Genomic DNA, 70,172 nt, shown 5'->3' on the forward strand with positions numbered 1-70,172 from the left:
CTGCCCGGCTGGCTGGCTGCCCGGCTGGCTGGCTGCCCGGCTGGCTGGCTGCCCGGCTGGCTGGCTTCCCGGCTGGCTGGCTGTTCGGCTGGCTGGCTGCCCGGCCGGTTGGCTGCCCGGGTGGCTGGCTGCCTGGCTGAGTAACTGCCCGGCTGGCTGAGTGCCCGGCTGGCTGGCTGCCCGGCTGGCTGGCTGCCCGGCTGGCTGGCTGCTCGGCTGGGTAGCTGCCCGGCTGGCTGGCTGCCCGGCTGGCTGGCTGCCCGGATGAGTAGCTGCCCGGCTGGCTAGCTGCCCTGCTGGCTGGCTGCCCAGCTAGTTGGCTGCCCGGCTGGCTGGCTGCCCGGCTGGCTGGCTGCCCGGCTGGCTGCCTGTTCGGCTGGCTGGGTGCCCCGCTGGCTGGCTGCCCGGCTGGGTCGCTGCCCGGGTGGCTGGCTGCCCGGCTGGCTGGCTGGCCGGCTTGCCGGCTGCCCGGCTGACTGGCTGTTCGGCAGGCTGGCTGCCCGGCTGGCTGGCTGCCCGGCTGGCTGAATGACCGGCTGGCTGAATGACCGGCTGGCTGGCTGCCCGGCTGGGTAGCTGCCCGGCTGACTGGCTACACGGCTGGCTGGCTGCCCAGCTGGCTGGCTGCCCGACAGGCTGGCTGCCCGGCTGGGTGGCTGCCCGGCTGGGTAGCTGCACGGCTGGCCGGCTGCCCGGCTGGTTGGCTGCCCGGCTGGCTGGCTGCCCGGCTGAGTAACTGCCCGGCTGGCTGACTGCCCGGCTGGCTGGCTGCCCGGCTGGCTGGCTGCCCGGCTGGCTGGCTGCCCGGCTGGGTAGCTGCCCGGCTGGCTGGCTGCCCGGCTGGCTGGCTGCCCGGCTGGCTGGCTGCCCGGCTGGCTGGCTGCCCAGCTGGTTGGCTGCCCGGCTGGCTGGCTTCCCGGCTGGCTGGCTGTTCGGCTGGCTGGCTGCCCGGCTGGCTGGGTGCCCGGCTGGGTAGCTGCCCGGCTGGCTGGCTGCTCTGCTGGCTGGCTGCCCGGCTGGTTGGCTGCCCTGCTGGCTGGCTGCCCGGCTGGCTGGCTGCCCGGCTGGCTGGCTGCCCAGCTGGTTGGCTGCCCGGCTGGCTGGCTTCCCGGCTGGCTGGCTGTTCGGCTGGCTGGCTGCCCGGCTGGCTGGGTGCCCGGCTGGCTGGCTGCCCGGCTGGCTGGCTGCCTGGCTGGCTGGCTGCCCGGCTGGTTGGCTGCCCGGCTGGCTGGCTGGCTGGCTTGCTGGAGGGCTGGCTGGCTGCCCGGCTGGCTGGCTGCCTGGCTGGCTGGCTACCCGGCTGGGTAGCTGCCCGGCTGGCTGGCCGCCCGGCTGAGTAGCTGCCCTGCTGGTTGGCTGTCCGGCTAGCTGGCTGCCCGGCTGGCTGGCTGCCCGACTGGCTGGCTGCCCGGCTGGCTGGCTGCCCGGCTGGCTGGCTGCCCGGCTGGGTAGCTGCCCGGCTGGCTGGCTGCCCGGCTGGCTGGCTGCCTGGCTGGCTGGCTGCCTGGCTGGCTGGCTGCCCGGCTGGCTGGCTGCCCAGCTGGTTGGCTGCCCGGCTGGCTGGCTTCCCGGCTGGCTGGCTGCCCGGCTGGCTGGCTGCCGGGCTGGCTGGGTGCCCGGCTGGCTGGCTGCCCGGCTGGCTGGGTGCCTGGCTGGCTGGCTGCCCGGCTGGGTAGCTGCCCGGCTGGCTGGCTGCCCTGCTGGCTGGCTGCCCGGCTGGTTGGCTGCCCTGCTGGCTGGCTGCCCTGCTGGTTGGCTGCCCGGCTGGTTGGCTGCCCTGCTGGCTGGCTGCCCGGCTGGTTGGCTGCCCTGCTGGCTGGCTGCCCGGCTGGGTGGCTGCCGGGCTGAGTAGCTGCCCTGCTGGTTGGCTGCCCTGGTGGCTGGCTGCCCGGCTGGGTGGCTGCCCGGCTGGCGGGCTGCCCGGCTGTCTGGCTGTGCGGCTGGCTGGCTGCCCGGCTGGCTGGCTGCCCGGCTGCCTGGCTGCCCGGCTGGGTGGCTGCCCGGCTGAGTAGCTGTCCGGCTGGTTGGCTGCCCGGCAGGCTGGCTGCCCGGCTGGTTGGTTGCCCGGCTGGCTGGCTGCCCGGCTGGCTGGCTGCCTGGCTGGCTGGCTGCCCGGCTGGGTAGCTGCCCGGCTGGCTGGCTGCCCTGCTGGCTGGCTGCCCGGCTGGCTGGCTGCCAGGCTGGCTGGCTGCCCGGCTGGGTAGCTGCCCGGCTGGCTGTCTGCCCTGCTGGCTGGCTGCCCGGCTGGGTGGCTGCCCGGCTGGGTCGCTGACCGGCTGGCTGGCTGCCCCGCTGGGTCCCTGCCCGGCTGGCTGGCTGCCCGCCTGGTTGGCTGCCAGGTTGGGTGGCTGCCCGGCTGGGTGGCTGCCCGGCTGGGTGGCTGCCCGGCTGAGTAGCGTCCCGGCTGGTTGGCTGCCCGGCTGGCTGGCTGCTCAGCTGGCTGGCTACCCAGCTGGCTGGCTGCCCGGCTGGGTAGCTGCCCGGCTGGCTGGCTACCCTGCTGGCTAGCTGTCCAGCTGACTGGCTGCCCGGCAGGCTGGCTGCCCAGCTGGCTGGCTGCCCGGCTGGGTGGCTGCCCTGCTGGCTGGCTGCCCGGCTGGGTAGCTGCCCGGCTGGCTGGCTGCCCTGCTGGCTGGCTGCCCGGCTGGCTGGCTGCCCGGCTGGGTAGCTGCCCGGCTGGCTGGCTGCCCGGCTGGATGGCTGCCCGGCTGGCTGGCTGCCCGGCTGGCTGGCTGCCCAGCTAGTTGGCTGCCCGGCTGGCTGGCTGCCCGGCTGGCTGGCTGCCCGGCTGGCTGCCTGTTCGGCTGGCTGGTTGCCCCGCTGGCTGGCTGCCCGGCTGGGTAGCTGCCCGGTTGGCTGGCTGCCCTGCTGGCTAGCTGCCCGGCTGGTTGGCTGGCCGGCTGCCCGGCTGACTGGCTGTTCGGCTGGCTGGCTGCCCGGCTGGCTGGCTGCCCGGCTGGCTGCCCGGCTGGCTGAATGACCGGCTGGCTGACCGGCTGGCTGGCTGCCCGGCTGTCTGGCTTCCCGGCTGGCTGGCTGCCCAGCTTGTTGGCTGCCCGGCTGGCTGGCTGCCCGGCTGGCTGGCTGTCCGGCTGAGTAACTGCCCGGCTGGCTGGCTGCCCGGCTGGCTGGCTGCCCGGCTGGCTGGCTGCCCGGCTGGGTAGCTGCCCGGCTGGCTAGCTGCCCGGCTGGCTGGCTGCCCGGCTGGCTGGCTGCCCGGCTGGCTGGCTGCCCAGCTGGTTGGCTGCCCGGCTGGCTGGCTTCCCGGCTGGCTGGCTGGTCGGCTGGCTGGCTGCCCGGCTGGCTGGGTGCCCGGCTGGCTGGGTGCCCGGCTGGCTGGCTGCCTGGCTGGCTGGCTGCCCAGCTGGTTGGCTGCCCGGCTGGCTGGCTGGCTGTTCGGCTGGCTGGCTGCCCGGCTGGCTGGCTGCCCGGCTGGCTGCGTGCCTGGCTGGCTGGCTGCCAGACTGGGTAGCTGCCCGGCTGGCTGGCCGCCCGGCTGAGTAGCTGCCCTGCTGGTTGGCTGCCCGGCTGGCTGGCTGCCCGGCTGGCTGGCTGCCCGGCTGGCTGGCTGCCCGGCTGGCTGGCTGCCCGGCTGGCTGGCTGCCCGGCTGGGTAGCTGCCCGGCTGGCTGGCTGCCCGGCTGGCTGGCTGCCCGGCTGGGTAGCTGCCCGGCTGGCTGGCTGCCCGGCTGGCTGGCTGCCTGGCTGGCTGGCTGCCTGGCTGGCTGGCTGCCCGGCTGGCTGGCTGCCCAGCTGGTTGGCTGCCCGGCTGGCTGGCTTCCCGGCTGGCTGGCTGTTCGGCTGGCTGGCTGCCTGGCTGGCTGGGTGCCCGGCTGGCTGGCTGCCCGGCTGGCTGGGTGCCTGGCTGGCTGGCTGCCCGGCTGGGTAGCTGCCCGGCTGGCTGGCTGCCCTGCTGGCTGGCTGCCCGGCTGGTTGGCTGCCCTGCTGGCTGGCTGCCCTGCTGGTTGGCTGCCCGGCTGGTTGGCTGCCCTGCTGGCTGGCTGCCCGGCTGGTTGGCTGCCCTGCTGGCTGGCTGCCCGGCTGGGTGGCTGCCCGGCTGAGTAGCTGCCCTGCTGGTTGGCTGCCCTGGTGGCTGGCTGCCCGGCTGGTTGGCTGCCCGGCTGGCCGACTGCCCGGCTGACTGGCTGTTCGGCAGGCTGGCTGCCCGGCTGGCTGGCTGCCCGGCTGACTGGCTGCCCGGCTGGGTGGCTGCCCGGCTGAGTAGCTGTCCGGCTGGTTGGCTGCCCGGCAGGCTGGCTGCCCGGCTGGTTGGCTGCCCGGCTGGCTGGCTGCCCGGCTGGCTGGCTGCCCGGCTGGCTGGCTGCCCGGCTGGGTAGCTGCCCGGCTGGCTGGCTGCCCGGCTGGCTGGCTGCCCGGCTGGCTGGCTGCCCGGCTGGCTGGCTGCCCGGCTGGGTTGCTGCCCGGCTGGCTGAATGCCCTGCTGGCTGGCTGCCCGGCTGGTTGGCTGCCCGGCTGGCTGGCTGTCCGACTGGCTGGCTGCCCAGCTGGGTAACTGCCGGGCTGTCTGGATGCCCGCCTGGTTGTCTTCCATGTTGGGTGGCTGCCCGGCTGGGTGGCTGCTCGGCTGGCTGGCTGCCCGGCTGTGTAGCTGCCCGGGTGGTTGGCTGCCCGGCTGGCTGGCTGCTCAGCTGGCTGGCTACCCAGCTGGCTGGCTGCCCGGCTGGGTAGCTGCCCGGCTGGCTGGCTACCCTGCTGTCTTGCTGTCCTGCTGACTGGCTGCCCGGCAGGCTGGCTGCCCAGCTGGCTGTCAGCCCTCCTGGGTTGCTGACCTGCTGGCTGGCTGCCCGGCTGGGTAGCTGCCCGGCTGGCTGCCCTGCTGGCTGACTGCCCGGCTGGCTGGCTGCCCGGCTGGGTAGCTGCCCGGCTGGCTGGCTGCCCGGCTGGGTGGCTGCCCGGCTGGCTGGCTGCCCGGCTGGCTGGCTGCCCGGCTGGGTAGCTGCCCGGCTGGCTGGCTGCCCGGCTGACTGGCTGCCCGGCTGGCTGGCTGCCTGGCTGGCTGGCTGCCCCGCTGGCTGGCTGCCCGGCTTGGTAGCTGCCCGGCTGGCTGGCTGCCCGGCTGGCTGGCTGCCCGGCTGGCTGGCTGCCCGGCTGGCTGGCTGCCCGGCTGGCTGGCTGCCCGGCTGGGTAGCTGCCCGGCTGGCTGGCTGCCCGGCTGGCTGGCTGCCCGGCTGGCTGGCTGCCCAGCTGGTTGGCTGCCCAGCTGGCTGGCTTCCCGGCTGGCTGGCTGTTCGGCTGGCTGGCTGCCCGGCCGGTTGGCTGCCCGGGTGGCTGGCTGCCTGGCTGCGTAACTGCCCGGCTGGCTGAGTGCCCGGCTGGCTGGCTGCCCGGCTGGCTGGCTGCCCGGCTGGCTGGCTGCTCGGCTGGGTAGCTGCCCGGCTGGCTGGCTGCCCGGCTGGCTGGCTGCCCGGATGAGTAGCTGCCCGGCTGGCTGGCTGCCCTGCTGGCTGGCTGCCCAGCTAGTTGGCTGCCCGGCTGGCTGGCTGCCCGGCTGGCTGCACGGCTGGCTGCCTGCTCGGCTGGCTGGGTGCCGCGCTCGCTGGCGGCCCGGCTGGCTAGCTGCCCGGTTGGCTGGCTGCCCTGCTGGCTAGCTGCCCGGCTGGTTGGCTGGCCGGCTGCCCGGCTGACTGGCTGTTCGGCAGGCTGGCTGCCCGGCTGGCTGGCTGCCCGGCTGGCTGGCTGCCCGGCTGGCTGACTGCCCGGCTGGCTGAATGACCGGCTGGCTGGCTGCCCGGCTGACTGGCTACACGGCTGGCTGGCTGCCCAGCTGACTGGCTGCCCGGCTGGGTAGCTGCCCGGCTGGCTGGCCGCCCGGCTGAGTAGCTGCCCGGCTGGCTGGCTGCCCGGCTGGCTGGCTGCCCGGCTGGCTGGCTGCCCGGCTGGCTGGCTGCCCGGCTGGCTGGCTGCCCGGCTGGCTGGCTGCCCGGCTGGCTGGCTGCCCAGCTGGTTGGCTGCCCGGCTGGCTTCCGGCTGGCTGGCTGGCCGGCTGGCTGGCTGCCCGGCTGGCTGGGTGCCCGGCTGGCTGGCTGCCCGGCTGGCTGGCTGCCTGGCTGGCTGGCTGCCCAGCTGGTTGGCTGCCCGGCTGGCTGGCTGGCTGTTCGGCTGGCTGGCTGCCCGGCTGGCTGGCTGCCCGGCTGGCTGCGTGCCTGGCTGGCTGGCTGCCAGGCTGGGTGGCTGCCCGGCTGGCTGGCCGCCCGGCTGAGTAGCTGTCCTGCTGGTTGGCTGCCCGGCTGGCTGGCTGCCCGGCTGGCTGGCTGCCCGACTGGCTGGCTGCCCGGCTGGCTGGCTGCCCGGCTGGCTGGCTGCCCGGCTGGGTAGCTGCCAGGCTGGCTGCCCGGCTGGCTGGCTGCCTGGCTGGCTGGCTGCACGGCTGGCTGGCTGCCCGGCTGGCTGGCTGCCCAGCTGGTTGGCTGCCCGGCTGGCTTCCCGGCTGGCTCGCTGCCCGGCCGGCTCGCTGCCCGGCTGGCTGGGTGCCCGGCTGGCTGGCTGCCCGGCTGGCTGGGTGCCTGGCTGGCTGGGTGCCCTGCTGGCTGGCTGCCCGGCTGGGTGGCTGCCCTGCTGGCTGGCTGCCCGGCTGGCTGGCTGCCCGGCTGGTTGGCTGCCCGGCTGGCTGGCTGCCCGGCTGGCTGGCTGCCCGGCTGGCTGGCTGCCCGGCTGGCTGGCTGCCCGGCTGGGTAGCTGCCCGGCTGGTTGGCTGCCCTGCTGGCTGGCTGCCCGGCTGGGTGGCTGCCCGGCTGAGTAGCTGCCCTGCTGGTTGGCTGCCCTGGTGGCTGGCTGCCCGGCTGGTTGGCTGCCCGGCTGGCCGACTGCCCGGCTGACTGGCTGTTCGGCAGGCTGGCTGCCCGGCTGGCTGGCTGCCCGGCTGACTGGCTGCCCGGCTGGGTGGCTGCCCGGCTGAGTAGCTGTCCGGCTGGTTGGCTGCCCGGCAGGCTGGCTGCCCGGCTGGTTGGCTGCCCGGCTGGCTGGCTGCCCGGCTGGCTGGCTGCCTGGCTGGCTGGCTGCCCGGCTGGGTAACTGCCCGGCTGGCTGGCTGCCCTGCTGGCTGGCTGCCCGGCTGGCTGGCTGCCGGGCTGGCTCGCTGCCCGGCTGGGTGGCTGCCCGGCTGAATGCCCTGCTGGCTGGCTGCCCGGCTGGTTGGCTGCCCGGCTGGCTGGCTGTCCGACTGGCTGGCTGCCCAGCTGGGTAACTGCCCGGCTGGCTGGCTGCCCGCCTGGTTGGCTGCCAGGTTGGGTGGCTGCCCGGCTGGGTGGCTGCCCGGCTGGGTGGCTGCCCGGCTGAGTAGCGTCCCGGCTGGTTGGCTGCCCGGCTGGCTGGCTGCTCAGCTGGCTGGCTACCCAGCTGGCTGGCTGCCCGGCTGGGTAGCTGCCCGGCTGGCTGGCTACCCTGCTGGCTAGCTGTCCAGCTGACTGGCTGCCCGGCAGGCTGGCTGCCCAGCTGGCTGGCTGTTCGGCTGGTTGGCTGCCCGGCTGGCTGGCTTCCCGGCTGGCTGGCTGTTCGGCTGGCTGGCTGCCCGGCCGGTTGGCTGCCCGGGTGGCTGGCTGCCTGGCTGGCTGGCTGTTCGGCTGGCTGGCTGCCCGGCCGGTTGGCTGCCCGGGTGGCTGGCTGCCTGGCTGAGTAACTGCCCGGCTGGCTGAGTGCCCGGCTGGCTGGCTGCCCGGCTGGCTGGCTGGCTGCTCGGCTGGGTAGCTGCCCGGCTGGCTGGCTGCCCGGCTGGCTGGCTGCCCGGATGAGTAGCTGCCCGGCTGGCTGGCTGCCCTGCTGGCTGGCTGCCCAGCTAGTTGGCTGCCCGGCTGGCTGGCTGCCCGGCTGGCTGGCTGCCCGGCTGGCTGCCTGTTCGGCTGGCTGGTTGCCCCGCTGGCTGGCTGCCCGGCTGGGTAGCTGCCCGGTTGGCTGGCTGCCCTGCTGGCTAGCTGCCCGGCTGGTTGGCTGGCCGGCTGCCCGGCTGACTGGCTGTTCGGCTGGCTGGCTGCCCGGCTGGCTGGCTGCCCGGCTGGCTGGCTGCCCGGCTGGCTGAATGACCGGCTGGCTGAATGACCGGCTGGCTGGCTGCCCGGCTGACTGGCTACACGGCTGGCTGGCTGCCCAGCTGACTGGCTGCCCGGCTGGTTGGCTGCCCGGCTGGCTGGCTGTCCGGCTGAGTAACTGCCCGGCTGGCTGGCTGCCCGGCTGGCTGGCTGCCCGGCTGGCTGGCTGCCCGGCTGGGTAGCTGCCCGGCTAGCTGGCTGCCCGGCTGGCTGGCTGCCCGGCTGGCTGGCTGCCCAGCTGGTTGGCTGCCCGGCTGGCTGGCTTCCCGGCTGGCTGGCTGTTCGGCTGGCTGGCTGCCCGGCTGGCTGGGTGCCCGGCTGGCTGGCTGCCTGGCTGGCTGGCTGCCCAGCTGGTTGGCTGCCCGGCTGGCTGGCTGGCTGTTCGGCTGGCTGGCTGCCCGGCTGGCTGGCTGCCCGGCTGGCTGCGTGCCTGGCTGGCTGGCTGCCAGGCTGGGTAGCTGCCCGGCTGGCTGGCCGCCCGGCTGAGTAGCTGCCCTGCTGGTTGGCTGCCCGGCTGGCTGGCTGCCCGGCTGGCTGGCTGCCCGGCTGGCTGGCTGCCCGGCTGGCTGGCTGCCCGGCTGGCTGGCTGCCCGGCTGGGTAGCTGCCCGGCTGGCTGGCTGCCCGGCTGGCTGGCTGCCTGGCTGGCTGGCTGCCTGGCTGGCTGGCTGCCCGGCTGGCTGGCTGCCCAGCTGGTTGGCTGCCCGGCTGGCTGGCTTCCCGGCTGGCTGGCTGTTCGGCTGGCTGGCTGCCTGGCTGGCTGGGTGCCCGGCTGGCTGGCTGCCCGGCTGGCTGGGTGCCTGGCTGGCTGGCTGCCCTGCTGGCTGGCTGCCCGGCTGGTTGGCTGCCCTGCTGGCTGGCTGCCCGGCTGGTTGGCTGCCCGGCTGGCTGGCTGCCCGGCTGGCTGGCTGCCCGGCTGGCTGGCTGCCCGGCTGGGTAGCTGCCCGGCTGGCTGGCTGCCCGGCTGGCTGGCTGCCCGGCTGGCTGGCTGCCCAGCTGGTTGGCTGCCCGGCTGGCTGGCTTCCCGGCTGGCTGGCTGTTCGGCTGGCTGGCTGCCCGGCTGGCTGGGTGCCCGGCTGGCTGGGTGCCCGGCTGGCTGGCTGCCCGGCTGGCTGGCTGCCCAGCTGGTTGGCTGCCCGGCTGGCTGGCTGGCTGTTCGGCTGGCTGGCTGCCCGGCTGGCTGGCTGCCCCGCTGGTTGGCTGCCCGGCTGGCTGGCCGCCCGGCTGAGTAGCTGCCATGCTGGTTGGCTGCCCGGCTGGCTGGCTGCCCGGCTGGCTGGCTGCCCGGCTGGCTGGCTGCCCGGCTGGCTGGCTGCCCGGCTGGGTAGCTGCCCGGCTGGCTGGCTGCCCGGCTGGCTGGCTGCCTGGCTGGCTGGCTGCCAGGCTGGCTGGCTGCCCGGCTGGCTGGCTGCCCTGCTGGGTGGCTGCCCGGCTGGGTGGCTTCCCTGGCTGGCTGTTCGGCTGGCTGGCTGCCTGGCTGGCTGGGTGCCCGGCTGGCTGGCTGCCTGGCTGGCTGGGTGCCTGGCTGGCTGGCTGCCCTGCTGGCTGGCTGCCCGGCTGGGTGGCTGCCCTGCTGGCTGGCTGCCCGGCTGGTTGGCTGCCCTGCTGGCTGGCTGCCCGGCTGGGTGGCTGTCCGGCTGAGTAGCTGCCCTGCTGGTTGGCTGCCCTGGTGGCTGGCTGCCCGGCTGGTTGGCTGCCCGGCTGGCCGACTGCCCGGCTGACTGGCTGTTCGGCAGGCTGGCTGCCCGGCTGGCTGGCTGCCCGGCTGACTGGCTGCCCGGCTGGGTGGCTGCCCGGCTGAGTAGCTGTCCGGCTGGTTGGCTGCCCGGCAGGCTGGCTGCCCGGCTGGCTGGCTGCCCGGCTGGCTGGCTGCCCGGCTGGCTGGCTGCCCGGCTGGGTGGCTGCCCGGCTGGCTGGCTGCCCGGCTGGCTGGCTGCCCGGCTGGCTGGCTGCCCGGCTGGCTGGCTGCCCGGCTGGGTAGCTGCCCGGCTGGCTGAATGCCCTGCTGGCTGGCTGCCCGGCTGGTTGGCGGCCCGGCTGGCTGGCTGTCCGACTGGCTGGCTGCCCAGCTGGGTAGCTGCCCGGCTGGCTGGCTGCCCGCCTGGTTGGCTGCCAGGCTGGGTGGCTGCCCGGCTGGATGGCTGCCCGGCTGGGTGGCTGCCCGGCTGAGTAGCGTCCCGGCGGGGTGGCTGCCCGGCTGGCTGGCTCAGCTGGCAGGCTACCCGGCTGGTTGGCTGCCCGGCTGGCTGGCTGCCCGGCTGGCTGGCTACCCTGCTGGCTAGCTGTCCAGCTGACTGGCTGCCCGGCAGGCTGGCTGCCCAGCTGGCTGGCTGCCCGGCTAGTTTGCTGCCCTGCTGGCTGGCTGCCCGGCTGGGTAGCTGCCCGGCTGGCTGGCTGCCCTGCTGGCTGACTGCCCGGCTGGCTGGCTGCCCGGCTGGGTGGCTGCCCGGCTGGCTGGCTGCCCGGCTGTCTGGCTGCCCGGCTGGGTAGCTGCCCGGCTGGCTGGCTGCCCGGCTGGCTGGCTGCCCGGCTGGCTGCGTGCCTGGCTGGCTGGCTGCCCGGCTGGGTAGCTGCCCGGCTGGCTGGCCGCCCGGCTGTGTAGCTGCCCGGCGGGATGGCTGCCCGGCTGGCTGCCCTTCTGGCTGGCTGCCCGGCTGGCTGGCTGCCCGGCTGGCTGGCTGCCCGGCTGGCTGGCTGCCCGGCTGGGTAGCTGCCCGGCTGGCTGGCTGCCCGGCTGGCTGGCTGCCTGGCTGACTGGCTGCCGGGCTGGCTGGCTGCCCGGCTGACTCGCTTCCCAGCTGGTTTGCTGCCCGGCTGGCTGGCTTCCCGGCTGGCTGGCTGTTCGGCTGGCTGGCTGCCTGGCTGGCTGGCTGCCCGGCTGGCTGGCTGCCCGGCTGGGTGGCTGCCCGGCTGGCTGGCTGCCCGGCTGGGTCGCTGCCCGGCTGGCTGGCTGCCCGGCTGGCTGGCTGCCCGGCTGGTTGGCTGCCCTGCTGGCTGGCTGCCCGGCTGGTTGGCTGCCCGGCTGGTTGGCTGCCCTGCTGGCTGGCTGCCCGGCTGGGTGGCTGCCCTGCTGGCTGGCTGCCCGGCTGGGTGGCTGCCCGGCTGAGTAGCTGCCCTGCTGGTTGGCTGCCCTGGTGGCTGGCTGCCCGGCTGGTTGGCTGCCAGGCTGGCCGACTGCCCGGCTGACTGGCTGTTCGGCAGGCTGGCTGCCCGGCTGGCTGGCTGCCCGGCTGACTGGCTACCCGGCTGGGTGGCTGCCCGGCTGAGTAGCTGTCCGGCTGGTTGGCTGCCCGGCAGGCTGGCTGCCTGGCTGGCTGGCTGCCCGGCTGGGTAGCTGCCCGGCTGGCTGGATGCCCTGCTGGCTGGCTGCCCGGCTGGGTGGCTGCCCGGCTGGCTGGCTGTCCGACTGGCTGGCTGCCCGGCTGGCTGGCTGCCCGGCTGGCTGGCTGCCCTGCTGGTTGGCTGCCCGGCTGGCTGGCTGCCCGGCTGGCTGGCTGTTCGGCTGGCTGGCTGCCCGGCTGGCTGGGTGCCCGGCTGGCTGGCTGCCCGGCTGGCTGGCTGCCTGGCTGGCTGGCTGCCCAGCTGGTTGGCTGCCCGGCTGGATGGCTGGCTGTTCGGCTGGCTGGCTGCCCGGCTGGCTGGCTGCCCGGCTGGCTGCCAGCCTGGCTGGCTGGCTGCCCGGCTGGGTAGCTGCCCGGCTGGCTGGCCGCCCGGCTGAGTAGCTGTCCTGCTGGCTGGCTGCCCGGCTGGCTGGCTGCCCGGCTGGCTGGCTGCCCGACTGGCTGGTTGCCCGGCTGGCTGGCTGCCCGGCTGGCTGGCTGCCTGGGTAGCTGCCCGGCTGGCTGGCTGCCCGGCTGGCTGCCTGGCTGGCTGGCTGCCTGGCTGGCTGGCTGCCCGGCTGGCGGCCCCGCTTGTTGGCTGCCCGGCTGGCTGGCTGCCCGGCTGGCTGGCTGTTCGGCTGGCTGGCTGCCCGGCTGGCTGGGTGCCCGGCTGGCTGGCTGCCCGGCTGGCTGGGTGCCTGGCTGGCTGGCTGCCCGGCTGGGTAGCTGCCCGGCTGGCTGGCTGCCCTGCTGGCTGGCTATTATTGGCTGCCCTGCTGGCTGGCTGCCCGGCTGGTTGGCTGCCCGGCTCGGTGGCTGCCCTGCTGGCTGGCTGTCCGGCTGGGTGGCTGCCCTGCTGGCTGGCTGCCCGGCTGGGTGGCTGCCCGGCTGAGTAGCTGCCCTGCTGGCTGGCTGCCCGGCTGGCTGGCTGCCCGGCTGGTTGGCTGCCCGGCTGGCCGACTGCCCGGCTGACTGGCTGTTCGGCAGGCTGGCTGCCCGGCTGGCTGGCTGCCCGGCTGACTGGCTGCCCGGCTGGGTGGCTGCCCGGCTGAGTAGCTGTCCGGCTGGTGGGCTGCCCGGCAGGCTGGCTGCCCGGCTGGTTGGCTGCCCGGCTGGCTGGCTGCCCGGCTGGCTGGCTGGCTGCCCGGCTGGGTAGCATCCCGGCTGGCTGGCTGCCCTGCTGGCTGGCTGCCCGGCTTGCTGGCTGCCTGGCTGGCTGGCTGCCTGGCTGGGTAGCTGCCCGGCTGGCTGGCTGCCCGGCTGGTTGGCTGCCCGGCTGCCTGGCTGTCCGACTGGCTGGCTGCCCAGCTGGGTAGCTGCCCGGCTGGCTGGCTGCCCGCCTGGTTGGCTGCCAGGCTGGGTGGCTGCCCGGCTGGGTGGCTGCCCGGCTGGGTGGCTGCCCGGCTGAGTAGCGTCCCGGCTGGGTGGCTGCCCGGCTGGCTGGCTGCTCAGCTGGCTGGCTACCCAGCTGGCTGGTTGCCCGGCTGGGTAGCTGCCCGGCTGGCTGGCTACCCTGCTGGCTAACTGTCCAGCTGACTGGCTGCCCGGCAGGCTGGCTGCCCAGCTGGCTGGCTGCCCGGCTTGTTTGCTGCCCTGCTGGCTGGCTGCCCGGCTGGGTAGCTGCCCGGCTGGCTGGCTGCCCTGCTGGCTGACTGCCCGGCTGGCTGGCTGCCCGGCTGGGTAGCTGCCCGGCTGGCTGGCTGCCCGGCTGGCTGGCTGCCTGGCTGGCTGCCCGGCTGGCTGGCTGCCCGGCTGGGTCGCTGCCCGGCTGGCTGGCTTCCCGGCTGGCTGGCTGCCCGGCTGGCTGGCTGCCGGGCTGGCTGGCTGCCCCGCTGGGTAGCTGCCCGGCTGGCTGGCTGCCCTGTTGGCTGGCTGTTCAGCTGGTTGGCTGCCCGGCTGAGTAGCTGCCCGGCAGGCTGGCTGCCCGGCTGGTTGGCTTCCCGGCTGGCTCGCTGCCCGGCTGGCTGGCTGCCCGGCTGGCTGGCTCCCCGGCTGGTTGGCTTCCCGGCTGGCTCGCTGCCCGGCTGACTGGCTGTTCGGCTGGGAGGCTTCCCGTCTGAGTAGCTGCCCGGGTGGTTGGCTCCCCGGCTGGCTGGCTGCCCGGCTGGGTAGCTGCCCGGCTGACTGGCTACCCTGCTGGGTAGCTGTCCGGCTGGCTGGTTGCCCGGCTGGGTGGCTGCCCGGCTGGGTAGCTGCCCGGCTGGCTGGTTGCCCGGCTGGTTGGCTGCCCGTTGGCCGGCTGGCCGGCTGACTGGCTGTTCGGCTGGGTGGCTTCCCGTCTGAGTAGCTGCCCGGGTGGTTGGCTGCCCGGCAGGCTGGCTGCCTGGCTGGCTGGCTGCCCGGCTGGCTGGCTGCCCGACTGGCTGGCTACCCGGCTGGGTAGCTGCCCGGCTGGCTGGCTGTCCTGCTTGCTGGCTGCCCGGCTGGGTGGCTGCCTGGCTGTCCGGCTGGCTGGCTGCCCGGCTGGGTAGCTGCCCGGCTGGTTAGCTGCCCGGCTGGTTGGGTTCCCGGCTGGCTGGCTGCCCGGCTGACTGGCTGCCCGGCTGGGTGGCTGGCCGGCTGAGTAGCTGCCCGGCTGATTGGCTGCCCGGCTGGCTGGCTGCCCGGCTGGCTGGCTGCCCGGCTGAGTAGCTGCCGGCTGGTTGGCTGCCCGGCTGGCTCGCTGCCCGGGTGGCTGGCTGCCCGCCTGGCTGGCTGCCCGGCTGGGTAGCTGCCCGGCTGGGTAGCTGCCCGGCTGGGTAGCTGCCCGGTTGGCTGGCTGCCCGGCTGGTTGGCTGCCCGGCTGGCTGGTTGCCCGGATGGCTGGCTGCCTGGCTGGGTGACTGCCCGGCTGGGTAGCTGCCCGGCTGGGTAGCTGCCCGGTTGGCTGGCTGCCCGGCTGGTTGGCTGCCCGGCTGGCTGGTTGCCCGGATGGCTGGCTGCCTGGCTGGCTGGCTGCCCGCCTGGCTGGCTGCCCGGCTGGGTAGCTGCCCGGCTGGGTAGCTGCCCGGTTGGCTGGCTGCCCGGCTGGTTGGCTGCCCGGCTGGCTGGTTGCCCGGATGGCTGGCTGCCTGGCTGGGTGATTGCCAGGATGGCTGGCTGCTTGGCACTAACGTTATCCTGGAAGCGTTGTTGTTCACGGGCACTAACGTTATCCTGGAAGCGTCGTTGTTCACGGGCACTAACGTTATCCTGGAAGCGTCGTTGTTCACGGGCACTAACGTTATCCTGGAAGCGTTGTTGTTCACGGGCACTAACGTTATCCTGGAAGCGTCGTTGTTCACGGACACTAACTTTATCCTGGAAGCGTCGATGTTCACGGGCACTAACGTTATCATGGAAGCGTCGTTGTTCACGGGCACTAACTTTATCCTGGAAGCGTCGTTGTTCACGGGCACTAACGTTATCATGGAAGCGTCGTTGTTCACGGGCACTAACGTTATCCTGGAAGCGTCGTTGTTAACGGGCACCAGCGTTATCCTGGAAGTGTTGTTGTTCACGGGCACTAACGTTATCCTTAAAGCGTCGTTGTTCACGGGCACTAACGTTATCCTGGAAGCGTCGTTGTTCACGGGCACTAACTTTATCCTGGAAGCGTCGTTGTTAACGGGCACCAGCGTTATCCTGGAAGTGTTGTTGTTCACGGGCACTAACGTTATCCAGGAAGTGTTGTTGTTCACGGGCACTAACGTTATCCTGGAAGTGTTGTTGTTCACGGGCACTAACGTTATCCAGGAAGTGTTGTTGTTCACGGGCACTAACGTTATCCTGGAAGTGTTGTTGTTCACGGGCACTAACGTTATCCAGAAAGTGTTGTTGTTCACGGGCACTAACGTTATCCAGGAAGTGTTGTTGTTCACGGGCACTAACCTTATCCTGGAAGTGTTGTTGTTCACGGGCACTAACGTTATCCTGGAAGTGTTGTTGTTCACGGGCACTAACGTTATCCTGGAAGTGTTGTTGTTCACGGGCACTAACGTTATCCAGGAAGTGTTGTTCACGGGCACTAACCTTATCCTGGAAGTGTTGTTGTTCACGGGCACTAACCTTATCCTGGAAGTGTTGTTGTTCACGGGAACTAACCTTATCCTGGAAGTGTTGTTGTTCACGGGCACTAACGTTATCCAGGAAGTGTTGTTGTTCACGGGCACTAACGTTATCCTGGAAGCGTTGTTGTTCACGGGGACTAACGTTATCCTGGAAGTGTTGTTGTTCACCGGCACTAACGTTATCCTGGAAGTGTCGTTGTTCACGGGCACTAACGTTATCCTGGAAGTGTCGTTGTTCATTTTCTAGCACTAACGTTATTCAGGAAGTGTTGCTGTTCACTGTCTGGCACTTAAGTTATTCAGGAAGTGTCGTTGTTTACTTTTTGGCACTTACGTTATTCAGGAAGTGTTGGTGTTCACTGCCTGGCACTAACGTTATTCAGGAAGTGTTGTTGTTCACGGACACTAACGTTATCCTGGAAGTATCGTTGATCTCTGTCTGGCACTAACGTTATCCTGGAAGTGTCGTTGTTCACTGTCTGGCACTAACGTCAGCCTGGAAGTGTTGTTGTTCACGGGCACTAACGTTATCCTGGAATCGTTGTTGTTCACGGGCACTTACGTTATTCAGGAAGTGTCGTTCACTGTCTGGCACTAACGTTATCCTGGAAGTGTCGTTGTTCACTGTCTGGCACTAACGTCAGCCTGGAAGTGTCGTTGTTCACGGGCACTAACGTTATCCTGGAATCGTTGTTGTTCACGGGCACTTACGTTATTCAGGAAGTGTCGATCACTGTCTGGCACTAACGTTATCCTGAAAGTGTTGTTGTTTTCAGGCACTATAACGTTGTCTTAGAAGTGTTGTATTTCTTTCCTGGTAATGAAGTCACCCAGGAAGTGTTGTATTTTATTGGTATCATTATCCATACAGCGTTGTTCTTCCCTGGCATTTACTTGTCATTGCTCAGAGAAGATTCGCTGTATCGCCAATGTTTTGTTAACGACTGCTGCTTGTTTCTTTACGACTCATCGGGACTGAGAGAGTAGTAGTGGCGCAAGAGGCGGTCAGTGGCCGACATCCTACGCACGGGTTCACTGGCTTCGGTGCCGCACGCGTTGTCGAGCCCGAGAGAAGCTGAACCACTGGTATCTTTTTAACACAGTTTACTCATGCGTCGTTCCGATCCTTGCATGATAAAGAATCCTGTGTTTAGAGTGACTTACAGACACTACTCCGATACATGCGCCACGGTACATCTATCTTCCCTACTTTTATAGCTTCCAGGGCCTCCGCCGGTAGTGGCCGGCGTCACACTCATGAGCTCGCCAGCCCCAGCGACCCATACGTTGTAGAGCCCCGCAGATGAGTAGCTGAACCACCGGTAGTTGACCGCGCTATTCTTAGGCGTTCTTCCGATCCTTGATTAAGGATACAGGCAGTCATTCCTGACTACCCCTCGTGTTTTGAGTGACTTTTGGGGAGCTTAGATCTACCGTTGTCTGTCAGACACTACTAAACTCGCCATGTGCCTAGCGCCCCGGCGCATCTATCTTCGCTACTGTGTTTTGAGCTCGGCGACGTACGTAGCTGTCGAGCCCCGGAGAGGAGCTGCTGAACCACCCGTAGTTTACCACACTGTCCTCAGGCGTCTTTCTTATCCTTGATAAAGAATATAGGCAGCCATCCCTGAATATCCCCCGTATTATGAGTGATTTTTAGAGAGCTTAGACATACTCGCCTTGCGTCCAGCATCTCGGCACATCTACCTTCCCTACCCCTTCACCGGCTTCACGGCCAGTGGCAGGGATTCCATGGCACTGGCTTGCCTCGGCGATAAACGTGCTGTCGGGTCCCAGAGAGAAGCAGCTGAACCACCGGTAATTTAGCATACTTCTTAGGGGTCGTTTCAATCCTTGATAAAGAAAGGAAGCAGTCTTCCCCGACTACGCCTCGTGTTTTGAGTGACTTTTAGGCCGCTGGCACACGAACAACGTCTGGTCGCCACGCCGTGACGACACGCACTGTCACGCAGTAGCGGGATGTAGCTTCCCATAGGCAAGATCTAAGTAAGCACTTAGATCTTGCCCATAGGTTTTCATTGCTATGAAGCGTTGTCTGTCGGACACCAGCTCTAAACTCGCCATGCGCCCAGCGTCCCGGTGCACCTATCTTCACTACTGTATTTTGAGCTGGCCGACGTCCAACTCACGGGCTCGCCGGCCTCAGGGCCCTGGCCGGCCTCAGCGATGCACGTGCTTTCGAGTCCCATAGAGGAGCAGTTGAACAGCAAGGAGTTTAACACGCTATCATCAGGCCCCGTTCCGATCCTTGGTAACGAATAGGCAGTCATTCCTGATTATCCCTCGTGTTTTGAGTGACTTTTAGGGAGATTAGTTCTAAAGTTGTCTGTCAGACACTATAGTTCTAAGCTCGCCTTGCGCCCAACATCTATCTTCGCTACCTACATCCCCCTGATATATATATATATATATATATATATATATATATATATATATATATATATATATATATATATATATATATATATATATATATAAACATCCATCCATCCATTCATACATACAAACATACATATATACGTACAGAGAGAGAGAGAGAGAGAGAGAGAGAGAGAGAGAGAGAGAGAGAGAGAGAGAGAGAGAATTGGATTATATCATTATATAGTAAATTATATACATTTATAAGGGCTCTAGGGTACCTGCAGTTAATGCTACAGTCACAAGCACAATCGCCGGCGCCGGTGTGGTGTCATGAGACATCCCGGCCAGTATCGTACGTGAGACATCCCATCATGTATATAGCTACATAGCTACATGAATTTCGACACGGTACCGTGTCTTTTGTCGACTGCTTGCCGGGATCTGTTCCACCTAAATTTATCTATATTATTATAAAACCAATACTATCGGGTTGGAGGTATACGCTGGTAGTCTGTTTAACTGTCTGTAAAACGACTTGTCGAGGAACTCGTTCGCTTTATTATTGCCCTACCCCAGCACTGCACAAGCGAATGGCATTTCGGCAGAAAGTCTATCATGGTGCACCAACGCGGAACAGGTCAAAATCGAAGAAACGCGGTTTATTTTGCCTCCAACTCGGTCCCGACCAAGGAGACTCTTTGGTTCTGACCTTGAACTTGATGAGTTGTGCCCGCCACCTATACAAAAAGAATAATTTCCTCAAGGTGGGTGACTTGATGCATGGTTTATGAAGGGTACGTCGCTCCACTACTGCCGATTGTTTTGTCAAATGTTTAAGTAATGACACTATTACCTGTGGAGCTTTCATTGACCTCAAGGGTGCCTTTGATAGGGCCATCAAAGATGTCATCATGGAGGATCTCATTATGAAAGGTGTGAAAAGGATAGTTTTAGGGTACCCGTTACAAAGGCTTGATTTGTGAGAACTTTCAGCTGTGACATCAAGATCAAAATCATAGAAGGAGCGCGGAATATGTTGTTGTTTGTGTGTGTGCCCCGCCGCCCCGCCGCTCCCTGAGGCATGGCAGGCCTCGCGGACACCATCAGAAAGTTGGGTAATGCCGGGAGAATGTCAAAACGGGCATGTGAGGAGGGCTGACTGTTGCTAAAGTGTGGGACAGCTAGTAGTGCGATGTACCTGCTTGGTCCCACACCAGAGTCATCCAAGGCAGTTGTAAAGGCTAAACGAAGCCTTTTGGAGACTGGACCTGGATTAATGATGCGCAGGGCACCCGTACAAATGCATAACACATATTTGTTGAAGCTGGGTACTGTAAGGAGGTTGAGAGGCAATGTACTGCGGGACGGCTGTCGTGGGGTACACTGGTCGGTACTCTACTTACAGTTGACCTGGATAGGGATAGGTTACTGGTACTGGTAGTGGTAACTTTATTTTAGTGGTAATGCAGGGGATTATTGAAGAGAGGGTAGCCCATTAATTTTGAGACACTAACTGCTTGTTTCTGGACAAAATATGTCAGTTTTTATAAGGGAGATGGTATATTTTTTCTGGAAATCACAAAATGATTGGCTTTTCTATGCTTGAGGTGCACCGGCCACCGCCCCGCTCCCACCCATTATCACTGGCCAGCGTAGTGGACCCACCCCTGCCACCGTTTTGTCCTGTCCCACGCTGCGTTTACACCGGCCTGCACCGTATGCTGAATAAATTTAAACTAACCCAACCTAACCTAATGTAACCTACCTTACAAGGGGGCTTTGCCCCCCTTAATGGGAGGACTTCGCCCCCCACGACCCTCCTAACAGGGGGTTTGCCCCCCTTGACCCACATTCTGTTTCCTGGAAGTCATTTGTTAGCTACTGCATTTCATTCAGGGACTCAAGAAGAATCCATATTGTAAGTATTAACTTTGCGAGAGGTGGCTACCCTATCTTCAATATCTGTATTAGATTACTATCTTTTGTTAAGGTGAGGTTCTGTTACTTCAAGAGAATGCAGCATGCCAAGGTTTGGGCTTGGTGGTGGGCTACTCTGCCATATCGGGTAAAGTTGGGGGCACATGCTATAGCTGCGCGTGGCCTCAGTGCTCATCTCCGCTGCATTGGCCTTGAGTCTGTGGTTGGAAGTAACCCATTACCTGGGAACACAGAGTTAGTGTGACATTCGGGTTACCACAGTGTATCTTTCCCATCAACTAGCCTGAAAGGGAAAAGAATCATCTCGCTGGACTTCACACTGATTGTCTGAACCGGGATTCTAACCCATGTTCACAGACTTGTAGTTAAGTGTGTTAATTACTTCAGCAGGGAGAGTCTGCCACATTGAAATGGGCATATTCCTATATATTTACTGATTCTGTTATATACATACTTAGCTAACACATTCCAGTTAATATTAAGAAATATAATTAATGAGCTTCCAGTGCAGCTCTGGAAGATACAAGTAGGTGTAACCTCCCCCCCACCCCCACCACACACACACACACACACACACACACACACACACACACACACACACACACACACACACACACACACATATGCACACAGGATAACATGAGACTAACTCTTGTATACTACAACTAGATAAATACACATCTTGATGAACTTCCTTGGTTTTCAGTGCACCCCATTGTTGAGATCCGGACCCGAGCTCTTGACTCCCTGGTTCAGAAGGTGGAGCTAGGATTGGTGACCAGAGCAGAACTAGCCAGCTCAAACCCACCACTTGTGCACCATCTCCTCAAACTGCTGCATTTGGGCCCTCCATCCACCACCACCAAGCCACTCCTCACACTACTGCTCCTCTTGGCTGAGGTGAGAGAGTGGAAACATTGGCTTTCTACTCAATGAGGCCTTTTGCTGTTTTATATATTTTCTTAAATGCCAGTTGTCATTATTGCTTTCTTTTCCATGTTTCATGTACCCATTGGCACTGTAGGTGTGCAATATTATTGGGTATTTTGTGATGTGTTGAAAGTTATGTTGTACAATAGATGATGGAATTTAGTTCATTAGGTTTGTTTTAATTTCTTAAAGATTTTGTTGAAAAATATGGCATGATAAATCTTGATTATCAGTTGTGAATCTTTTGGTTTCAGTATCATTACTTTCCTAAGCTGGTTTTCAAATGTCAGTGGCTATTTTTTGCTTGTAGCTAATTTATATTCCCTAGTTTGTACAGTAAGCAGCACAGTGATGTAAACTATACTTATTTTATCAGGATGAAGGTTCAAGGGTCATACTGGCAGGCCCAGTGGTGAGGCAGCAGCTGCGGGAGCTGCATTCTGTTGTTCCTGTTGACTTGCTGCCAAAAGTCACACTCCTTCTCAAGAAGCTGGGTCACACTGCTAATAATTGTACCGCTGTTAGTATGCATACATATTAGTATTACTACTCTTAGGGCTGCTGCAGAGAAATACCTATTTTCCAGTAACTTAAAGGTTGAAGGAGGAACACATCTAAATAATTTTTTGCACATGTTCAAGGTGTTTCTATGAAATGAATGAGGTTGGTGACAGAAAGGAATAGAATGATTTTAAGTACATTTATAAACTAGTACATGAGTTCTCCATTGATACACTTTGTTGAAACTTGAAAAATCAGGCCTCCTTTTCTTGTGTCTAGTTGATTGCATAAAAAAACCCAAATTACTACGTATACAGTAAACCTTCGATACAACGGACAAAATGGGGGTGAAACTTACTCCGTTAATGCTAAAAGTCCGATAGAAGCAGTGGAAATTAAAAAATACACATAATACTGGTAAACCTAATAAACATAAATATATAGTTTTTTATTATGTACATTGCCTACACGTTGTCTGTATAGCCGCACAGCACACTTGGTGATGGACTGCAAGGCACTGAGGCTGGCAGGTTGGCAGTAGATCCCTATGGGGGGGCGTATTGTTACGGGTATGATACGAGTATCAGACATATAGTGCACCAAGTCCCCAATTTAGAAGCAACTTCAGTTCCCAACCTTTTTTTTTTTTTTATTTTTTTCTTTTTTTTTTAACGTCGTTGCCTGTTGCGCCGGTAGGCATCTTCCTGGTGGGGCCTGATGGTCGGCCCAAGGCTTCTTCCAGGTGGGGCCTGATGGTCGGCCCAGCCCGTTCTGGCGCAGGCGAGTGTTTATAGTGGCGCCATCTTGCATTGGCTCATGTTGCCCCCCGGAACTCGTTCTTGATTCGCTTGGACGGCTTCCTCTAGAGTCCGGGTTGATGGGTGGTCTTCAAGACAGCATGTGGGTAGTTTTAAACCACTCGGCGGTGACTGAAAAATCCAAGTGGTAGCGTGGGGATTCGAACTCGCGTCGTCCATCACGCGGTGAATGTGGGCCCAGTACGCTATCAGTTCGGCCACCGCCTACTCGTAGTAAAACGGAAATTTGTTAATCTATGCAAATTTTTCCATTTAATTCCATTATGGACATTGAGATGTGTTCCTGTGCCCTCCCCAAAAGTTTACCTGTTTCAAAATCCAAGACTCAAAATATTAGAAGAGAATACCTGAACAACTTAGAATCATATAAACATGTTAAATTTGGAAAGAATCCTTAACTAATAAAATTAATAATGTATGTACCTACATGGTACCAGTGTTTCAAATTTTGGTGTGTGTGTGTGTGTGTGTGAGTGGAAGGCCCTGCTCGCAGCTGGCTGAACTTTGCTCCCAAGATCTCTGATTGGCCCATGATCCAACTTCTCTGTGATTGGTCTGTCATCCCTCCCCCCCCCTTGAACTTGAACTTGAAATCGAGTCACCCAGTCACCAACACTCACAAACACTTGGCTATTTTTCATTACATTTAGGTCCTGGATTGATGCATAAGACTTTCTTGTGGTGTAAGTAAGTTCTTCATTTGAATGGGAACCACAAGGAGGAAAATATTTCATGAGTTGGTCTAAGAAAGACTACTGAAACCGAAGGATGGCAAAGTAGATAAAGGGATGAGGCGAGTTAGCAGACGCTATTGCAATTACTGGGTACAGTTGGTTCCCAAACTATTCTTGGTTGGTCCTGTGGATTTCTGACCCTCTGACCTTGTACTGAGGGTTTACTGTATATTCCAAATGTCCATATAAATTAAGTTAGCCATTTCCTTGGTAGCATGAAAGCAATTATTTCTTTTCCATCATAAATGCTTAGTGCTTACCTTATTGAAAAGCAAGAGTTAAAATTGGTTATGTGTCACTGAATGAAAAATGCCAATTAGGGGCATGAACTGTGTGCTGCACTGATACACTTGTACTTATGCATGCAGAGTAGACTAATCTTGACAACAGTTGCTGATAAAATTGCATTCTTTACAGTCCTCAGAGGAAAGAGTTACTGAGTATGAAGAGGCACCAGATGCTCCAGATTTATGCCTCAGTCACCCTCCTGATCCACAGTGCCTGAGGTGAGTCATGCACATGAACACATACACAACTAAGATGGTACCAGAACTATCAGATCTGTTATACGAGACCAATTTGGAGGAACTGGGCTTATCAACGCTGGAAGAAAGAAATGAAAGAGGAGACCTGGTAGTGTTGTGCAGGAATACAAATGTAATGGACATGTTGGATAGAAATTATTTAATCGAGATGGACACCGCAAGAAATTGAGGAAGGGGACTTGTTTGAAAGATATAAAGAAATACAGTTTTCTATACAGGAGTATGGATACATGGAATGGAGTAAACAAAGACATTGTTGAAGCAGGCAGTGTCCATAAAATGAAGGAAAAGTTGGACAAATATAGATTGGGAGACAGGACTGTTTGAGCTTGAGCTCTGGCCTTGTATACTACAAATAGGTAAATACACACACACAAACAAGAGAATCAAGAGCCCAAGAAAGGAAGAGAAAAAAGAAAGCCTCTAGAAAAGACATAAAGACAAACAGCTTTCCAAAAAGAGTGGTGGAGGCCTGGAAAAGATGTGGTCCATGCAAAGACTAAACATGAATTTAAGGCCAATTTGGATTATAATGTAGAGACGGAACAGTACGAGTGTAGCTTCTCTCACGTATACTACAACTAGGTAAATAATACCTCAACTAAGTAAATACACACGCGCAAGTACACACACAAAAACGATTCATGAATTTAAGGCCATGTTGGAATATAGTAGATATAGAGAGGGGACATCACGGGTGTAGCTCCTCTCCCGTATTCCACAACTAAGTGAATACAACTGGATAAACACACACCAACACACAGTAGGTGACTTATTTATATTGTATATATAAAGGAATGAAGGACTATAGATAGGGGTTAGAGAAAATATCCGAGTGGAAGAATAAGAAGACATGTTTAGGTTAATTAAGCCTTGATATCAAAACAGCATCAATAAATTAACTTTTCATATGAAATAATCCTTATCTCTAAGGTCACAGTCTAAAGCCAGAGATAGTTCAAACATGGAGGTAGGACGTATAAGCATGAATCAAATCCTATAACCTGCAGCTAGGTAAAAAAAATCCACACACACGCCTGCATGCTCCCATGCCCACACAGATTTGTAAGTTAAATAATTTAAGTTATTTCTTTAGTTCAATCAGTCCATCACTTAGTCATTTGCTGTTCACTTACTGTAGTTAGTCACACAGTCATGCAGTGAATATATAGATGAATGAGTGTCAATAATTAATTTCATCTCAGGACTGATGAGTATGCTGAGGAGGGTGCCTGTGCGGAGAGTCTATGTGACTGGACGAGAATTCAAGACACTTCAGTTACTACTGCTGCTGGGGAGTCAGCCCTACATTTCATCACCTTCCCCTGGCAGGTAGGCATATGAATATTATTGTTTTCTTTTCCAGTGAACTTTGTGTAATAGATGAAGTCAATGAATTACTTTAACAGAGAACACAGACATGGTAGATGCAAGGAAAGACAATAGAGTGCCTGAAAGAACAAGAGTGAGAGTGGTGGTTGCAATAGCTGATGTATAATAATTGGCTGAAGTGGAAGTGATGATTGTAAAGCTGAGTGTATGAACCAGGTTTGAAGCTATTTTCTTATTGGAAAGTCATTGTTTCATTCCATGTCGTTATTTGGATGTAAAACATAAGGTGTTGGCAGAAACAGATTTAAGGGAGGCTGCAGCAGTGATATCCCAATGAAAAGAGGCCTCCAGAAAACAACAACCACTAACCTTTGCCCCACATCATGTTCTCAGTTACTAGGGATTTCTATAAGATGCTGAAACTCAGGACCCTCTGAACTCTTCAATTGGCTTAGGGTGTGAGTGATGACATTGTGTCTGGTGTTCTCTTATTCCTCCGCTGTGTTCTAGGCACTGACAAAGAGTGACCAGCATGTCTTGGAGTCCAGTGTGCGGTCCCTGATGAGTGCCGGTGTAGCTGAAGTAAAGGCGGCACTTCTCTTCCTTGACACAGTGGTGGTGAGGGACTTTCCCCCAGAGGTGTTGCTGCAGCGGCCTGCTGTCCTACAGGTCAGATGCTACCTTTCGTTTGTGTTCTGGAAAGTTAGTTAATGAACTTATCTTTTTTAGCTAACAGTTACTGCATCACAGAGAACAATTTTGAAAGTTCATGGTCTTTTTTTCATTCTTATCATTTTGTTTATTTATTTATTTATTATTATTTTTTTTTACTGTCAGCATCCTGTATGAAATCATAATTGTTTTTATTTTACATGTTTTCCTTTAAACTCAGTTGTTAAAGAATCCATTATGCATTAATTTTCAATCTTTAAAGATATAACTTTTTTTTTTTTTCGTTGGGGATATACCCCGAGGGAGGAAGGCGGTGCATGCCGCGCAACCTCCCAGACGGCGGGTAGAGAGAAGCCCAGTTCTTTCAAGTGAAGGAGGCCCAACAACGGGGCTGGGGGTGTCAGAAAGATATAACTTGATTAACTTAACATTTAATGTTATTTGAAAGATTTTTAAATTTTTAGTGGCCCCTATTTCACCTAAAAACTTCTTGGATATGGAGCCATCAGCCCTCAAAAAGTTTACATCAGAAAAATGATGGGGTATTTTTTTAACCTTTGTTGATATTATAAAGTGAATTAAAATGTTGCCTGAAGCAAGGAGGAGAAACAGAGAAGCTGTTCAACATGTTTTGTTCAGCAAGACAAAATAATCATTAGTAAACAAAAAATGACTTGCATGATTTCAGTGTTATGAACTAACGAGAATTAATAACTACAAAAAATATATGTATGAACTTTTTTTTAGGGTTGATGAATTTATGAGCCCTTTTCTAGTTTTCAATATTGTGTAATAGGCTGTAGACAATCATACCTGATGGTTGTGTGGGCCCATAGCCATTGGGAGCTTATTCCCCATGAAGACTCATTATTACCCCAAAAGTTCTTCACTTAGAAGTGTACTTTGTACAAGATATTTTATTAGAAAGATACATAGAAAGAAAAGTATAAAAAAGAAAGCCCCCTATGTTAGAAATAGCCCACTTGTGGGATATTGCAGAGGTATATTATCTAAGGATTATAAAAATTACATTTAGTTAACTTTGCCAATGTTTAGTTTTTATATCAGCTCAATTTTCCATGGTAACTTTCTTCTTGATATAAGAACCATAATTAGAATGGTTTAGACAAATTGGCAAGCATGACTTAAAAAGGGCAGCAATAGTAATAGTAAGGGTGATGTCCTTCAGGTGGTGTATGGCTGTCTGGAGGAACAAGGTGAGGATGCGCACTACTTTCAGGGGCCTGCCTGTGACCTCCTGCACAGCCTGACAAAGCTTCTCACAGCCCGTGTCCACCACTTCACTGACCCTCACTCCCAGCCAGGCAGCGGAGAGGTAACCACCAATACCACTGCTCTTGTTTTCTTTTTTATCTGGGAAGTATCCCACACCGGATATCTATACTCTCCATCTTTCTCTGTGTATTGCCAGGTCCACTAACTCTCCAAATTATTTGAACTCTTTCCTGCTGTGAATCTCTTAGGCTTCCTCATGGTCTTGTACCATTAACTTATTTATACAGTCTGCCCTTGATCATTGCTCCTCACTTTATCTTTGTATGTCTTGTACCTAATTCAAAATATTAAATACCTACGTATTCATTTGCGTGTTTCTTCATTTCTCACTTCTTCCCATCTGATACCATGCATTCCTCTTAGATAGGGTGTGTGGACCAAGTGTTTGCAGTGAGACAGGTGTGTGACGAGTACGCAGTGAAGGAAAAGATGTGTTTTGTGCTTTTATGGATTAGGAGAAAGCATATGACAGGGAGGTTTTACAACTATGGGTTTGTGGGAAGATTGCCAAAAGGGGTGAAAAGTTTCTTTGTAAACAGCAGAGCTTGTGTTAGAGTGTGAGTGAGTGGTTCCATGTTAGAGTGGGGCTGCACCAGGGATGTGTGTTGTCACCCTGGTTATTCAATGTATATATGGATAGTGCTGTAAGGGAGGTAAATGTTAGAGTGCTGGGCAGAGGTCGGAGCTTGCAGAATGCAGAGGGTAGGGAGTGGCACCCGAATCAGCTACTGCTTGCTGGTGATCTGCACTGGTGGCTTATTCAGAGGAAAAATTGAGTCATCTTGTGCAGGAGTTGGGAAGAGTATGTAGGAGGAGGAAACTAGAGTGAATGTAAGAGTAATGAGATGTACAAGGGGAGGAGATGGTGGAAGGTTGAATGTAATGCTCAATGATGAGGTGATGGATGGTGGAGTTTTTTAAGTATTTGGGTTCAAATGTAGCCGTTGATGGTAAAATAGGAAAAGTGTTTGGAGAAATGAAAAGAATGTAAAGATGTAGATCACTTTGAGTGGATGTAAAGAGAAGGTTGTATTAAGGAATAGCAGTACCTACAGCACTGTAAGGAGCCAAAATGTGGAATATGGGAGTAATGGAGAAGAGATGAGTGAATGTGATACAGATGAGATGTTTGAGGAGCATATGTTGAGTGACAAGGATGGATAGGGTCAGAAATGAGGAAGTGAGAAGGAGAACTGGTATCACAAGAGAATTGTCTGGCCATGCAGAGCAGAGTGTGTTGAGATGGTTTGGGCATGTGGAGAGAATGGATGAAGACAGAAAGGTGAAGAAGAGAGTAAGATCAGATGTGAGAGGTGTAAGGTAGAGAGGAAGGGCACAGATGGGATGGATGGACAGTGTGAAGAGAGCACTGAATGAAAGAGGAATATTGGTTGAGGAAGGTAGAATGACTGTGCATGTCAGAAAATGAATGGAGAGTGGCAGTGAGTGCTTGAGTAGGACGCATCTCATCTAACCCATGGAGCCTGCTTTAGGGGGCACACCTGGTGCGGTGGAGGGATGGGTTCAGGTTTATGAAACATCAGGAGTCAACCAGCATTGTTGAGGTCCTTTTGTGGATGGGACCACCAGTCATGCTGCCCGCACCAGTCCCTCCATGTGGTGTGGCTGTAAGGGACCCAGCCTTCTCCATCAGTGGCTGGGGACTAAGATGAGTGAATGCATTGTTTGTGTGTGTGTGGTTGTAAGGGTGTGCACTTTGTCACGGTTACCCACTGGGTATCCCGGCCTGGTATATAGATGGATAGATGCCCAAGCAAGACTGAATCCAATACATATTGTAGAATAGCTGTTACTGCATTCCAATCTTTACCAGACCTGAATTCCTTACTCTCAGAGCCCAACACTACTGTTTAAGAACTATTTCATATGGAGTACTACTTTTTCTTACACCACTCTACTTCTTCCCATTTGCCTCTCAACAGTTGGAGGCACAACTATCATTTCACTCATTTATCAACATTATTTGTGCCTACATATATAACAATTACTCATCATTATGTTTCAAGCTTTGCATGTGTTGTGTCTGTTTCAGGTTGTCTCAACCATGTCATCTGGGGTCACCAGTCCTTCCAACTTAACCCAGGTCAGCTGCTGCTCCCCTCACACCCACACTGCTCCCTACCATGGCCCTCCAGACACATTGGCTGGAGGAGGTGAGCCTCAGCCTTTCAGTGGGGTTGGTCAGGTGAGTTACAGTTTGTAAATTCTGATCATTCAGTGTTTTTTTATTTTATTAAAAATAATCTCTCTCTCTCTCTCTCTCTCTCTCTCTCTCTCTCTCTAATTTTTTTTTTATTTCTTTTATTTAAATCAGATTTTTTTAAATGTTTTTTCCTATAATGAATATAATTATATGAATGTACACCTTGATATTCTCTATGTTGGAACTTGGTTTCATGTTTGAGCCAGTCCTAAGACTGACCTGCTGCAGCCAGCCAGCATTGCACCACTATTCTGTCTAGTCTCCAACAGTAACCTGATCTTGTCATGTCTTTGACATATTCTGACATTTTTAAAATATCATAATTTAAGTCGATTTAAATCAAACAACTGTCATTATATATATTTTCCAGTTTTTGCTCATCGTAATGATGAATATAGTGGTTAGCATGACTATTATTTCATTAATTCTTAAACAACACCCATCATTGATTTAATTAAATCTGCTGTGGTCCACTTAGCCAGCCATCATAGATTGAATCGTACTCCTACGCTCCACAGACTTTAATGTTTGTCTCAAATTTTGTGGGTTCCACGATTTGTCCTGCAGCATGGCAGTATATCTGAGATTGTAGATGTGAGATAATGCCATTAGTTATCACTGAGCCACCATGAATGAGAAAATATAGGAAAACACATTTATGAGTTAGGAAGAAAGGACGGGAGAGAAAGTGCAGATTATTCTGAGTACTTCTGAGTACTGTTATTCTGAACAGTGTCAACAGTAATGTAAGTGATACAAAGAGTGATGATGTCACTTCACCATCTGTACTACACTATTACTCTAGCAAAGGCTTCTGTCACAAGTGTGGGTAAGAAGGGTATGCATCAGACGTGTGTGTGGTCAAACTGGTGTTCATGGTGCTCTCATCGTCCTCATTTCTCACCACAATATGCTTCCACCCTTCCACACCCTCCCACAATCATCCTGCACCAGCTTACCCTACCTCCTCATATGACCCTTCCTGTTTCAATTCTGACTCCTCTCTTCCTGATTTATCCTCCCATTCTTACATCTTGCCTTCATCTCATCATTCACCCCCATCATTGCCACGGCCTTCATCTCACAATCCCTTCAAAACCTTCCACCATATTTATATAACTCTGAGGAGGAGTAAAAGTATGTGAGTAAGGTATATGTTGTCCAAATTGTTTCAGAATAAAGAACATTTATATTATTCGATCATGAGGAGAAAAGAGAAAGTGTGGAAAAAAAGCAATTTCTTCCCATTAGGAGCTTCTTGGGTCAACCATCCATGAACAAGATGATGGTGATGAGTTCATCTTGTTGGGTCTGCATCAGATGACTGTCCCCAGCCACTGTGTGCGTGCCATGAGAGCAGCTACCTCCTTACTGGCTTCCCGTAGACCAGACCTCCAGTCAGCCTCCCTACGTCTTATGTCAGCATGCATTACACTCTTGCGAGATTGTGTTCATCCCAGTATGCTGTGGAGGGTGTTAGTGGAGGGAGAGCCATGTGAAGAAGAGGAGGAGGCAGGTGGAGAGGAGCTACTAGCCACTGAAGTCAAAACAGGAATACTTATGGTGGGTCTTTGCTTATATAATTATTATGTACTTATTTCAGTAAACCCTTGCTATAATGAACAAAATGGGGGAAGGAGGTGATGTTATACCAGATATTTCGCTATATCCGAGGGATCCACACTTTTTGCATGTCATTATGAGGTGAAATGTTCGTTATGTCTGATCATTTCTGATTATATTAGATGTATTAGAAGAAAGGTGAGGCACGGAATGGCAAGACAAAAGTGATTACAGTTGGGCGGACACTAGACATGCACTACCTGATCAGCTTTGTTTAAACCACCACCGATTGACATGCGTGTACACCTTTGGCTGGCCTACCACCAAACTGAGCCTCTTACTTACTGAATTTTTTCAGTAAATCCCCACATACACCGCACTGGCCCCAAAAGTTTGTTAAAGCTGAAATTCATTATGTCGAGGTCCATAAAAGTGAGGGTTTACTGTACCTGTAAATAAACTTGTATCTGCTGTTTTCTTTATCATCAGAAATGTGAGCTATTTTTACATTTTTCAAATACCTCATTCCTCTCAAGGAAAATTTATTAATGGTCACTTTTTTATCTGAAAATAATCATATATAAGACTATATGGCTGATGTTATCAAATAATTGATGGTTCTCTGTTTTTACCACACCAGAGGCATGCAGTAGTTTTAAGACCTTCAAGACATCAGTCTCTAAGTTAACTTATGTCAGGTGTTCACTTTTGAAGGTTATTGGAACCCTGTCAGATCTCATTCTGACTGGCCTTGAGGCAAGGAAAGAGGCAAGGGGTGAGAGGTGGCTGATGGTCACCCACTGCTGCTCCCTCTTCCTGTGTCATGTCCTCACAACTCTTGTCCCTGCGGAAGCTGCAGTGCAGGTATTTAATAATAGATTTTGTTATTTCTCAATTGCTATGAAAAGGAAACTGGAAATGAAAAATGACTATGCATTTTTTTTTTTACAACAAAAGAATCGGCACATTAACCCTTAAAGCGTGGGTGTCGACAATAGTTGACAGCTGGTGCCTGGGCTCAAACTGCGGGTGTCGACAATAGATGACAAGGCATTTTTTGACTTAGCGTGCAGTTAAATTTATTTTGTTTGTGCTGGAGTAGGGTAAGCATGTCATTTTCTTTCAAACAATACCCAACAATGCTCTCTTGACTAATTATTGTTCAGTGTATGACTTGTGTAAGCTTTGAAAAGATGTCAGCTAGACATCCCACCTCTTCTCACCTTCCAGTGAATTTCATCCACAAGATGGGGGCCCTTTGACTTCAATACCCAACAAGGGTATCAAGAAGGCCTAGAAGTTAAGTTTTTTGAATGTGTGGTTCACATAAACTGTAAAAGTTATGCTTCTTATTACTAAATCATAGAAGGGAAGTCCACTCGGGGTGGAAAACTGTCTATTAAAATGTGCTCTCAGTGATCCTACTTCCATACGTGCTCTACCAAAGGTTATATAGTCTTCAACCTAACGTCAAAAGACAGTTAAGGGTACGTACTTTACAATGGCACTTCATTAAGTTACGTGAGTTAAGCTGAAGTGAAGGTATGAAAGGTTGAAGTGAGGTATGTTTTTGCTTGAATATGCCTGTGTGGGAGGACAGGCACGGCAAAATAAGCTCGTGCTTTAAGAGGGGGACCAATTTTGTCAACCTGTAGCTTAAGGTTAGATCCTTTTGGTAAACAATTGACTTTACACTTTCGTGTGAGTGAAGTCTTCAGTATTTTCACTGTAGCCCCTTGATAACAGACAAAGTAATTTAATTTCCTTGCAGGTGATAGACAACGCTGTTTGTGATGCTGTTGTGATGGTGCTGTGTGATGGAGGCTTCTTCCTGCAGCATCCAGAGCATCACCACACTCTGCTGCAGTACTTGACTCAGGCTAACCCTACATCAGCCAACGAGGTCAGGTGCCTGCTCTTTGCTGCCAAGTCTCTGGAGGCCACTTCTAATTTCCTGAAGGCCTCTAACTCAGACCTTCAAGGATTTCTTGACCTTGCTGAAAAGTCCCTACCAAGCTGTAGTGTTCTCCAAGATGCTACCATCTTAGAGAAATTGTTGTGGGGTGTTGGGAGACAGGCAAAGGAGGGCAGTGTGTCTGAGGAACAGCTGGAACAGTCACGACACATACTCCTCCAGTGCCTTCATTCTCCTGTGCTCTCTGTGCGGCTTTATGGGTTAGTGTTTGGCTTGGTGGTGTGTGTATTTGTATGTAAGTGTGCATGTAGGATGTAGATGGCAACGTATTGAAGGTGCAACTAAGAATAATGTTAAAGTCACTTGAGTTAACTAACATCAAGGTATTTAAAACATTAAAGCCTCTGGTAAGCATTCTGAGATAGAAGATTTTTTTTATAATTAATTGAAACTAATTTCCTTAAAGTTTAAATATATTACTCCTCATTGCACCCTTAACACACAGGTATAAGAGTGTGTTGAGGCTTGTTGAGTCTAGTGTTGGAGCAACCCAGACTCTAGATACCAGCTGCAGCAGATCACCAGCTGTCCTTATCCTCTTGTCGCCAGATGTAATCAGGTTCATCCTTTTTGCTGGATGTGCTGATGACAACAAAGAAGTAAGCAAGAGACTTGTGTAATCTGCAGAGTACAACTATGAATGCTGTATGAAAAGTAGTATGGAATATGCAATTGGGCTGAATTATGTAAGAATGAAGTTTTCCATAAAGTACTAGTAGAAACCTCTCCTGGCCTCCCTAACATGAGAAATCTAAGGAAAACATGACTCTCCCCCTTTCCCCCAAAAAAGAGGAAGCAGTTAATTAGAGGATGGATGGCTTAGTATAATGGGTCCAGATCCTCACAAATGAATATGAGTCTAACACTTAACAAGAGTGAAGTTTTGAAAGCCATTAAGGTGAAGGTCCTTAGTAAATAGTGGTCAAGCCTTGTTTTCCTCTTTCTTCACAAGTATCTGTATAATTCTTCGCATCCCTGTGTGTATCTTGCTCTCTACCAGCTGGTAAATTCGTATGGATAACATTTATCTATATGCACCCATACCTCATACTTCAAAGGACATTCTGTCAATTGCTCTACCTTGTTATCATTATGATAAAGATATACAGTGCCCATTTCCTTACTTAACAAAGATAATAATAAGTTTAATATAGTCATTAATTAGTAGGATAATGAAATATTTTGCATGTCACTGAACTCCACTGTTCCAGGTTGCCAATATAGCACGAGAGTCCTTACTGACCCTGTTGCTTGGCCGTCCCTTGATGAGTAGCTCCGTGTGGACTGTGGCAGCCAAGTGTTGGGGTGCTTGCTTACCTGACCTGCAGTGCCTGGCAGACCCTTCCTCCTCCCTGGGCCGAGCAGTGGACCAGACCTTTGAAGCTGTGTGTGATAAAGATAGCCCTGAGGTGAGCTGACGGGCATATTAGCAGGGATTTAGAATTTTTAACCACCTATTTTCTTAAACAGGAAGAGTCATTGGAATAGCCTTACTGTAAACAGATTCATTGAGGCTTTAAGGCAAAAATGTAACCTTTTTATTGCAACTGATACAAAAGTTAGCATAACATCTTTGGAAATTTCAAAAGAAAAGACAAACCTTGAATCTTGAATGAGTTTTGAGTGAGTGATTATACTGGTTCTTTAAGCTTTGGTGGGTTTTGTACTTTCAGCTGTTGTAGTTATATACATTTGGTGCCATTATCTGCTTACCACTAACATTGATCCATTGTTAAGACACTCAGTGCCACTAACAACTCTTGCCTTATTACTGTACCATTTTCCTCTTGGTTCATTATTGTTAACTATCACTTGATACCCTTAATATTGTTGCTTTTGGACCATTGTGGTTAGATGTTGATGCCACTGCTAGCCAGTAATACTGATGCACTTGTCTTTCACTCCCTCCTCTTCATAAACATCAGGCACTGCGCTACCAGCTGCAGTGTCTCTTTCTCCTACGTCGGGAGGCAAGGAGTGGACCCTTCTTCCAGTCCTGCCAGAAGCTCAAGCACATGATTCCAGACCTGTGCTTTGATTCCCTACGCTACAGCATCACTGTGCACAATGATCTCTTTATCCTCAGGCAGCCCATACACATCATGCGCACCTGTAACCTTGAGGCGGAGGTGGGTTGCATGCACTCCTAACATAGCAGACTGTTCTTTCTTCACATTATCCATTGTAACTACACACCTGTACCTTTGCACTTTATTCCTTCCTGTATCTATATATTTGTATTTAACTATTTGTAGTATACAGGGCCTGAGCTCAAGCTCAGATAGTCCTGTCTTCCAATCTATATTTGTCCATCTTTTCCTTCATTTTATGGACACTGCCCGCTTCAACAATGTCTTTGTTTAGACCATTCCATGTATATCCACGCTCCTGTATGGAAAACTGTACATCTTTGTCTTTTAAAGAAATCCCCTTTCTTAATTTCCTGCTGTGTCCTCTTAGTTGCTTCCTCCCTTCCATCTTGATTAAATCATTTGTATCCAACATGTCCATTCCACTTGTATCACATGCAACACTATCAGGTCTCCTCTTTCTCTTCTTTCTTTGAGTGTTGGTAGGCCCAGTTCCTCCAATCTAGTCTTGTATGACAGATTTGATAGTTCTGGTACTATCTTCGGATGTATCGACTGTTCACTGTGCGCCGTCCACGACACGATGTCATGCATTCCAGAGATTGCGCCTTTGTGTGGACGGCCGCTTCATGACACTACCACAACCACTCTCCTTCTGAGTGTTCCCTCCTACGAGGCTTTCAAGCATATGGCCCCTGATTGGCTGGCTTCCTCTCTCGCCTCTCATGGAGGCGACAGTCACTCACACATGCTCTTGGTGATAAATGTTTTTATACTATTTACCTTAGCTCACACATAAAATAATAATAATAATAAAAGTTTGGTTTATATCAACACAAAATTGTATGCTGTTTCCAATAACTGATACTGGATGCTTGTCGAACGCCTTCCCACGCTGCCGGTGTCATCCGCCCTACTCTTCGTATCTCACGTTCTGACAATACAACCGATAAATCGGATCTATACAAATATATTGTGACCATACACTACAGGGTAAAGATTGTTTAATAAGCTTAGGAAATGGTCATCGCCATAGGCTTAAGGAGGTGCAGCGCGGTGTATTTACCTGTGATGTCAGCAAGTAAGTGGCTAAACCAGCCCCGTCATTGCTTGTGTCACATCCCTGATTCTTGCCAAGAATTGGGGGCACGTCTTGAAAATCTGATGTGCCAGAACAAAAATCGCAAGAATTTCGCAGGATTTGAGGAAATTCTTGCTTGCTCTGGGGTATTTCTTGATCGCCAGATGACGCCTTAGTTTGGGGGTCGACTTATACTACAGCAAGTATAGGCCTAACCCATGATTTGAAGCTAATAATCTTTTGGTCGACTTGTACGATGCAGTGTACGGTAATACACAACACAGGAAAAATCGTCAAAATCAAAAAAACAGTTCAGAGCGGATGTCCTCTGAGTGAGGGCTGTGGCATGACTGACGTGCACAGTGATACTATGGTGCTCTTGCCAAGTAGCTTGTTCAGCAACCAAGTTATCATACGGCAACTGGTGCAATTATGAGTTCGAAATTCTGTTAGAGAACCGATTAGTTTGAAAAGTGAGATGTTCGAAAACTAAGATTTGACTGTACTTGGACTTGGACTCCAATACATTACCAAAGTACTCTTATTTGGACTCCAATTCAGCTATAAAACTGAATATTTGTACTTGGACTTGGACTTGTGCTGTTGTATTGTAATAGTACTTGAACTTAAGTATGAAAAATGTACTTGAACCCAAGCCTGATATATATATTACTGATAGAGGGAAGAGCTCTGAAGATGATGGAGCTGATATGTAATAATAGTTAAAGACAAGGGTGTGAGATGTGACCAATATGAATGTGTTTGTATGTGGAACAGGAAGGAGGGCTGCTGAAGGTGGTGGAGTTGATCCATGGTGGAGGGACAGAGGCAACAGTGCAGAAAGCAGCTTGGACTCAGTTAGCTTTCCTCTTGGAAGACCCGAACCTCCACAAGGCATTCATGAGGTTGTGCTCCCTCCCATTCCTTGTCCAGACCTTCATCAACTCACTTAAGGTAAGAATGCTTTTTGATGACAATACTAATGTTATGGTAAATTGTTGTACTTTGGAACCTACAATGATGTAATGAAGCTAGATTGGTTTTCTCTCTTTGGAAAGCTGGGGAAGCCTGAGAGGTATACTGTGTGTGTGAGTGTGAGTGTGTGTGTGTGTGTGTGTGTGTGTGTGTTCCACTCTGAGCACTCTCGTCTTGTGGCGAACGACGGGAACACACGCTTGCCTTTTCAACTCGTAAAACAGGATGCTTGTACATCAAGTCACTGCTCATAAACCAAGGCAATTTTAGTGATTTTCTTTTGTTCGAAAATCAAAACACTCATAAACTAAGGCACTTGTAAACTGAGGTATTACTGTAATTTGAAACATCCTCTCTCCATGACTTCCTATTTTTACTTGAAGTTTGTCTTCAGATTGCTATGTAATATGCCATACAGTGGGTTTGTCAGTCACATTGTTGTTGTGCAGCTGTGGATGTAAATATTGATGTAATGTATTCTTAACTTGTGTCAGGTAGCTTCTTTGTTTGTGGCAAGTCACATAGGTAGAGGAGGAGAAGAATAGAGGTTGAAGTAGGGAGACAAGGAAGTTGTTGATGAATTGCCAGGACATGAGAGAAAATTTGCTGGTTGAAAAGGGACTATCGTTACAGTGACTTTTGAGTAAGGTGGATCAGTGTTTTGTTGACAGCTGAACATGTCACTATTCATATCTCATCAGGCACAGTATAAGATATGCAGTCACAAGTCCAGCGTTGACAATCTGAGATATTCCTCTTTGTTTATCGCCTTCATCTTTGCTGTCCTGTGTCTGACTCGTAGATTAGAGTAGATGGTAGCAGCAACAAACAGCCTAGTTAGGACCAAAAGGTCTGTTGCTGTTTGCTTTTCCTTTCCTTTGTACTCCTTTGTATTTTCCTCAATGGGATTGGACGGGATATGAGTCTCTCCCACTCTTGACAGTTGTTGACTCTTCCCCCTGATGTTAAACCTTTTCATGTCCTCCTCACACTATCTTCAGGCCTTCTTAACAATCTGGGGATGTTGATGTTATTCTGTGGCATATTAGAAAATTTTATTATCATGTTACTTCTTTGTGCAATATTGTGAAGATGTTTTTTATGCTTAAAAACAAACACACACAGGCACACATATGTGCAAATGCATTCCATAATAATTTCCTGTGCAGCGTGGAGAGGGTGAGGGTGTGAGACTGGAGTGTGTGCCTCGGGTAGTGGAATGCCTCAGACTGTTGGCCACACACTCAGCGGAGGTTCGGCTCACTCTGCTGCAGGACCCAACCTTCCTCACTGCCCTGCTGGGAGGTGAGTTTGCTTTCAGGCATGGATGTATGTTCTTGTAGGTTTGTAATTTTGTGTGTTACAGAACAGTAAGCTCTATGTATTGTTTGTTATTCAAGTTTACACCTTTCTGTGAAGAGGGTTGGGGTCCTGATTTGAAATTAGTCTGTGGATGCTGATGTTTATCATGAATGTTGACTAGTGTTTTTCCTTTATACTTGCAGCCACACTTCTCTTCTACGAGGACATGCGCATGAGAAGTCAAGCGTCATGCCTCATGGCTCTTGTGCTTTTCCAAGACCTCATCAGCTTTTGGGACACATTGGAGGAGATAGGGGCAACACAGCTGCCTTCAGTGCCACAGCTTCTGGCCAAGGGACTCCACCTTCCATTCCTTCACCGTACACACCCTTGGGGGGAGGACAGGGGTCTGTGCACAGAGATGAGGGCTGTTCATCACTTGCTGAAGGAGGCTGAATGGCCTGCCCGAGAGTTCCTTGGAGCAGTGTGGGATTCATGTCAGGCTGGTGGTGTGGAGTGGCTGTCTGCACGTCATTACCAGGACTCCAAGGACTCTGACTGCCTCATCTTGCTGAATGAGAGAGAGACTGCATGGCTCAGGCTATCTATTCTGTCCTTGGCCACCACCTCAGCCCTAAGGAATGTGGAAAATGCCACCTCCCACCATGATGTCAAGAAGAATGTGGCAGCCCTCAGCTTCAGGGTGCAGCAGCTGGCCCTTGCTGGGTGCTGTGACAAGGACTTCTTCATCTCAGCTCAGTGGAGGAGCAGCTTTCAGCGCTTCCTGACATCTGAGCCAAATTCCTCTGTGGATGAGCAGCTTCTTGTGCATATATTAGAGTGTCTGTGTACATGCCTCAAGGTAAATTTATATGTATATGTTGTAGCAGAAGCTCAGCCTCCCTCCTGTAGTCCTAGTGCAGGAAATGGGATCATGACTATTTCTCGTTTAGTATATGCTTCGCAGCTACAAAATAACACTACATAACTTTAAAAAATCTTTTAGGTTCTTGGTTTTCAATAATTATGTAAAAACTTTGTGTGGGTTACTCTATAGGCTACATTCTTCCCATGTCTTGAAATGGCAAGGAAATAGTTGCCAACATGACTCTGATCACAATCCTACTTTCCCTTCTCCTATTTATCATGGTAAGTGATTATATTCACTATAAGGCAGGCTGGGTTTTTTATTTTTTGATAAATGATTTATGTATGTAAAAAATATGAGGGGCCTATCCCCAACCTGAACCTCCTGTGGTATCCAAGCTGTATCCCTTGTAATCACTGCTCAGGACATTCACTTGAAGATGGAGACATTTATTTTAAAAGATTATCTTTTGGGGCTAAAAGTTGTGATTATGATATTCATTTGTTGCCCTTTTCTTAACTTTTATCTCCATGTTGCAGGTACACTCCCAGGTGCAGGATGCCCGCTCTTCCCTCATAAAGCTCTTAGTTACAGAGCTGACCAACCCTTCCAGTGCCTTGCTTCACACCCTGGGTAAAGCAGGTGAGTGCATCTAAGATTTGTGTTATTAGGGAAGTTATTAGGGTAGAGAATCAGCCCCTGACTACTGCTGCATCTGTTTATGCTCCTCGTTCAAATTTTGGACTTCATATTTGTGTCAGACTATAGTTAAGCAGTAAGGGAGGGTAATTATGCTAACTGTGATGATACTTTATTTATTTATTTATTTTTTTTTTTTACATCAAAGGACACGGCTCAAGGGCAACAAAAAGAGTACATGTTAGTTGCAGTGGACTATCTATATGAATTTTATGATCTGGTTATATTCTCTGCAGGAGGCACTAGCTGGGTTGCATCTGACTTCAGCTTGCAGGCTGTGCAGACTGTGAGGCTGTTCCGGGCAGCTGCTGGCCTTGTGGCTTGCACCTTATCCCTCCTGTCTGAGGGGAAAGCAGGCTTTGAGACATTTTGTGAGGACTTCTGGGACAAACTGGCAAATGCTGTCACCTCCACACTCCTCCCCATACTTAGTGCTAATAATGACCTACAGCACTACAATGTGGGTGAGTTGATCTGTGTACTGTAAGGTTTGGTAATAAATGAGACAGTGGTGCACAGCCTTATTTGGTGCTATAACACACGGAGAGAACTGGAAGGTCTGGCTGGATTGTCAACTGATTACCTGAGATGATGACAGATCAAACTTAACCTCAAGTAGAGATGGATTTTTTTTTTTTTTTTTTTTTTTTTTTTTTGGTCTATGGTGCCAGTAGGCTTTCTTGGTGGGGCCTGGTGGTTGGCCTTAGCCCCATTTGGTGGGTTGATAGATGGTCTTCAGGACAGCACTTGGGTAGTCTTAGAACTGGCTCAAAATGCTGTAAAACATTTATTGAATGAGTTTTTAAAAGGAATGTACTTGAAAAATGGCTGTTTTTTTGCTCCAGAGGTACTCCTTAAATTTTTTTGTGTCCTTTAGGGGTTAGGAGAATGGTATGGTATACTGAAAGTGATCATGGCTGGAGTGGTGCTTCACCAACTATGTTATTCTTATCCTCATATACAGTATATATACATGATGATTGTGTTATATGACTCAGAGTGTTAAATTTGTGTTACTGCAGCTGTGGTGGGGATGGCTTTGGAAGTATTGGTCCATATCTCACTTAATGGCTGGCCAGGCATGGACTTAGCATCTCAGCTGGTCTCCAACTCTGTGAGGTGAGAGAGAGAGAGAGAGAGAGAGAGAGAGAGAGAGAGAGAGAGAGAGAGAGAGAGAGAGGATGAAATTTTAATTATTATTATTATTATTATTATTATTATTATTATTATTATTATTATAGTTAGTTCCTTATGTTGGTCAGTGGTTAAGGTATGTAAAAGAATCCAGTCAAAGGAAATATGGTCACTGCTCATGATGGTGTGAAGTGAATGTTTCACTCAAAGACAACAGTGAATCAGATCTCATGATTTTCCATGACTAGCCATTAAATAAGCATAGTTTTGTTTTCCTGATGTCTCCCTCTTCCTAATCCCTAAACTCCTTCAGTAGGGAAGTATCAAGATGCCTCTGGAATTATATTTGACATTTTGTTTTTAGCATCTTTTATTTACAGCTGCACCATGAGGCAGGCACTTTTTTTATGCAGCCTTCAGTCTGTCTTAATTTGTCCTTGAAAAATTAATCCCTGCTCTTCACAACACCACACACACAGACTGATAAGCTCCTTCCATCTGGGTCGTGGCCTTGCTCACAACTCCTACGTGGGCCGTCGCGTGACTCTCAACTCCTCCCTGGTGCTGCTTCATCTTTTCTCCCATCTCAACACTGATTTCTCACAGGTAAAGCCCTCCTCCTACTCAGGAATTCAGGCATAAGATAATTACATAGCATTATTGATTGATGTGTTTCTGAGTGCTTCAGAGATAGGATATGCTTGCCATTTTGTATGCACCTTTCTAATTAAAAGTACAGGTGGTCCTCAAGTTAAGACATATGTGACTTATGACTGCTTGCACTTATGGCCAGGCCAATAATACATATTAGTAATACTTGGTTAAGTAATGTGTTGACATTTGAAATATCCTGCTGTGGGTAGAGCAGCTGTATGTTTACATAATGATCCCACACCTCAAACCCCCCTCCTTACCCCACCGCTGTCCTCACGCACTGGCCTTACCTGAGCCCAGCTGGTGAACAGCAGGAGGGGGGAAGGGTGGGTGGATTGGGCCAAGTTCCCCTTTATTTGCCTGTGGAACTCAAGCTGAAAGTACTACTTATGCTACAGTCACCAGTTGCTACTCTACTGGCTTATTGGCCCACAGTCTGCCATACAAGCATACCACTGGATCTAGCAGACACTAATTTGCTAGTATTGGAGCATAGCAAGGGTAGAGTGAGTCTACCCAGTTATCTCTACTGTTTACAAGTTGCAGCTGCATTTGGTTCACTCGTGAGCCACTCCCCACACGGGGCTTTAACAAACTTTTTGGGCCAGTGCTGTATATGTGGGGATTTGCTGAACAAGTTTGGTAAGTGCACGATTCATTTTAGTTGCAAGCCGGCTGAACATGCACAGGCACATTGATTGGCAGGGGTTTAAACGAAACTGACCAGATAGTGCGTGTCTAGTGTCCTCCCAACTGTAATCAGTCACTTCCGATCTCGTCCTTCTGCGCCTCACCTTTCATTTAATACATTTCATATAATCAGAAATGATCAGACATAGCAAACATTTCTTCTCATATAACGAGCAAGGATTGCTATGTGCAAAAGTTCGATTCTTAGATATAACAGATTATTGGATATAATCTCACTTCATTCCCCAATTGGTTCATTAAATTAAAGCGAGTGATTCTTGTACATCATCTTAATTTACCTTTTTACCTTATGTGAGTACTAATTGGAATAAAGGTAAAGTTTTGGGCATACACTAAAGCTGTGCACAGCCTTAGTGCTCATCTCTATCATGTTGGCTCTTGAGGCTGAGGCAGGAAATGACCCATTACTTTAGGACACAGGGCTAGTCTGAAGTCAGGGTTACCTCAGTTACCTTTCCTAGGTTTCCCCAGCTTGAGAGGGAGGATGAACAGTTGGATGGGCTGCTCACCACCTGCCTTGGGCTATGGCCAGTGTATAATTTGATGGAGATATCCTATATAGACATATAAGTATGACACACTCACCTATCTTTTCAGGTTATCCAAGAGGCTTCAGGTGAGGACTCCCTCTCATGGCTGGTGTCCCTGTGGGTGTATCGTGACCCCCTAGTGGCCAGCTGTGGACTTAATGTGGCTGCTGCCCTTGCTGCCCAAACCTCACTCTTGCACTACAATCTTACACAGGTCTCAGGAGGCGTGTGGGCAGCTGCTCTCAGGTTGGTATTTCTTCTGTAGCTACCTATCCTGTAGCCTGTGCTAGGATATAGTTGCTAGCAAAATATTTCTTTTTGAAGTTTCCCCACTTGATGTAGCCACTTTCTCCACTCTTGTTTTGCTTAAGTTGCTCTTCCATTTTCTACTTCTTTTAAAATACTGCACACCAACTTTTCACAGGCTTTCATGATGTACATATCCTGTGTCTGTTGTCTCATATTGAATATCTTTTTTTTTTTCAATACATTCTTCCTCCTTCCAGTGATGTGGCATAGCATCAACAACACGATGTTTGGTTTAACGAGAATCTGCCCCTAGTGAGATTTTCTAATCAGTTTCTTATAGTCAATGTTGTGTCCATCTTTTTTTTTATTTTTATTTATTTATTTATTTATTTTTTTTTTTTTGACTAGATCAGTGATTTTTAAACTGGGGAGCATTATAAATTCTGTTGTTGAAGTATTTTATTTTATTTTAACAAGAGCATGGGTTACTATTGCAAAATTTATGAAGAAATGCAATATTATTGCCTTTATTAACTTTAGTTTTCTATTGTCTAGTTAGGCTTACCATTGTTAGTAAATCTGGGAGTGAATTTTATCTATAGATGCAAGGGGGGCGTGGAGGGAAAGATGCATTCCTAGGGCAGGCATGGTAGTAAAACATCCTTCTCATGTCTTCTCTTCCTCCACATACTGCCTCCAGGTCTTTTTTGGTCATCCAGCTGGTCTCCTCCATTCTATCACTATCTCTGCAGCTCTTCTGAGTACATAGCCCCCCTCTTTCCTTTTGGCATGCCCATACCATTGCAACCTTTACCTCCTCAGCACACACAGCACATCATCCACACCACACATTCTCACCACTTCATTTTTTTTATTTATTTATTTATTTTTTTTTTTTACGTTTTCGCTTGTGGTGCCAGTAGGCATTTGGTACCCTATCTTCCCATGTCACATTCCCTCTGTATTTCAGCATTCTGCAGCCACTGCTCCTTATCGTTCTCTCCAACTCTATTTATTGGCCATGTCTGCTCTGTACAGCATTACCAGCCTCACACATGCACAGCACATGCATTTTCATTCATGTATTGTGAAATTATGTCACGGTCACATCATTGTGTATATTACTACCTTGTTTCCAGTAAAGGCTAGAGGTAAGAAAAGGAGGGAAAACACTGTCAGAGAAGTTAAAAGGACCCAGGGAAATGGGCCACTTTGCTGTTTCCCTTGCAAATAAATAAATACATGTTATGATATGGTATGATGCTACACAGGTCATCAAGGTCTGAGGCAAGTGTGGTCTTCACTATGAAATAGAGTATAACCCTGTCCCTGTCTTTGTGCCATTCATTCTACTTAACCTTTAAACTGTGCCAGACATTTTAAGATGACATTTTCCAAGCTGCATATCAAAATTCCCACAACGCCAGGGTAAAATCCAATGAACCTTATGTTGCTACATCATCCTTCTCTCACACCATAATCTATCATGAGATCAATTGGCCTGTAGCAGTCATGGAGGGTTTTAATTTGTCATCAACTTTTGATGCTACCCAGCCCCCTGGCTCCTATGGTCATGGCTGTGGGGGAGACATTGGAGGTGGAAAAAGGTGTTAGTGAAGAGAAAAACTGTACTAGACTGTTCAACTTGACATGATTCGGATTATAATTATACAACCATCAACTTATGCTGGTGAGGAAGCGTGACTAGTGTAAACATGCTCCTGGCACTCAAGGTCACAGATGCGCTGCCAAACATAAAGTTACCACCAAACTTGGTAAGTCATCGACACCTTCACAAATTTTAACATTGATTGTAGACTGATCAACCACTGTCATCACTCTCTGATGATCTACAGTAGCAGAAAGACCAAGAAAACAACAGTGGGGATATAGGAGAAGACTCAGCTGATGAACTGAGTGAGGGAGGGTTGGTATAGTATTTCCCACAGCTGCCACCCCCCCACCAGCCAGATTCTCGTGGAAATACTATAGCTGGAGTGAGAGAGGAAGAGAGAGAGAGGAAAAGGGAGAACAGGAGCCTCAGATATGTGGGGCAATGCTAACTCCATGAATAATAAGTTTTAATTATAATGTTCACACGTGACTGTTAAATGTATTATCCTCCCTCTGCCACCCTCCCGACTCCCTCGTCACTGGTCCTGGTCACTGGTAAATGATTTTTCTTTTTTTCCATCGTTTGGTTCTCTACATGCTTCTCTTGGGTTTTATAAGATTAAAAATTGTTTTCCAGCAAGATCACTTTTGCCATTTATTGCACAGTCGCCAGGTTAATACATCTTTCTGTCAGTAGTTAGCTCTCTAGCTTTCCTGCCTTCATCATAAACTTTTACTCATGGTCTCTCATTGTACTCAGCCATTGTCTCTATTCACCCATCCTACTTCCACTGCCAGCCTTGATGGGATAGCTTCTCTTGACCACTATTCCCCACTCCTTGTAATTCCTCATTCTCTACCTGCCTGTTAGTCTTGTACGTCACACGGGGATATCTTAGCATTGCACTAATTATTTTATCAGCCTTGTGATAGGACAGACTGTTTTAAGACTGTTGTCATTCTAAACAGCTACTTCCTACCTGAGGGTCGTGGCTGCCTAGTGAGAGCTTCAGCAGCCTTACTTCTAGTGCAGCTGACTCGGGTTGGACCTTCGCCAAGCAGCCCCTGGCCTTCCCCTATAGTAGCTGATGTATGCACTGGGGTGAGGCCACAGTATAATTTATAGTTCTCCATTCTCTCTCTAGTTAACTTTTCTCTTCTATTAAGTGGCTATACTTTTACATTGGGCAAGATGAGGAACATATACCGTATTTGACTGCTTATAAGACGCACTTTTTTTCCAAAAAATGTCCCAGAAAATCACCCTGCATCTTATAGGGCAAGGGTCAGATTTGGGTTACTATCTAGTGAGGTTTTAGTGCTGCATTGGCACTTAAATTAAACTGCAAACATCTCTGCAAATGTAAACAAGGTGACGATTGCTCCTACACCAACAACGGCAACTCTTTTCTAAAGTAACCATGTATAACAGTGGTACTTACCGGTATTTCATGTAAAATAACACCATTCAGAAAGCAAATTAAATGACGATGCCTAACCGTGTATGTTCCTAATCAAAGTAGCGGACAGTTGTACACCAAACTTGATGACATGTGCAAGACCCACTGTGTTTCTTTAGTGTGAAGCCAGGAATCATTCATAGAGGTAAGACAGACCTTCTTCATAAAACTGTTTAACTTTGTTTAATTAATAGACAAAAACAATATATGGATAATATTGATGAAATATTGAGAAGATAGGCTATTATTCAGTATTTCCAAGTGCCTGTTTCTCCATTTTGACATTTGTAGTTTAAACCCGTTTATTTATTTATTTTTTTCAAATGCCTGTCCAAATTGAAGTGCGTCTCATAATCCATCAAATACGGTATCTTCAAATTTGTATTTTCCCTCCATAACTTTCTATGTATACTGTATGAGATAACCAATTCTTTGATATTGTTTGTATTAAACTACTTGATAGGGGAGATTACCATTATATTATTGCATTCCATAGGAATGTGATCAATATTTAGGTAATCCCAAAATGAGGTATGGTAATATTGGAGAAAACTCCTTGAATTTATTCATTTACAGGAATCTGTAGATGGATTGGAAGGGCTGATGACCCTCCTTCAGCACTGCAACTTTTATAGCCTTGTGCTGACCTCTCTGTCCCATCTAAGTGTGGGGCTGGGCCTAGCTGGAACATCCTCGCCAATTAGGCAAGAATGGGACCTCTCTTAGTTGCCTCAGCTCCTTTGGCCCAGGAGGGAGGAGGAAGAGGAGGAGGACAGAGTTGTACCTCCATCCAGCTGTATGAAGCCACCTTGAAGCTGCTAATCAACTTGGTGCTGCTGGGCCCTAGCCAGGTGGTGCCACAACTACTCTCCCATGGGCTGGTGAATGTAATAGTGACACAGCTTCGTAGCTTGGTGGGCCACATTGAGTCCTCCCAGCCACACTTACGAGCCACAGAGGCCAGCCTGGTGCTGCTAAGGGCAGTGCATAGACATCGGCCAGGCCAGTCAGCCACCATTGCTCGCAACACTGGCCTAGAGCACCTTGCATTGGGGGTGCTGGCTGCTGGTCTACTGCCTTTGGTTAGCCTGGAAGTGTTAACAGCCTTACTGGCAGAGGGGGGCTGGGGGGCAGTGCATGTGGTTGAGTGGGTGACCGTCTGCCCTAGCCCCATTCTCTGCCCTGTTGTGGCTGCTTTACATGCCTCAGCCCCAGGCCATCTACAGGCTGCTGCTGCTAGCTTCCTGATTGGCCTGACTCAGGTTGTCCTTCATGGCAGGGAGGCTATACAACAGAATATGCATTTGGCCCTTACTGGGTCTTTAGACACTCCTGCCCCTATGCCTGGCAACAAAGCACTATGTCCAGGCTGGGAGCTGTGTCGACACCTTATCCAGCTGGTGTGTGATGCCCCTCAAACCCCAGACAGTGCCATCCTGGGCCACCTGCTTTTGGAGAGCCTCAAGCTGTTGCTGTTGATAAGCCACAGTGCCAGGGAGGCGGCTTTCCATTTACGGCCATGCTTCCTGCCCTTATTGGCTCAGCCACTCCGGGCTCTTCAGGAAAAGGTGACCTCAGTAAACCTGCATATCAGTGGCAACTTGCTACGTTGCAAGGATGTCAAGGAGGAGGTCTTGGCCAGCATCCAGAGTCTGGAGGTTGCTACAAACTGGGTTATTGGAGGAAGTTGTGTTGAGGATGTGTGTGAGACATTGCTGGCCAAGCTACACCCATTGTGGATTCCTGCACAACACACACCCTCCATTATGAAAGCATTGCTAGACTTCCTCCTGTGTTCCACAGCAATGCACCAGTGCTGTGTGCTGCTCACACGCACCAGTGCCATGCCTGGGGTGCCTCTGAGTGCTACGCGCACCCGCTGGCCCCTCCTAGCCTGTGTTGCCACCTTGGTCTGCCAGCACCTGGCCAGGATTGCAGGAGAAACTGGGAGCTTGTCTCACTGCTTTAAGACTTTATCCAGAGAGAGCCTTGACAGGGCACTCTCAGTGGTCACCAACTGTGCACGGGTGCCAGAGTGTGCTTTGATTTTGAACAAACTGGATGTGGTGGGCAGCATTATGAGGTGGCTAGAGTGCCGTGCAGCCTTGCAGGAGGGTGTGGCTATCACCTCCACGGTGGTGCAACTCTTAGCCATGCTCACCACTCATCAGGAGTCCCGCACAGCTCTCCTCAAGTCAAAGCATTGGACTGCCACCCTTAAGGAACTTGCAGCTCACAAGATGGTGCAGCTGCATGCCCTCAGGGTGGCAGCCAACATGGCCCTGGGACGGCATTCTTCTGCCTCCCTCCTGTCCCAAGGCAGCCTTGTTGAAACCCTCCTGGAGGTTCTAGCTCAGGAGAAAGAGGAGGAGGAGGAGGAAATAAAGTGTTGTGAGGTTGCACTAGTCACTATTTGGGCACTGGCTGCCAACAACCAAAGGGGAAAGGCCATTTTGAGACAAAGTCCATTGAAACCTCTCCTGAGGCACCTGGCTGAGACTGCAACTGACAGGAGGGTAACTTTTGCTCAAACTATACTGCATATGCTGGAATGAGAGAGAGAGAGAGAGAGAGAGAGAGAGAGAGAGAGAGAGAGAGAGAGAGAGAGAGAGAGAGAGAGAGAGAGAGAGAGAGAGAGAGAGAGAGAGAGTTTTTTATAGGATTCCTCAAAATTGTATTCCTAACTCTTACCATGTCATTGGTGTCAGCAGCAGTGCCGCTTCCAGTCACACCCTCACAACACAAAATTAATGGCTTCTTAGAAGTTCATTGAAGTTAATGAAATGTATCATATGTATCATACATGTACTGTACAAGTTGTAAAATAATCTGTACATTCCTTAAAATCTGTAAAGTTTATACATTTTTACAATTTATATACTGTATTACTAATAACTAAAAGATATTTGCTTACCCTAATGTATGCCCCCAACTTTACCTTTACCATGTGTCCCATATCAACACTTGGGCCATAAGGGTGGAAGTTAGGGCAACAAACCAGTTGAGCCACTGAGGAGCTAATTTTTATTCTGAAGGCCTGGGTTCAATTCCTGCCATTCAAGATGTTTCACTGTGTTATTGCAGTTTCCCTAATGTATATAAGGATCATATGTGCTACTGTGGGTTGATAAAAAGCTTTGTCAACGACCATGAGTGTGGGCAGGATCATCGTTCCTTCATGTTCACAGTGTGGAGCTTTGGTGTCAGATTAAGTGTTGCAGAAGCATGCAACTCAGTTGGTTTGCTGCCCTGACTTCTCTTCTGAAGGCCTAGGTTCAATTTCTGCCACTCAGTGGAGTACATTTCAAGATTCTTCACTACATTACAACAGTTTCTGTGATCTAGTATTATTGTATATGAGCCTTATATGCATGTATTTTGGAAAGGATAAGTGTCACTGCTTAGGTTACATTATGAGTCATTTATACCAGTTTCAGGTTCTGTCTGGTTTGGGGGATAGCCTTTACAATGCCTCTATTTATTTATTTTTTTCATTCATCCCGGCTTCTCTCTTCTTTTTTTCACCTATTTATTTATTTATTTATTTCACATATTTATTTATTTTTTATCTTTTTTGAATAATGGTTCTGCTGTCCTGATTTCTTCATATGTTATCTGAAAATGATTTATTATATTACATCTGTGGCTGTAATGGGCGCAGCAAGACTGTTAATTTGAATTCCAATGGTCTGGAAATCCTAATGGCATGATTTTGTAAAGACAGGATATTATAAAGTGACAAATATTGACAAATGTCTGAATTCCACTGCGGTCACAAAAGAAACACCATTTAGTCTCTCTCTCTCTCTCTCTCTCTCTCTCTCTCTCTCTCTCTCTCTCTCTCTCTCTCTCTCTCTCTCTCTCTCTCTCTCTCTCTCTCTCTCTCTCTCTCTCTCTCTCTCTCTCTCTCTCTCTCTCTCTCTCTCTCTCTCTCTCTCTCTCTCTCTCTCTCTCTCTCTCTCTCTCTCTCTCTCTCTCTCTCTCTCTCTCTCTCTCTCTCTCTCTCTCTCTCTCTCCTCTCTCTCTCTCTCTCTCTCTCTCTCTCTCTCTCTCTCTCTCTCTCTCTCTCTCTCTCTCTCTCTCTCTCTCTCTCTCTCTCTCTCTCTCTCTCTCTCTCTCTCTCTCTCTCTCTCTCTCTCTCTCCTCTCTCTCTCTAAATCCCCTAATATTATGATTTCAGGAATTCTACCACGGACATGGGATGAGGGCGACTTCTACAGTAAGGCCTTCAGCCTCAACAACCGCCTGCAGACTCTCTGCGGAGAGCTTGACGTAGAATTCTTTAACGCCTGGAACGATTTCTACGGCCAGAGTAGACTTTTCCAAAGGGACGGCATACACCTGTCCCCATCAGGGCAGCCAGATTCGGACGGCTCCTCAACAACGCCGTACGTAACGCCCGAACAACAAAAAACGACTCTCAGCCACGTCCTTCCATCCCGCCCGTGTAAATAGACAACCATACACCGCAACAGACTCGTAACATTGAACCCTCCAGTACCTCTATTACCAAGCTTCAAGATAACCTAAGAGTCCTTAGTTTCAATGCGCGTAGCCTAAGAAACAAGTTTGATGAACTGCGATGTCTTGCTCTGACAGAAAACTTTGACGTAATTGCTATAACCGAAACATTTATCGACACCACTAATATTGATTTAAGTTCCGAATACAACATAGATGGCTACAGATTCTTCAACAATGATCGTGTAAACCGTAGAGGGGGTGGTGTCGCCCTTTTTGTCAAAAGCTACTTGCAACCTACTGACAAAACACCAAGAAACAGTAACGTTGAACATTTGTGCGTGCGAGTAAACATTGCAAAAGTCAATTTAAATATATCTGTCACTTACAGGCCTCCGGGGCAATCACTTGATGGCGATCTTGAAATGTACAGCGTCTTAAGGCAGTCACTTAATAACAGCGACTCACTGATACTAGGAGACTTTAACCTCCCCATATCGACTGGGCGACACTGTCGGGTACAGAAGGTGAGTCCCATAGAATGATCGAATTTCTAGAGGAAAATTATCTAAGCCAAATGGTTTCTGAACCAACTCGACAAAATAACATACTTGACCTTGTTATAGCGACCCAAGATAACCTAGTCAGTAATGTCACGGTAGGAGAACACCTCGGTTCCTGCGACCATAAACTAGTGCGCGTTGACATTAGAGCTCAAACATCGGTGACTGAAAATAAAGTTAAGATGCCCAATTTCAAAAGAGACAACTTCGTAGAATCCGACGAAAACTAATAGATATGCAACTATCAGATGACGGCAATGCAGAGGACGCCTGGCTAAACTTTAAAATCACTTACTCACTCAGCAGGACACATTTGTACCCTTGTGCGAGAAGCGAATTAACACTAATAAAAGTCCACCGTGGTTTAATAGCGAAATTAAACACTCAGTCAAGGAGAGAAAATTGTCTTACAGGTTAAAGAAAGACCAAAGCACGCCCGAAAACATTAGACTTTACAATGATGCAAGGCGACGAGTAAAAAGATTAGTGCATCAGGCAAAGCGTAGATATGAAGAAAATATTGCAGCCAACTGTAAAAATAATCCGAAATCCTTCTTCAGTTACATAAACAACAGAAAGGCGATCAGAAGTGGAATTGGACCTTTAACAAACAGCGACGGTGCACTAGTGACTGACAGCCAACACGTTGCAAACCTATTAAATAATTACTTTTCCTCGGTGTTTAATAATAACAGTCCTCCCACCACCACCACCACCAACACCAGTACTAATGTAAATCCCGAGCATGCATTGTCTAACTTTGAAATAAAACCCGATGAAGTCCTTAAAGCCCTCAAATCACTTAAAACAAATAAAAGTCCTGGACCTGATAAAGTATATCCAACTCTGCTGAAAGAAACAAAGAACGAAATACTCTCCTCCCTCACAACCGTATTCAATATGTCCTTGCGACAAGGCATTGTCCCTTCAGATTGGAAAAAGGCTAACGTGACACCGATTTTTAAGAAAGGAGACAAAAAAGTACCAGGTAATTACAGGCCCATTAGTCTAACTTCGGTTGTAGGTAAGCTACTTGAGGGCATAATTAGAGACAAAATTGTGAGTTACCTTGAAAGCCACTCATTAATTGGGGACTCACAACATGGCTTCCGAAACAAAAGATCCTGCCTGTCAAATCTTTTAACCTTTTATAACGACCTCTTCACTGTTTATGACGTAACCAAATCACTGGACGTAGTCTATCTTGATTTCCAGAAAGCGTTTGATAAAGTCCCGCATCATAAATTACTTTACAAATTAAAGCAAATAGGTATTGACGGTCAGGTAAACCAATGGATCGCGAATTGGTTGAGCAACAGAAAACAACGAGTAGTGATTGACGGATTTAACTCAGAGTGGGCGCCGGTCACTAGTGGCGTCCCTCAGGGCTCGGTTCTTGGCCCAATGCTCTTCATTATTTACATCAACGACGTGGATGTTGGACTCAATAACCGCATTAGTAAATTTGCAGACGACACAAAGATTGGTAACTCGGTTCTCACTGACGAAGACAGGCAAAGCCTCCAAGAGGATTTGCACAAAATTTCAGCTTGGTCGGATAGATGGGAGATGCCCTTTAACGTAGACAAGTGCCAGGTCCTTCAAGTTGGAACGAGGAATAAGAAGTTTGATTACGAAATGCGCGGCGTTAAACTCAAAAGCGTTCAATGCGTCAAGGACTTGGGGGTCAAAATCGCGTCAAACCTCAAATTCTCACAGCAATGCATCGATGCAGCAAATAAAGCGAACAGAATGTTGGGCTTCATTAAAAGAAACTTTTATTTAAGAATAAAGATGTAATACTCCCGCTCTACAACAGTTTAGTCAGACCCCACTTGGAATATGCGGTACAGTTTTGGTCTCCCCACCATGCAAAGGATATTGCTAAATTAGAAGGTGTTCAGCGTCGGGCAACGAAAATTATCCCTTCCTTGCGCAACAAATCCTACGAAGAAAGGCTTTCTACCCTTAACATGTTCTCTCTTGAGAAACGTCGCCTCCGAGGAAAACTGATCGAATGTTTTAAAATACTTAATGGTTTCACGAATGTAGACAGATCAACATTGTTTATGATCGATGACACTTTGCGCACGAGGAACAATGGTGTAAAACTCAGATGTAGACAAGTAAATTCAGACTGCACCAAATTTTTCTTCACCAACGATGTAGTGCGAGAATGGAATAAGCTTCCACCATCAGTGGTCCAGTGTAATACGATTGACTCCTTCAAAAATAAGCTCGACCGTCACTTCCTTCAACTTAATATCAACTAGAGTAGAAATGCAACGTTTTGGAGTCTTCTGATTAATGTAAAATCACTTAGGTTTAAGGACAGACCACCAAGTCTGGACCATGGGGTCTGTGTGGTCTGATTTTCTATGTAAATCTATGTAAATCTCTCTCTCTCTCTCTCTCTCTCTCTCTCTCTCTCTCTCTCTCTCTCTCTCTCTCTCTCTCTCTCTCTCTCTCTCTCTCTCTCTCTCTCTCTCTCTCTCTCTCTCTCTCAATTCAATGCGAACAGGATGTAAAGAAACTGGAAAGGATTCAGAGGATTTCAACAAAAATGGTACCTGAACTCTCAAATCTGCCATGTGAAGAAAGATTGGGATGCATGAACCTCATATAAGTGTGGATTTGTGGAACAGTTTGGAGGAAGAAGTGGTGGAGGCGAAGTGTCCACCAAATGAAAGAAAGATTGAACAGAAGTAGACAAAGAGACAGGACTATCTGAGCCAATAGCTCAGGCCCTGTATGCTACAAATAGGAAAATACAAATAGACAAATTGGTAAACACACACATTTTTATATCCATCGTCCAGTGGTTAGCATGCCTAGCTATAAATCCATGGGCCCAGGTTCTACTCCCGGCACAGTTAGGTTATTTCTCTTTTTGACATTGATACGTTTAAAGAAAAGTCAAAGTATACATGTATGTAAACTTATTAGCAGTTGCTTTATGTAGCTACTCTCCACTTTTGTTTATTCTTCACTGTCATTGTCTTATTTCCTATATCCATGTCTGTTCATCTGCCATGGTAGGGGACGGTTTGGGTAGGAGAGAGCAGTGATGATTCGGACATCGCATTTATTGTAAGATGTATGGAAACGAATATCCCCAGCGAAATACCAAAAAAAAAAAAAAAAAATGAAGTGGCCAAATCATATATATATATATATATATATATATATATATATATATATATATATATATATATATATATATATATATATGATTAAACTTCTACCTTGAGGCTCCAACCCGTTTGGCAACACTGCGTGGCCAACAACAACAACAAGGCAGCAGCAGCATGGCGGGGGTGGCGGCGGGCCGGGTGTGTCCTGGGCTCTCTAGGCTTGTGCAAGGTAAAAAGTGTGCAGTTCAATGGTTGTTGGCGTGCTGGCTGGTGTATGGGCTGTGGTAGAGGCAGGAGACTGCTATGGGATGTGACATATATAGGTATTGTTTGTACTGGAACGGACTTCATCAGTCTGCCTGTAGACGTCAGCGACACTTCTAACTGCAGCACAGAGTCTTTAAAGAGAACGTTGGACCTGTTTCTGCAGAGGATCCCTGATGAGCCCCAGGCAGTCCTACACTCACCTACTAAAAAGGGGGCAAAGAGTAACTCACTCCCTGACCAGCTGAGCCACATCAGAGTGGATCACAGTGTAGGGGCGGTGGACTCCTAAGTCAACCGTGGTTAATGTCACCTAAACCAATGACAAGACAAGACCAGACAAGGCATCACAACACTTATCAAACAACAAATAAACATGCATCTCCACACAGGCAGACAAGCACACAGATTTACATCTAGGCTCTTGCTCTTGCTGTACATGTAACCCGTTGCAGAGTCAAGCCTTCATATCGGCACAACCTGTAAAAATGAAAACAAAACAAGCAGTATCCATTACAAATCTTCCAATTCCCTATTTCTTGCACACCACATCTTTTCCAGAAAACTCTTCATGGCTTCTATAATTCTCTCATTTGCTTCAGCACTAAGTCCCAGCAGCAGCAGCATCCATTCCCTCTCTGTTCTTGCAATCCTCCCATTCACATCCCAGCCCATCTCATTCAGTGCCACCCTCATCATCTCCGTCCTTTCTCGCCAGTACCTCCCACACACCAGTAACACATGCGCGACAGTTTCATCCACACCCCTGTCACACATCTGACACTCTTTGCTGTGGGACTCAGACCACCTGTAATTTCTTGCATTCACATTCGTACACTGTGCTCGAGCTTGGAAGAGAAGATCACCACCCAGGCTTCCATCATACCAGCTGACACACTGCGGGGCTTCCTTTTCCCTGTACCATTCCAAAGTACTCTTTCGCTCCATCGCATGCTTCCACCTCTTCAGACTGTCACCTTTCACTGCACTGTCTATCTCTCTCTTCCACTTTCTCACATCCCATTCTGCCACTGTACTGACTGTAGTGAGCCATCACCACAATGGCCATATTGAAAACAGGGAATGGTGAAGCATAATGCAAGTATTTATCGAAGATAGTCAAACACTCAAACTCATAAAAACAAAACAAAACTAACCACCTAATGGGGAGCCTTTACCTCCCCTCACCCTCCATTATATTACTTAACCAAACCTAACCACCTAACATGGAGCTTTGTCCGTTCACTCTCCCACATTTAGCCATTTCTGCAGGAAATAAGTATATAGAACGACAAATCATACAAATAAGGTTCATCCTGATCCACAGCCCAAGCCTCTCTCTTCATGCTTGACCACTGCAGTCTCCGGTCCTTGGTGATGCCTTATCCATTTGTTCACAAAATTGGTTTTTATATAAGTATGTAATATAGTATTGGTCTGCATGTGAACCCAGTCATGATTAAAACTCAATTTGTGTATTGACAGGTGTTTGCACAGAGGCATGGGGGTGCCAGCAAGTGAGGGGAGTATTCTTCCGGCCTAAACCCATCTCTAAGGAGCCCATTCGGTTGTTGCCCTACATACCAACACAGGACCCAGACATCATCAGGAAGATGCCCCAGGACTTCAGGTGGGTGTGGAGGGAGGGGCTAGAGATTGTGTTAGTAGTAGTAAAAGTGGCAATGGTGATAACAGTAGTAGTACAGTAAAATTCCTAGTAACTGGCAGTCACGAGGATTTAGAGGTGTCAGATAAGCAGAAATTCTGGATACAGTAAAATCCTTACTATCTGGCCCAGAAGTATCTAGAAACCCCAAGTATCTGGCAAAAATGTGGTCAGTAAAAAAAAAAAAAAAAAAAAAAAAAAAAAAGATAGAATTACAAAGATCTAACTGTAAGATTTGAAATACCTGTTCTATGCAGCTGTTTAGTTTTCTGGCACCACTCCAGCAGCGGCACACCCTTACCTTGTAGTGCGGCTGCTAGCATGGGGCGAGCCTCCCATAACTCCCTCTGCGAGGGGGGTACCTCTTTGGCCAACTGGTGTACAGGGTGGCGAGTGGGATGGAGAATCTGGACGGAGAGGACCTGTGTGTGTGGAGCGAAAGAGAAATGAGAGGACATGGAAAGAAGTTGAGGGCGACCACGTGTAGGCGAGATGTGAAAAAGTTTAGCTTCCCAAACAGAAGCATTGAGCTGTGGAATGGACTGGAGGAGGAGGTAGTTTGTGCATGAAACATTCATGATTTTAATGAAAAGTTGGATAAGAGAGGATATGGAGACGGGACAGCGCGAGCGTAGCTCTTTTCTCGTATGTCAAAACTAGGTAAATACACACACACACACACACACACACACACACACACACACAAAAAAAAAAAAAAAAAAAAAAAAAAATCACAATAAATGCATAAATTCACACATAAAAGTATATATGTATACCCTCATCATCCCAGGGAAGAAGTTGCATTTATGTAACTTGAATTAGGGTGGGGAGAAGGTAGTGTGTTGGCTATTTTCTGATTGTTTTCTGCCCTCAACCATTTATCAGGGCACCGTTGCCACTTACGTGATGTGGTGTGACCCTGATCTCCATCTTCTGAAGCCATGGAGCTGGTATTGATTGATAAAGCCATTATTAATGCATAAATAACATAGCATTGCAATGGTGTTTATACAACCGGGAGGCAGGCGTGAGTCACGTGGCTGGCGTGTGTGAGTCACATGGCTGGCGTGCGTGATTGGCCAAGATGTGGCCTGAGAATAAATGGGTCGTGCTGATTGGCCAACCAACACGTGGTTTATGCTGCTTGAGCCCTTTCTGCTTGCTCAGTGCAAAGTGCTAGGCGAGGAAAACCTGATTTACTACGGAATGTTCGACCCTATTTACCGAGGTTGTATGGTTGGAAATCCCATCCCCTCTATATTCTTGCGATAGGGGAGAGGCTACGCAGTGTTTCCCATAAAAAAAAACAAGAAATGGCCGGTGTGTGGGTTGAGCCCTTCCTGCATGCAGGTCTTCAAATGTGGTACTCTGAGGTTGTTTAGACATGTGATATATGACTTTGTGATGGGGCTGTTTTGATTTAAATCATGTGATTTAAATGGATTTAAATCAGAGTAAAAAAAATATTGATTTGAATCAAAATAAAATATACTGTATTTGAAATTATATATATATATATATATATATATATATATATATATATATATATATATATATATATATATATATATATATATATATATATATATATATATATATATATATATATATATATATAAAATGTGATCCATTTGTACAGGACAGGTCCTGTAGTAAATCAGACACCAGTGAATGGTTGCCGTCTCTTACAAAACAAATATTCAAAAGCATAAAAGGAAAGCAATGTCTTTTTATTAATAACAACAATAAATGTAATTATGAAGTTTAATGAGCATAATTGTTTTGAATACACAGCAACATGATTTAATCTAACTTCTTATTAATATGATCCAAATTTGAGAACATTCTGATTGAGTTCCTCTTCTGTTCCTCTTTATTTGTGCTGATGATTTTAACTTGTCAAATCTAATTATACTACCATTGTCTTATACTTATGATTTTTAAGTGAAAACTCATCTTGTGTAATGTAACAACACTAAACTCTGGTTTCATTTGACATTGGCAAAGTTTCTTACAAGAAAATGTCATTATTAAAGTGAAACAGATAATCAACTTAAACCAAACAATGCTTAAAGTAAAAAAAATAATTTAAGTAAAAAACATTGATTTAAATAAATAAAAAAATCCAATTTAAATCAAATAAACCTTTTTTTCATTAAAAAATCATGATTTTTTCCAACCCTGCTTTCTGAAGAGAGTGTAAGAATAGTATTGAGAGAGAGAGAGTGTCAGTGGGAGACCACCAGTGGAATGGATCAATAGAATAGATCGGTATTGGAGAGACAATTGGCAGGAGAGGGATTGAGGATGCTGAGTGGGAGTGCCAGAACAGGGAATGTTGGAGACACTTTTGCTGTGTCCTCCCCCTTGGGAGAAATTCCTTATATATATATATATATATATATATATATATATATATATATATATATATATATATATATATATATATATATATATATATATATATATATATATATATATATATATATATATATATATATATATATATATATATATATATATATATATATATATATATATATATATATATATATATATATATATATATATATATATATATATATATATATATATATATATATATATATATATATATATATATATATATATATATATATATATATATATATATATATATATATATATATATATATATATATATATATATATATATATATATATATATATATATATATATATATATATATATATATATATATATATATATATATATATATATATATATATATATATATATATATATATATATATATATATATTCAACAGTAATTCACATAGCTAGAAATATGCTTTTCTTTGGTAACCCTTTTTTTGTTTTGAGTAAATCAACTTTCAGAATATTGCTATTGTTTATTTGTAATGATGCTGTACATGGCTCATAATGCTGCTCTGTCTTACAGATTTGTGTACCCAGAGTTCCTGCCAGACCCTTCACCAATATATAGGAATCGCATGCGGGAGAGGCTGGAGCGGCAAGACATGTTGAGTCGGAGGGCTGTTATGCCCATCCCGGAGTTTTATGTTGGTGAGACTTTCTTATTGGACTGTGCACTTAACTAATTGTAGCATATAGGGTCAGAGCTTATGTTTGTTTGTCATGTCTACATTTATTTTTATGAGATGTATGACCTATATCCACTTTACATTTTATAATTATGTACACGTTTTGTTTGTACTATATCCTGTTCAAGGTTATGTAATGTGTTAGAGCACTGTTGGTTGCACACAAGAAACAAAGTTGTGCGTTTGTTGAAAAGATGGGGTCAAATGGATAGCTAGGGCTGGTGGAAGTAGAAATGCATTTTCAAGATTTTTTATTTATAACCCAGTCTAATCTTGCGTATGTGCTTTAGGTGGCCAGAGTTTGTTACATCATGGAAGCAGTATATTCAAAATAACCTCAGCATTCACTCTTAAATCATGGTGGCAATGCTACTGATAACTTTGAAGCAATTTGTAAAATTTTGCAATCATTAAATCCACATTCTCTGTCAGGGTCCATCATGGCTGTGACTGTGGCAGACCCCAATGCATCTGGCAAAACCAACAGATTTGTGGGTATCTGCATCCAGCGTGGTGGTGCGGGACTTCGGGCATGGTTCATTCTTCGCAATGTGATTGATCACCAAGGTAGGAAAAATGATCAAAAAACATACTTTAGTGATGTACCCTCCTATGAGGGCTGATTGATTATCAGAGAAACCCGAGAGTTACACTTGTCTCTGTGATCATGGGTAAGAGAGACTTGTGAAAAAATAATTGGGTTCACAGAACAATAACTATGAATTGGTTGGATATTGTAAGGGATGACATGCTTTGATTTCAGATAAACACTTCTTAGGCCCAACTACAATAGAACCTCGTTTATCCGGCATGCAAAACAGCGGCACGGATCTGATCTGATCTTGATCTTGCTGTCACAGGTGGCTTGAGATTTCTCTCAAGACAGGCCTTTGTATTGGCAGCTCCTGTGAAAGAAAACAAAATATACAGAAAGACTGTGTTCTACTTGGGGCAAGATATCATTGCCTACATCTTGCACGTCACATACTCCTGAAGAACTTTCAAAAGAAGGGTGGTTGAGGGGGGCGAACTCCCCCCGTTAGGATGGTCAAGGTGGGCAAAGCCCCCTCGTTAGGTAGGTTGTTAGGTTTGGTTAGTTTAAATTTATTTGGCATGCGGTGTGGGCTGGCAGAAATACGCAGCATGGGATGGGACATGGTGGTCCACTACACTTGATGGTGTTGCGAGAAATACCTCCTCGCAGAAATAAGTTGCTCTGTTGTCCACCGCGCATGAGCACTGGGGGAATACACAGCTGAAAAATCATTAATTTGCCTGGTTTTATTTAAGCTTGTCCACTTGTGATCTTTGTGAGCAGTGAGTTAAGGAGGCTGCCAGGGGGGGGTCCTTCCTGGGTACACAGTGCATCCTATGGCTTTGAAATCTTAGTATGTTGGTGTAAATCTATGACATTCTAGAAATTTTGTGAAATTTGGGTGAATGTGTAGGGGAAACTCAAACAAAGCATAAAATCTTCTTTTTGTTTCACAGACTTTATTTTTTAGTTAATTGCTTTGAAAAAAATACCATTGAAGCTTTGCATATATATCTACATTTCTCATTTTTTAAATTTTTGATTTTTTGTTTTGGCTTTGAAAAAAAAAAATTCACTAATAATTTTCTCCACTTTTTCTCCCGTTTTCTTTTTACATTTTTTAAAATGTACAAAATGAGAAAAATTGCCATTTAGTTGTAGTTTATATTAATACCTAACAAATGACTGTCAGACTTTTTGTCCATTTTGTGAAAACAAATTTTGAGATTTGGGCTCCTAAAGATTTTTTTTTCCATATCATATGTTTTGCCATTTGTATTCATTTGATCGGCATGAAATCTTCACATATGATTGTTTATACCTTGTTCACTTACTGGAGAAGGATAAGGCATCTAGTCCCCCTTTATAATAAAAAGTATTATCACTCAAATGTGGTGGTGGTGGTGAGGTTGGTGTGAAGACAGTCATGACTCTTGCTTCCAGCATTGCTTTCTTGCATGTTTCCTGGGTCTCCATTTTATTCCAGAAGCCTTCTTCATGTTCGTGAATCTGCTCATGGTTGCTTTGCGCTTGTACGTCATTGTAAAGACGTTTTTGGGTTGTAGCGCAACGAAAAATTTCAACGTCCTCCTCGGTCAGCGTATGGGTGAAAACTGAGCAGCAGAGTGCGCATTTCACATTTGGCAGCTGTCACGAGTGGATAAAGGGATGATGGATGACAAAATTTAGAGAGAAAAAGACTATTTCTAATGTGAATTTTACGTGCGTACAAGCCCTGAGAAATACCTTGTGTGTTGGCGTGCTTTGACGTAACAGCGCGGGGCATTTAAATCTCTTAACCCTTAGCTTACAGCGATCGTATATATAAATGCACTACCACGCCCCACCCGTACGGGGATCATATATATAATCATCACACTCTACGCTCTTTACGTTTCAGATATACCGTCAGTTCTTGACTCAGAAGAATGGTGGAGGCATCTGGCATCCGTACACACTCACATTCGTCTCCAGCGCGCAGCCTACCGAAGGCCACAGATCATTTTCCACTTTTGTTCGGAATACATGTCATGTCTCATGACGCGTCAAACAGTTCCTCTGCTCCGGGCAGAAGTAGAGTGCGGGTGAATTAAAGTGACAGTGACTTTGATGACTGCTATGGTATGACATTGACAGAGGAGGGAGGGGCAAGAGGTAGAGAGAGAGAGAGAGTGGGGTGCTTCCACGCAACGCGTCACGGCCACGAGAAAATGCACAATATTTTCGGCTGTCATAACTTTTTTATTATTATTAGGAGAGAGGTTTTATTACACCACCATATATACTAGATGAATATACAATTATTGGAAAGAGGAAAGACACCATTTCCACCTCTTTTAAATGCCTAAATTTTCCCCGTGCACAGCATCCAGAGATATATATCGCCACCCATACTCTAAGGGTTAAAGGGAACCCGTTTTTAATATTCTAAAAAAATATGCTTCATTACCTGGTAGTACATAACATCCCCAATATGCTGAGCGAGAAAAACTAATTTAGTCAGTTTAAAAAATATTTGTCAAAAAATACCCCCCTTAAATGTAGAAACAGAAAGCAAGTTGAACCTCTCTCTGCGAGCTGATTCCTACAACACGGTGGTAACGTGTGGCAGCAAGTGGCGGTGGGTGTCAATCATTTAGTGATTTCTGGTAAAAAATGCTATCTCCATAATAAACAACATCCTATTTTGTCCAGAAATAAGCAGTCAGTGTCTTGAAATTAGTAGGTTATCCTCTTGTTAACCCCTTCACTATGACTGGGTGAAAACAGCACCCTGCCCCGCCGCACTCCGTATCCGGGCTGGCCGCGCGCGCCAAATTTCGAACCCCTCTTGTGGTCCTGCTGCACAAGACTTCCTACTATTCCTCATCCCTATTCTATCCAAATCCCTTATGCAAGAGGGAACCAGCATCTTCACTATTTCATACCTTTTGCTGGTAAACTCTGGAAGTCTTCCTTAGTCTGTATTTCCTCCTGTCTACAAATTTAACTTTTTCAAGAGGGGGAGTATCAAGACACCTCTCCAAATGACTCACTTTTCTGTTTCAAACATTTAAACTTTATGGGACCAGTGCCATTACAGTTTTTTTTTTTTTTTTGTGCCATTGAACTGCCTTTTTCTCTCTTAAAAATAAAGAAAAATAAACTCATAATTGAAACTATTATAATACTACCTTTATTGATTTCATCTGATCTGGTACAGGTTTAGAGATCAAGTATGAGATGTATGCACCGCTGATACAGAGCATCGAGGTGTTGAGGCTGGAAAAGCGGCTGGATGAAGAGTTGTTATATCTGAGGGATGCACTCCCCATCTACTCCACCTTCCCTCTGGAGATGGAGCCAGAGGTTTTACAGGAAGGAGCACCAGTACCTGTTAACCCCATCAAGGTGCTGTAAAGAGGCTGCATTAGAAATGATAGCATTCAAATGTGGAAGCACTGAGAAGCTGGAAAAGTTGGGGGATTGGTTGTGTATTTAAGAGAAAATTAGATACCAGCATTACTACAAAATTGTAAATAAGGAATGTCCAGAGTGAGGATTTTGCATTGTTTATTAAACAAGCTGCTGCTATATGAAGGAGTGCAGATCTTTGTGTTTTTACTGGATGCTTGTAATACAGGGTAGGAAAGGGGCTGTATACTTGGAAATAGTAATATGAATAGTTGTTAGGTGTGATGGTGTAGTATGAAACTTCTGGCATAAAAAAGTTCCTAGGTGAATATTTGAGAAACAAAGACAGAAGGAAACGAATGGAGTATGCAAAGTTGGAGTATATGGATAGGACCAAATGGAGACTGCTGGTGCTCCCCCACCCCCATGAAGGTATAAAAAGTCCCTGGGTGATGTAGTGGTCGGGTAGCTGCAGAGGATGATGCACATCGTTTCTGTTTAGTTCCTCATTCATTATTCTTTGTATATTTATATCAGGCAAGCTGAACATCATAAAATCATTTCTATAGAGATTACATTGATATACAAATGTGGTAACTAACTGATGGAAACATTTGGCCTGATTTAGGTATGCAAAGAATGATGATTACATAACTAAGAATCCCTATGCTGGCACAGATCAACTACTGCATCACAAACTTTTATATGCCTTTTAATTGATAGGCAATAATAGTTCTGCATAGATCTGACTTTTTTTTCCACATCCAACTCCATAAGGGAAAATATGGATGTTGAACAAAAGAAGAGAAGAATCTGATTAATTCCAATTATTTGTCATTTGTTGTGAATAATCACAAAGAAAGTAAAGCCTGTTTTATAAGCATATCATACCACTGATAGCTGTGTTCTGCATTGATGACTCTCACCATCTCTCAGTGATTATGTGAGTTGTATTACTTTTCTTTTTGTAAAAATGCCCTTCATTAATCTGTAATCATAGCTTTTTCTCCATAACAGGTTCAATTGAAACCGAGACCATGGCATGAGCGATGGGAAAGGAAAAACCTTCAGGGTGTTCAAGACTTAGGGCTCCCAGAAAGATTTTATCAGAAGGCAAAGCTTTTAGAGAAACCATGGGAGAAGTTTGACCTAATGAAGGAGTACAGGTAAGATTCTTAACCAATAGTTGAGAAACCTCACTAACTTATGTTTAAAATAGCACAAGTCGGCAAGACACCTGCCTCAGAAAGGTAAAGTCTGCATTTTACACTTGCTGAATTTAAAGAAAACGTTATTGTTTATGGTTATCATTCTTAACCTAAATTTTTCACTCCATAAGTAGTGCAATATTTCTTAGGAGCACACAATAGTTATGCTATGTGATGTGTGTAATGTGGGGTCTTTAAAGGGATATGGATTATTCTGGTTTGTATGCCAAATAAAATGGCAGATGAAAGACAGGGAGATGGAGTTTTACATTTATTTTTAACATCATACTTTACAGGAACAGCAATTTTATGCAGTTTAGTCACAGTTCAAAAGTTAAAGCCACGATTATCGTACTGACCACAGCAAAATGCTGTATGCATGGGAAAAAAATAAGTAGATTTTTAAAATTTCATTTTTTTTTTTTTATTATTTTTTAGGTGCTGCCTGTAGGGTTAGTAGATTCTCTTGAGGGGCCTCTTGGACGACCCCAGTTTTTTAGTGGGCACTTGCGAATTTTGTTATATATTGGCTGCCATGATATATGACTTGCTTGTCCCCATGCTGCCCATCGGTGCTCCACTTGAACAAAGTCACCAAAGTTAGGGTTGATTGAAGATCTGGGCAGCATGTGGGTAATCATCCGACACTCGGCAATGGTTGAAAATTGTCAGCAAGCTTCGGTGGGACTCAAACCTAGGTCCTCGGGTTCATCATGCTTGCACTCAAACCACTTGGCCACTAACTCCCTGGCACTGGTAGGCTCTCTTGAGAAGCCTCTTGGATGGCCCCAGGTTGTTAGTGGTGCACTAACTAACTAATGGGGAGCATATGCCCAGGGGCACATTGCTTCACTCACCTGCCACCTCCACTCCTGACGGTCCAGGACGGGTTAACCTCTGGTGGGCTCCTTGTGTGGGTGCCTGGAACATCCTGAGCCTCTAAGAATATCATCAACTACCCCATCTGTCAGCAGAACTCAGGAGGTTGAGATTGGACACTGTGGGGCACTCTGAGACGAGGAGACCAGGCAAAGGAGAGAGCAGTAGTAGGAGTCATACCTACTATTGGTCTGGGCAGAGCAATAAATACTTGTCTCAAAGGAGAGGTTTCATGTGAGAGGAAAAATTACTAATTTAGCCTAGTGTTTTAAGGTATGCTGGCTTTATAAAATTTATAGTGTTTATAGTTAATTATAGTTAATAAGGTATGAATGTAAAGTGGAAGAGTTGGACTATGTTATCCATGGCTCTGGAAATTACTGTAATTAATAACTTATGAAATACAGCCACTTACTTTTTTCCTGCGACTTTATAGTGGCGTCTTTATACCAGTTCACGGTTGAATTTACTGATAACACATCTTTTTTCTTAAAGCTTATTAACTTCCTCTTACACTTAGGAACAGGTAGCCTCATATCATCCTTTGCCATAATAGCAAGTGTTTAGCAAAGAATAACGTGAATCCACCTGTTCCTTAATGTGAGGGGTATTGGTATGCCTCCAGAAAAAAATAACTTGGCTTGTACAAGAAGGGTAACAGTAGAGTCTCTATAATACACAATGCAACTAAGTAGGAGAGTGTTGTGCACTGTGTGATGCTGGGAAAAAAGGCTGGCTGCATTTGTATTACATTATTTGTAGAACATTTCAGTATCTTTAATTTTGCTGTTAGCAGCACAGTATGATTGCAACAGTACTCTTTAGTTCTGCTGTCAGAGCACAGTGTGATTGCAAGAGTCATATGTCTTGTAACAAAAATAATGCTAGGTGAAAGTAGTGTTGCATTATTCATGTAAAAGGTGGCAACTTGGGTTATAAAAGAGAGGTGCTATTTTGAATTTGAATATCTTGAATTTTTGTATAATATTTTTTCTCTGTGCTTCATCAACAGAGCTACAATTCCTGAGGAGGAGCAAGCAGACATATTCCGTGAGATCTCCCCACAATACCCAATGATGGAGACCACACGGCGTCGGACCAAGAGAAAGCGTGTTGTGCCATCTCAGTCCTAATGCTAGCAGGGAACCCCTTGTTTGAATCCAATGACTCTTGGTCGTGGCACTCAGATGTGTAATATGCTGGGACAAAGAACACTATCATTAGTGAAGCAGCAAGTGAAGTGCTTGTGCTGAAAAGAAAAAAGTATTTTAGAAATTGCATTGATAAATAAAAGTACCGTAGTTTCAATTATTATTAGCTCTTAAAGGGACAAAATTAAGAAATCTCTTGATTTTGTGAGCACTGAAAGCATCATTACACAAAATCACTACACCCATTAGAGTAAGCAGTTGTATAGTTGGAGAATTTTCTATGTTATTTATCACTGAACTGTACTGACTTGTTCATTTTGTAAATAGAAAAGAATATAAATTGAATTTTTTAATGTGTCCTGAAATTTTCATACAGAATGTTTAATAATTCTACTTTTGTTAAGACTTCAGTATTTTAATTTGGAATGGAAGGAAAATGGATCACAGTCATAATTATGGGATGCACATAAGAACATTTGTAATGAAGACATAGGTGGTTGAGTGTACAAGCAGGTGCTCTAACTAACTAACTAATTGGGAGTATACGCCAGGGGGCGTGTCGCTTCACTCACTCACTCCACTCTCAACAGTCCCCTGTGCAAGCTCCCACGCAGCTGCCCTATCCATCCCAAGTCCCTTCTAGTAGGATGCAAGTCTGTAGGGGGATACGTTTCTATAGAAGCACTGTTCCTAAATGAGGGCTGGGAAGGGGTCAAGGCGGGGCAACACAATGTCCATCATGCCATGTCTTCCAAGCCTGCAATGTGTAACTTCTGTGATATATGTAAAAGGCATCACTAATAAGATAAAACACATACCAATACAATTTTAACTTAAATATTATGAAATATCAAAGAAAATTAAACACATACATAAGGTATTAATACAGCATAAAGAAACGTGGCATACATATTTTTCATTGGTGCGAAGAAAATGTTATTACTTTCATTGACTTTCACTGTAGTTCTAAGGTGGGTAAGGAATGTAACAGCTATATTTATAAGATAGTTTGAAGAAATATAAGTAAAAATATGATATTTTCTTGACCAAAATAAATGTTAAATCCCTCATGAGCGGCAACACTCCAACTGACCCAAGCTGACACGAGTCGATTGCTTCCACGAACTCACTTTGCATCTTGACACAGCCATTATAACCATGATGCAACAAAATATAAATTATGAGAGAGAGAGAGAGAGAGAGAAGGGGGGGATGTTAGCAGTGCTGAGTGCAATGTTAGGGTGATTTACATATATATTCAGACCACACAGACCCTATGGTCCAGACTAGGTTGTCTCCTTAAACCTAAGTGAAATTCTGTTAATCAAATGATGCCAAAATCTTTGCATTTCTACTTTGGTAAATATTAAGTTGAAGGAAGTGTTGGTTGAGCTTGTTTTTAAAGGAGTCAATTGTGTTCCACCAGACCACTGAAGGTGGGAGCTTATTCCATTCTCGCACTACAACAAAGAAAAATTTGGTGAAGTCTGAATATACTTGTTTACATTTAAGTTTTGTGCCATTATTTCTCGTTCGCAAAGTGTCATCGATCGTAAACAATTTTGATTTGTCCACATTCGTAAAGCCATTAAATATTTTAAAATATATTCGATCAATTTTTCTCGGAGGCGACATTTCTCAAGAGAAAACATGCTAAGAGTTGAGAGCCTTTCATCGTAAGGTTTGTTACGCAAGGAAGAGAAAATTTTTTTGCCCGACGCTGAACACCTAATTTAGCAATGTCCTTTGCATGTTGGGGAGACCAAAACTGTACTGCGTATTCCAAGTGCAGTCTGAATAAACTATTGTGTAGCAGGAGTATTAAATCTTTGTTTTTTAATAAAAAGTTTCTAAATGAAGCCCAGCATTCTGTTCGCTTTATTTGCTGCATCAGTGCATTGCTGTGAGAATTTGAAGTTTGTCGCGATTTTGACACCCAGGTCCTTGACGCACTGAACCCTTTTGAATTTAACGCCATGCATATCGTAATCTAACCTCTTATTTTTTGTTCCATCTTGAAGAACCTGGCACTTATCTGTATAAGAATGCATCTCCCATCTATCAGACCAAGCTGAAATTTTATGCATTTGTGAGAGAGAGAGAGAGAGAGAGAGAGAGAGAGAGAGAGAGAGAGAGAGAATGATGTGTGAACTTTCTGTACATACTGCAGTTTTATTGTATGAAATGTTTATTGCACTAATTTTGCTGCTGAAAAAATCTTGCAGTAAAATTAATTAAAAATACTTTTTGTTTTGTATTTCGTTGGAGATATACCTTGGACGCTCTCCTCAGCAGCTTTGAATTTCACGCTTAAAGGTATCCCACAACATTCCAGTATCCTTCAAAGTACCAAACACTCCAAACCAATTGAGGCTGCCACAGCATACTCCTGGTTCCTCACCAGTTTCTCAAGATGGAATCCCGGAGGGTTGCATCTTGAGATATTCTTGGACCAGATGTGTATTCTATAAGCATTGCACCGAGTTTGGTTGGTCGCAAAGAATTCAGCACTCCGGAAAACCCCTACACATAACCCATAGACAGCTCTCGCGATGCCATTGGATGCATTGCTAAACGGACCCTTAATACAGAACACCTTGGAGATATTTAATTTGTTTTTGGTTGCACTACTACTACTACCACTATAGTGTTCCCATTTGAAACTGGCCGGTGGGGTGTAGGCCTATGCGGGTCAGCCCCGCCCCGCCACTCTGCCACACACTCCCTTTAAATGAATTTAATTAAATAATTGGGTAATCCACTAAGGTCATATAGTGTTAAGATTGTTTCGTTTTTAGGATAATAACAAAGATTTTGTATAAATACCACGACACTTGACAAGGTTGGAATACAACATTGTCAGGTGTCGTGCGTGGTATTTATACAAAATCTTTGTTATCATCCTAAAAACGAAACAATCTCAACACTATATGACCTTACTATATTATCTAATTATTTGATTAAAATCACTTAAAGGTAGTAAATAAATAGCTGACATATGAGAGCAAGCGAGAGGTCTTGAGTGTGTGGCAGAGCGGCGGGGCTGAACCGCATCGGCCTACACCCCACTGGCCAGTTTCAAATGGGAATACTATACCACTACTACTACAAATACACGCGAGTCCGTACAAGTCTTCCTCAACAGGTAAGGGACGAGGCTATCAAGCATCCTACGCTTGCCAATCTGCTCAGTAGTAGGTGTGCTGGCAACCCATACTGGTAGACCTCCCCTCAGCCCCTCTTGTTACTATTTTTTCTTTCCCTGTAACGTGTATCCTGTTCAACTAAGCGATGATAAAAAAACATTATTTTCCTGGCACACACACAAAAAATAAAATGTGTGTGTGTGTGTTACATGGTGGCCTCTTTGCTTGCACCCATGTTTGTTCCTCGTTTGCATGTTAGACCTCTTCACTTTTCTCTCGGTGTCTTCCTTCACATTCTATTTTCTCCGCCCCGCGTGTCAGTGGAGATGGAGTGTTTCTGCTGTGTTGTGTCCAAACTCTAATTGCATGTTTTGTTTTCCCACCCGCCAGTACCTATGCTTCCTCCTCCCCTCTATGTCTGTCACCGTAAGACATTAAATTTGATTGTGGCTCCGTTTAAACTCTCATAACAATCAATGTGGTATTTTATATATTAATCAGTCAATAAATCAATATATTAATACATCAATCAACTAGTAAGGCAGTCAATAAGACATTGAGTGAAACAGCCAACTAGCCACCAGTCAGTCAGTCGGTCAATCAGTCATTCAGTTACCACAACCAAGATATTCAAAAGGGAAACCACCAACCTAATCAAACGACACTAATATGATTGAAAGAATGGGCTTCAAAAAAGTTATCTCACACACACACACACACACACACACACACACACACACACACACACACACACACGTGAGCAGTTGATAGCCTTGAGGTACAACGTGGTGGAGGGATCACGAGTAAAAGATAAAAGAAGCATCAATAGTAGTAGCAGTGATTGTAAGTCGTGATTTTTGTAGTAGTGACTAGTGAGTATTGTCGTTGTCGTAGTAGTAGTAGTAGTAGTAATCATTATTATTGATAGTTTATTGTTGCAAGTAAAACAACAAAGGAGAAGGGAGGAGCATGTCATCCCAACCCCCAGGCATTGTGGTAGTGA

The 70,172-nt window shown here is 48.7% G+C and overlaps 3 protein-coding genes and 1 long non-coding RNA gene across 4 annotated transcripts in view; 2 read left to right on the plus strand and 2 right to left on the minus strand.

Moving 5' to 3' along the window:
* Window positions 1-14,941: 14,941 nt before the first annotated feature.
* LOC126991357 (sex-determining region Y protein-like) lies at window positions 14,942-17,597 on the minus strand. Its single transcript, XM_050850119.1, has 2 exons — window positions 17,538-17,597; window positions 14,942-15,571 (listed from the first exon to the last, which is right to left on the minus strand). The coding sequence occupies exons 1-2, from the start codon at window positions 17,595-17,597 to the stop codon at window positions 14,942-14,944; spliced, it is 690 nt and encodes a 229-aa protein (XP_050706076.1).
* A 1,152-nt stretch (window positions 17,598-18,749) lies between these two features.
* On the plus strand, window positions 18,750-46,390 carry LOC126991358 (rotatin-like). Its single transcript, XM_050850120.1, has 24 exons — window positions 18,750-18,884; window positions 20,414-20,607; window positions 21,014-21,157; window positions 23,108-23,196; window positions 24,441-24,567; window positions 25,078-25,236; window positions 26,429-26,575; window positions 28,589-28,741; window positions 30,011-30,322; window positions 31,037-31,186; window positions 32,094-32,497; window positions 32,743-32,896; window positions 33,509-33,706; window positions 34,223-34,426; window positions 36,246-36,422; window positions 37,613-37,748; window positions 37,949-38,607; window positions 39,153-39,255; window positions 39,549-39,776; window positions 40,335-40,431; window positions 40,926-41,052; window positions 42,409-42,587; window positions 45,174-45,306; window positions 46,241-46,390. Exons 1-24 carry the CDS (start codon window positions 18,851-18,853, stop codon window positions 46,388-46,390), a joined length of 4,458 nt encoding a protein of 1,485 aa, XP_050706077.1. The 5' UTR covers window positions 18,750-18,850.
* Window positions 46,391-53,945: 7,555 nt separating this feature from the next.
* LOC126991353 (39S ribosomal protein L19, mitochondrial-like) lies at window positions 53,946-66,037 on the plus strand. The gene is made up of 7 exons (XM_050850116.1): window positions 53,946-54,051; window positions 55,572-55,716; window positions 58,695-58,819; window positions 59,290-59,424; window positions 62,595-62,782; window positions 63,803-63,951; window positions 65,885-66,037. Exons 1-7 carry the CDS (start codon window positions 53,997-53,999, stop codon window positions 66,003-66,005), a joined length of 918 nt encoding a protein of 305 aa, XP_050706073.1. The 5' UTR covers window positions 53,946-53,996; the 3' UTR covers window positions 66,006-66,037.
* The window catches only part of LOC126991354 (uncharacterized), a 5,782-nt gene continuing 1,429 nt past the window's right edge, over window positions 65,820-70,172 (minus strand). The window contains exon 2 of the long non-coding RNA XR_007745438.1: window positions 65,820-66,071. This is a non-coding gene — a long non-coding RNA (uncharacterized LOC126991354). The remainder of the gene's footprint in view (window positions 66,072-70,172) is intronic.

This window comes from Eriocheir sinensis, unplaced genomic scaffold (genome assembly GCF_024679095.1).
Source record: "Eriocheir sinensis breed Jianghai 21 unplaced genomic scaffold, ASM2467909v1 Scaffold264, whole genome shotgun sequence".
Taxonomy (NCBI): domain Eukaryota; kingdom Metazoa; phylum Arthropoda; class Malacostraca; order Decapoda; family Varunidae; genus Eriocheir; species Eriocheir sinensis.

Bases quoted from the DNA above. Each gene is read 5' to 3' on its own strand.
- LOC126991357 (XM_050850119.1), bottom strand. From the start codon at position 17,597: ATGGGACTCGAAAGCACGTGCATCGCTGAGGCCGGCCAGGGCCCTGAG. The intron at 15,572-17,537 runs GTGAGTTGGACG...CGACACTTCCAG, and splicing joins GCCCTGAGGCCGGCGAGCCC to GATAACGTTAGTGCCGGTGA.
- LOC126991353 (XM_050850116.1), top strand. From the start codon at position 53,997: ATGGCGGGGGTGGCGGCGGGCCGGGTGTGTCCTGGGCTCTCTAGGCTT. The intron at 59,425-62,594 runs GTAGGAAAAATG...GATCTGGTACAG, and splicing joins CAATGTGATTGATCACCAAG to GTTTAGAGATCAAGTATGAG. The intron at 63,952-65,884 runs GTAAGATTCTTA...CTTCATCAACAG, and splicing joins GACCTAATGAAGGAGTACAG to AGCTACAATTCCTGAGGAGG.
- LOC126991358 (XM_050850120.1), top strand. From the start codon at position 18,851: ATGGCAGGCCTCGCGGACACCATCAGAAAGTTGG. The intron at 25,237-26,428 runs GTCAGATGCTAC...GATGTCCTTCAG, and splicing joins AGCGGCCTGCTGTCCTACAG to GTGGTGTATGGCTGTCTGGA. The intron at 37,749-37,948 runs GTGAGTTTGCTT...TTATACTTGCAG, and splicing joins CCTCACTGCCCTGCTGGGAG to CCACACTTCTCTTCTACGAG.